This window comes from Amblyomma americanum, chromosome 7 (genome assembly GCF_052857255.1).
Source record: "Amblyomma americanum isolate KBUSLIRL-KWMA chromosome 7, ASM5285725v1, whole genome shotgun sequence".
Lineage (NCBI taxonomy): Eukaryota > Metazoa > Arthropoda > Arachnida > Ixodida > Ixodidae > Amblyomma > Amblyomma americanum.
This window is the reverse complement of record NC_135503.1, coordinates 86,092,326-86,164,414: the sequence shown is the minus strand read 5'-3', so window position 1 is coordinate 86,164,414 and position 72,089 is coordinate 86,092,326. Positions and strand designations below refer to the sequence as shown.

The 72,089-nt window shown below is 48.0% G+C and overlaps 1 protein-coding gene and 1 pseudogene across 1 annotated transcript; both read right to left on the bottom strand.

Moving 5' to 3' along the window:
- Positions 1–1,985, bottom strand: part of LOC144097309 (uncharacterized) — a 3,658-nt pseudogene extending 1,673 nt beyond the window's left edge.
- Positions 1,986–35,423: 33,438 nt separating this feature from the next.
- On the bottom strand, positions 35,424–56,053 carry LOC144097894 (neprilysin-1-like). Its single transcript, XM_077630499.1, has 2 exons — positions 55,748–56,053; positions 35,424–37,514 (listed from the first exon to the last, which is right to left on the bottom strand). The coding sequence occupies exons 1-2, from the start codon at positions 56,051–56,053 to the stop codon at positions 35,424–35,426; spliced, it is 2,397 nt and encodes a 798-aa protein (XP_077486625.1).
- Positions 56,054–72,089: the final 16,036 nt, after the last annotated feature.

Below are 72,089 nucleotides of genomic sequence, written 5' to 3'. Positions count from 1 at the left end.
ATTGATGGCCCAAATTCTTGAGGAGCCATCCAAGAATATTATTACCTTCAGGTTGAGCAGGCTCTTTGATCTTTGCATGAGAAACAAGAAGAAATTGATATAAAGGTCCAGGCTGAAAAATGTGCACTTGATGAAAACACACAATTTGGCATTTAGCCAGCCACGTCTCACCATTTGTATTTCATCTCTTTGAGAGTTATCATGAAGTGATACATAAGAAAGCTACGTTTCAGTAAATAAAAGAGTACAAACTTATTTTTAGAGTCAAACACCGTGTATCTGAAGCACTCTAATAAAACTGAGGTGTGACACCTGATATGCCTGAAAGTTATCACATGGTACTTGTGACGCTGGTTTTTACTGTTGGTAAAAAAGAAAATAACGTGTTCTTGTACCCGTTGTGGAGAATGAACGTAGCAATTAGAGTGCTGTCAGAGCTTTTAGTGCAGAAGCAGTAAGCAAATCGCTGAATTTATATACCAAAAATTTAACTACTCTAATATAATGCACCAGTCAGCAGTGGCCTTCTTTTCAGGGCCACAGTCTGGCCTTTCAATCTCATTGTTTTTTTTTACTGCAAGTAATGTTGTAAAAGCAGAATTATTCACACACCTTTTTTGTGCATGGAAGGTCAACTATAGCCCTTGGTTCATACTTCTGCTTTATTCTGTCCTTCTGCGCTTTGCCCCACTTCTGTGGCTGATCAGTCGGTGACAGTCTGTCAAAAGTTCTTGCTCCATTAATATGTAGCAGAGAAGCCACAATGTGCTTACATTTGTAGTTTCTGTAAAATAAAATCCAGAACAGCACTGGAAGACATTCGAGTTACCTCAGTCTTAACACCTATTGTATCAATTAAAAAAGGTCCTTAAATGCGAATTTATTACTATCATTATTACTTAGAGTGTCAGAAACTTGAAGGGAAGAAACTCTTAAAGAATGTTTTGAGCTTCTTCCACAGCCAAGTTCTATGCATAAAAAAAGTTACTCAGCGCAGGATGCTTTCATTTTTCACTATTGTCTCCCAGATATTAAATTTACTGTACTCCGTACATCTACAATTTGAGCCGACAGTTGAGCGGAAAGAGATCATACCCTGCCTTGCAGGAGCAGCTGGCTCGATCAACCTCCGAGTTGCACACGGTGATCTTAACTTCGTGTGGGGCATTGTTGAGTGCGGTCGTTTGTAAAACAAACGCCAGATAATTGAAACGACAATTTTCAGCTGCTTCAATGGAGCACTCAACTACATGGCCTGCATAGTAGGCGTCCTCTGCTTCGATGAGGCAGCGACTGGTCTCGCACGCCTTGTCCACATAGCAGTTGATGCTGCTCAGTGGCAGGGCGACTGCAAAGAGAAACGTTCGAAAGTTAGTATATAATCCCCGAGACAGCGTTGCGGTTACGTTGCAGCACGCAGAGGCGAAACGAATGCCGGAGAGGCTGATCATTCTACGGCAGCAACGATAAAAACACGATCATGCATGTAGGTACGTTGCCGTTAGTAAATTAGATGTAAATGTACTGCGCACATGCTTCTGACTACACTAAAAAATGCGCGTAAAGCAAGGCTAATCTTCCAGCTTTAATCGATAGCCTACTTTCAATCGAAATCCGCGATCCGCGCGCATCACGTGCCACCGCGCCAAACGCACCTCACAACAACATCGCTCACAACAACATTCACGACCCTACATCAACATCAAACAATCTTATATTGTGTCGTAAACCGACCAACCGCACATCGGCCGTATGTCCCTAACTCGAATAAACAAACCGCACATAGAAGACAACCGGCATTGCTGAAGGCAGAGAGTCATTTCCGAAGCAAGAAGGCATAGCAGGCGCCCGTCGCGGCGACCGCTCGAGCGCACGTGCGTTCGCCGCGATGTACTCCGTTTTTTAACCTTTGAACGCGGCAGTGATCGTGATTCAGCGTAGTTTTGCTTACCTGAGATTCTATCGCCACTGTCTGCGTTGTTCATTAGTCTTCAGTGGCGGACAACAAAACGTTGAAGCGAACCTGAACGTACTAGCAGCCGGGGCAGTCGACACAGGCGCACGGGAGTCCTTGCCGTGACGTCACGTCGGCTGGCCGTGAGGGGGCGCCACTCAAACTTCTCGGGGCTAATAACAAAAAACAACCCTACTCAGAAATGACAAAAAGTTAGCGCTCGCGCGTGAGTGTGCGACGCCATAATTTCTGGACCGCTGCGTTAGGAAGCTGCCCACACGAAAACAGACGCAACCCAGTTCCCACCATGCCAAGATTCTTGATGAGACAGCTACATGAAATGTTCACAGTAGCAACTTACGACGTCGGCCAAATCGAAGTTTTTCATGCCAAGCCAATTAGGGCTGATCACGGTGTTCCTCCTTGGTTTCACCTTGGTAATCTTGGCCCGGGATGACGGCTCCTCGGCAGGTGCCATATCCGCAACCAAGCTCGCAGCTGCCAGGTCACCTGGTGGGGCGTCTGCGTTTTGCAAGTAAGCCATGCTAGTCTCGGCCGCGCCTTCTTTGGTAGACGTCTTGGCAGGAGGGCCAGGAGGTTGGGTGCTGACCACCGATGCAAGCACGTCCTGCTGCTTTGCCGCTTCACCCACGGGAGCCCCATCCATGCCGGAGGCCCCTCGGATGGTTTTTTGACGCGAGTGCTTTGGAGATGAACATTTATCTCCAGCTTGCTGCGATGGTTGAGTGTTTGGGACTGGTTGAAGAGACAGGGCTTTAGGACCACCAGCGTCGCTTGGCTTTGCTGTCTTCGAAGCGGGATCGTCTGAGGATGGCCCCGTTGTTTCCACTTTGATGGTCGCGCCCTTCAGGCGGCTGCTGGTGGAACTGGCAGCTAATGAGCGTCGACGGCGGTTGTAGGCAGTACTCACTGACGACCTGCGAGGCCTCTTAATGGACGATACAGTTTTGACTGCCTCCTCGATACCTTGCGTCGTGGAAGACTCGTTCTTTTGCTCCACGGGAACTGACGCAATGGGCCTGCGCTTCTTCTGAGCGGATAGCTTAGATATCTCTCCTTCTTCTTTTGAAGGCCGTCGTTCACTGCCGGGAGCTCCTGATCCGGAAGACATAACGTGTAGACCGCGGAATATCGTCCGCCAGAGCCTACAAATAATACAAATGGACGAAACTGTATAAGCCAGGTAACTATTGTTTGTGCGTCCCTAATAAAGACGGAGAGATATCTACTACAGAGCCCTCGCAAAACGAAGGGACTTTAGCTTATCCTTTCCACAACCAGGTATCATCAACGCTTATCTGTTACCTCGATGGCAATGCATAATAGACCGCATAATAGCACACATTTCTGCACTGCTTACTACTTCTGGAGACCCATAGCTATCGCGAAACACGGAATGCCAGAAAAGGCTGTCACTTCAGCCGATGCCTATGTTTTCCATTTTCTGGTGTTCAGTGTTTGGTGCTGGTTTTTCTTTAGCTTGTGAACAATATCCTTCCGCACTCTGTCCTTCCAACCTTTCGCCAGGTTGGCACAGCGCTGAAAATAGAGCACTTGCGATGAAAGCTTTGCATACGCTGTAGTGGCCAGTCTTCCTGTGCTCGGCATCCGTGAATGTATAGATGGTTTGCCCTGCGGCACTGGTACTAGAGAATTGCTGCGTAGCTGGAAATTAATATTGTGTTGTTGTGGTCATGCGGCGTCAGGATACCCAGAGTGTACGTGAACCCGTTGTGGCAGTTCTTTTGTGCTACAAGAGAGATTTATTTGGCGAAGCATGGTTTACCTCAAAAATCATTGAGTAACTGCCAATAAGCTTACTCTACAAGCACGCGCCGTTCTCGGCAGATCAGCAGATTATCCAGAGAAGCGCTGCACGCATTTTAAATGCCTTACAAAAGACCGAGACACATATTCGACCATGTTTAGCCTCTGAATAAATAGAATGCTGCCTGGGCCTGCACGCCTTTCCACCTTATCCTGAAAGGCTGTCAACGGGTTTGGCCCAGCGGCATATGGCAGTGACAGCTAAGAAATCCTGCAAATTGAAAAGTGTACGGCCAAGCTCATACGCACCAGGCCTGCCGCGTGGATGGGGACTTGGCTTTATCACAAAGGGCCCATTACAAAGCGCCCAGGGTGGCAGGAAGGAGAACCAAATGATCACCATTGTCGGGGATGGCGCGTTGCCATATGCTTTCAACTTACTAGCTGGACAGGGTAGGTACGAGAAAAAATACGTATTTTTTATTCGTGAGGCTAGCCTGTATTTGGTCAGGATAGCTACTAAAAAGAGGCATGCGCATTGCATACACTGGCAGAGTTTCGTTAAGGGCCCAACGCATCAGAAATAATGAAATAGGCTTGTTTGCCAAGCGCGCCCACCAGTTAACAGCGAGGCCCACAGAGCGCGGAGTGACTGAGTGACTATGAAAACACTTTCGTGGAAGCCTTGTAAGAGAGGATGGAGCGTCATAGAACTTTGTTGTGTCTCAGTCTTGCCCAACTTGGGTAAAGGCATCTGCGGCCACCCATTGCTTGGCGCAGAGGTCGCCCAGTGGTTCGAGCAAGTGCCTGATTTGGGAGAAGTGCGTGGTTTAATCCCTAGTAGCGCTGGGTGCCTACCATTTTCCCGAGGTATCCAAGCTTCACCCTACCTTGGGAATTTACACTACCGTAGTGGCCAGTTGAACTGCTTAGAGAAAGTCGGATCTTTCAACTGGCTTCGCGTAGACAAAACAGGCCTGCCCTGACACCCTTTAACTAGGCTGCTCTTGCGCCAATCAAATCATCACCATTATCATCAAGTACCAAAGCACAGAAGGGAGAGAAATGGTGTAGTGAAGAGCTGTGATGGATGCTATCTAGCAAAGGCTGTTTGCTCAGTGCTAGGTTCCATCCTTGTGTATTGCTCCTCCATGATCGGTACTGTGAGGTACAGTAGTGAGGTACAATTCCTAAGGGCGCTCAAAATTTTGGACGTAGGCCTAGACAAGAAACTTTGTTAAGGTTGATTTGTGGGTAGGATAAGCATATCTCAAGTGGTAATCCAATGGATCGTATTCGAAAATTCTAGATAGTGATCACTTATGCACGCCATATAATAAGAAAGGAAGCAGTTCCAACCGGAGTTTGAGGGAAATTCTCAAGACCCTAACACCCTAATTGCAGACACCACTGCAGGGAACCTAAATGCTATCATATTTTCTCCTTTTCGAATACGGTTAAGTAGCGTTTTTGTTTTGCATGTACAAAGCTCATAGAAATTGTCGCAATGGCTGGTGCTCGCAGCATTGAAACACCATATAATCATACGTTTTGGGGAGAGATAAGGGGTTTACATATTTTTCGAAGAGCTCTATCATGGTAGAAATTGCGACTAAAAGTTATAATGTTACTGGTGACAGAACTCTCTGCCGTCGAGGGCTGGGCTACCAAGATCCCTGTTATCAGAAATATTCATTGCGGTCGTTATCTCGGCTGAGAAAATTCACTTGTTGCAAACGAAAGAGTGCAGAATTGGTTTGTAACAAAGGAATTGCTGTTAGCTGCAGCACAATCCGAGAAGAAGCGCATGCTCGAGACTATAGTGTGATAGTGTCTGAAAGGGATAATCTGTAGCGCGGGCTGAAGAATATGGTGATTCAAGATGCCGATTTACGCCGCCAACTGAAGACATTCAGGCGCTTAGAGCCAGCTTTTTACAACACACTTGTTACCTGGATTACTCACACTTTCGTGTGGCGGCCTCGTGTTATCTGTCGGAAACTTTAGAGCATGCTCTGTTCACAGCCGATTAAACTTCCTTTTGTCGGTCACCTTGCGCTTAGTAGCACTTGCTGGGAGGTTAGTTGGTGCATATTTTCGTAAAAAGACTTAGCACCGAAAAAAACAGCGCACATCATGAGAGACGGGACAAGCGCAACTTGCAACGGTCAGTTCACAGCGGATGCGAGTGAACATAACATGAAGTATGAAGGGGGTGAGGAGGGACCATGCACGCACACGAACAGCATGAAAATCAGAGCAGAAAATGTAGCCACACAAGTGTCTGATCGCATATATCTATGAATGCACTGTCATTATTATAAATGTTAACGATGCTGTGCTTATACAGTCATTGCTGTTCGCTTTGATATGGTAAGCTTCAACAAGTTCACGGGTGATCTAAAACTAGACACAAGTATGAAAAACCGGTGAGGAGTCGCAGTCGGCTGCGGCATCTCTGGAATGCTATTTATTTATAATTTCCGTGCAATACAGATGATGTGCTACAGGAAATTTGCCGTCTAAAGAGGTTAGAACAAATGTAGCAAAATAAAAACAAATCCGATTCAAAGCTTGGAAATTGCACACTTCACAAACGGAACGGCATGTTTTTTTCTTTTACATTCAGTTTTGTTTGTCTTGTTGGGGTGAGTTTTACAGCGCTAGAAACCAAGTTTGTGTGGGGCGGAAAAAACCACAGGTGCTTTTGTGATTCTCTGCAACATGCTTTCAATTGTGCTCTACCTTTTCGGTATAAGAGATCAATAGTGGTCTTCTTTTCTGTTTGGTAACAGCGTCTTGAGTGCTTTTTTTCCTTTCTTTCCTTCCTTTTTTTAACTTTTTCAGTGGCGCTTCTGCGACTGCGCTTATGGTCGAAGTCGAACAGCAAGCTTGTTCGAACTTCCGAACCTGTGCCTGAAAGCCTTCCTCCGTTTTATGCCTGCGTGATTTTTTTCAGTGACGCTTCCAGGCACCTTTGAGCAGTCGCACGCTTAACAGTCTTCGAACGGGTGGAATCAGAGGGCAATACTTCCTTTTGCGCGCTAGTGCATTACATCTAGCAAAAATTTTGGTCATTAAGTGTTATGTTAATGTCTAAAAACTGGAACCTACTGCCTTCGGCAGGTTCACGGTTGAAGTCCAAACAGTTACCAAGAAGTTTAAAACTCAACACTTCTTACACAGTCTGGTGATAAAGCGACGGCACTTGCTTTGTTTAAAATAATTTTAAGAAATCTTCAACATATCTTAGCGTCTTCAGCACGCTGGCTTCGTCAACAGCTTCCGTCACAGCCCTGTCTAGATCCACAAGAATAATATTACATCGCACAGGTACCACACAAAAAATCGGGTAATTTGTATCGCGTCTTGTATGGCTCCTGTGTGATTTAATATCTTTCCTGCGGAACTAGACAGGGCTGTGACGGAAGCTGTTGACGAAGCCAGAGCGCTGAAGACGTTTAGATACTTTGAAGATTTTCAATATTATTTTAAAGAAACAAGCACCCTCGTCTTTACTACAGACTGTGGAAGAAGTGAAATAGAGTTTGAAACTTCTTGTTAAGAGTGCCGAATTCAGTCGTGAGCTTGCCGAAGGCAGTCGGTTCCAGTTTTTAGATATTAACATAACCCTCAATGAACAAAGCTTTAGCTGGATGTAATGCACTCGCGCGCAAAAAGGAAGTATTGCCCTCTGATTCAACCCATCCGAAGACTGTTAAGCGTGCGATTGCTCAAACGGGCCTGGAAGCGTCACTGAAAAAAAATCATGCAGGCATAAAGCGGAGGAAGGCTTTCAGGCATAGGTTCGGAAGTTGATACCAGCTGGCTTTCCGAATTCGATCATGAGCGCAGTCGCAGAAGATTTACTGAAAAAAAATAAAAAAAACAGGAAGAAAAGGCACCCAATACGATGTTACGAAACAGAAAATTAGACCCGTATTTGATCCCTTATACTTATAAGGCAGCGCACAATTGAAAGTACGTTGCAGAGAATTACAAAAGTGCCCGTGGTTATTTCCGCCCCCTGGAACTTGATTCATTGTGCGGTAAAACTAACCCCAACAAGACCAATAAAACTGAATGTAAAATGAATGATGGAGTTCCGTTTGTGAAGTGTGCTGTGAGCGTTGTGTATCAGATACCTCTAACGTGGATGAAAGTGAGCTTTGTCTAAACTGGATGGTGTTTTAATGATCGCCTAGTAGACCATATTCGAGATTTAAATAATGACACGGGTTCTCATTTGCTGCATCATTGTAAAGCCTGCGGTGAAAAAGACAGGAACATGTTTGAAGCGAGGCTAAAGGAAACTAAGATTTTAGACAGGAGTAAAACAAGATAGCCCGTGAACTGGTCGAAGCATTCCATCTTTTCAGGTAGTATGCGGTCAGACAAGTGTGGGACTACCTTTCCTGCTCTGATTTGTATACTCCTCGTGCGCATGTATTGTTCCTCCTCTCCCTCTTGGCACTTCGTCTTATATTAACTCGCATCCTGTGTGAATGAACTATCAAGTTGCGCTTGTCCCGTCTCTCTTATTACGTGCTGGCTATTTTGGCACTAGGTGTCTTTACGCCTTGCGCTTATTGATCAGCTTTGATAGCTCTGCCAGCTTTATTGTCTGGGGCTAGAGGCTTTCATGGTTTAGGGTTTCTTCATCGGTTTCCCAAGAGAGTTTGTCGGAATCCTGTCGAACCATACCGCCACCTACTTCTACTGTGCATTGCGTAATGTTTGCTGCGAGATTATTGTTCATTGGATGAACATTAGGGTCGTTGCTCTCAGTTAAAGCGGAAAACATTTTGTGCAGTGCGAGTTCCTGAATTCCTCTCACCGCTAATTCATTAATGCTCTTCCGCTTCACTAGTACCTTTGGCTCCCTCTTCAAGTCTAGGCTGATTCTAGACCTTACCATCTTGTGGTAGCGGCAACACACCTTTCCGAGGATCTGCACATCCTGCACGCTACAAGGCCGAGCGCTTAGTAAGAAGTATGTTTCATTCTTTGTCTCACCACCGGGTCTCTTTCATGTTCACTTGCTATTATTTCGGCTGCCGTAGAAGGCACTAATGATGCATAAATTATTCTATCTGAATTCTGCTAATAACTCCACCCTTCATTTTTTAGAGCTAATGCCATAGTCGCCCACTGCCTGGTCTCCAGCCTGCTTCTAGTCCACCTTGTCGTTGATGTCGGCTACCAGTACAGTATACCCTGAGCTTTATTTGTACATTGCCGATTCCACTTCCGATTCTAGCCGCCGCGGTGGCTGAGTGGTTGTGGCGCTCGGCTGCCGACCCGAAAGACGTGGGTTCGATCCCGGCCGCGGCGGTCGAATTTCGATGGAGGCGAAATTCTAGAGGCCCGTGTGCTGTGCGACGTCAGTGCACGTAAAAGAAATCCAGGTGGTCGAAATTTCCGGAGCCCTTCACTACGGCGTCCCTCATAGCCTGAGTTGCTTTGGGACGTTAAACCCCCTTAAACCAAACCAAACTTCTTCACAGAAGCTTTCGATGATTCTGTCATCACGGCTGGATGTAGGATGTAGGACTGTACCACCTTCAGATGGTACCTCTTACTAAGATTAATTACGAAAAATGCTAGCCTCTCGTTGATACAATAGAATTCGTCAATACTGCCAGCTAATCCTGATTGGTGCGGAATCCCACACCTAGTTCTTTTTAGTCCAGCAATCCACGATAGCATAGTAAGTGCACGCCTTTTAACACTGTGCATGCGTCTCCTCCCGCCCCGCCGCATCGGTGGCTCAATGGCTATGTTGCTCGGCTGCTGACCCGAAAGACGCGGGTTGGGTCCCGGCTGTGGCGATCGCATTTCGAAGAAGGCAAAGTGGTAGGGTTAATCACAGAGACATTGGGGAGACATTTGCCCATCAGTGGCTGTGGTGACGCTGATGATGATGATGAAAGTGCTAGAGGCCTGTGCACTGTGCGATTTCGGGACACGATAAATAACCCCAGGCTGTCAAAATTATCCGCAGCCCTACAACTACGGCGTACTGGATAGCCTGAATCACTTTAGGACATTAAACCCCGTGAACCGAACAAATCGTCTGTTCTCTAAACGTCACTAGGGACTATTAAATCCCATAAAATACTTTGCGGGGCAAGTTGATGCATAGCTTCTAGAATTCAAGAGCAAGAAGGACAGCAAAAAGGATAGCACATTGAAAGGAGGACGACGGGAGGCGCATCTCCCATCGTTCGCATTTATGTGTGTTGTAGTTGTTGCGTTTGAACTCAGGGAGTTATTAAATCCCGTTTAATACCCGCTAGTTTCTAGAATAGCACTGCTAAAGTAGTGTCCATGGATAAGGTTCTAGAGTGGAAGGTTGCCAGGTTCAGTTTTCCTTTGCGTCCTGTCTTGAACTAGAGATTCTTAGCACCCTCCGTTGCGTCCGAGGTCTGACCGCTGCCTTGGTCAGTTGCTCCGCAGACGATGAGTACTGAGGTCCGAGGGTCAGCTTGCGTATTCATATACACTAGGGTGGTCAAATCCTGCGCTGGTGAGGGAGTACGTTGTCGGTTCTCTTCAGCGAGATAAGACCGCATCGTAGACCAGGTTATGCAATTTCATTGACACGTGGATTTTTTTATGGGGTGGAAAATTGCGTGGCATCAAGATTCGAACCCCGGTTCTCTTGAACTAGAGGCGGATTCTTCACCTCTACGGTATCGCTGCAGCTACCTGCGGTTATATCCTCCTAATCGCGTTTTACATTGGCTTATACGAAATGGTTTATAAGTAGAAATATCTTTTAAGATACGCAAAATAAAATGAAACTATCGCAGATATAGCGAGGAGTAAAATATACAGAACTATGCTACAGTTAGTCTTGGTTGTATGAGAAGCTGTTCCCCGAAGTAGGCAAGTAGAGCATACATCGAGCATAAATCCCCATTTCTGAATTAGGTGCCCTCCCTTGTGCTATCGGGAAAGTTACTCGCGCAAATGCAACTATCTCTTAAAAGCGATTACTATTGTTTCATTCGTATCAATCGCTTGCGCACTGTACCTCCTTTTTTCCAATCGTTCCACGCCTGTCGCTGTACACACTGTATGCTTGTGAGTTTCAATCCTTAAACATAATTCAAAGATTGTACCGTATTTTTTTAACCTAGGTCTCGTCGTAGGCATTCGCAATGCTTATTTAACACGAATAACCACGGGCCCGCAGTACTGCCACTGAAAAAAAATTATCTTCACTTTTGAAACAGCGTGAGCGACAGCATCAAAAGCCCCGTCTGCTACAGCTCTTCCATATATATTCTAAGCGTCATCACTGGTCATATCGCTAAGGAATAAGTCCGGAAATTTTCACTGACAGTTATGTGTCCGCCGCAATTTTTGATCAAGCTTGCATGGGCGGCCAATATGAAGAGCCCATGGGACGTTCCCGGATAGGCCATATGGGAGCCAACAGGACGCATTTGACAGCTTCCGCTCCGAGAAGGCCACGCAGAACGTTTTCCATGGCCGGTTTACGAAACCGAGAGTTATTGATTACAACGCGCCCTATTAGCCCGGGCGGAACTCGTCTGTTACAAAGTACTACCTTGTTGGAATTACTATCCCTGCTCAATATAACTGAACGCTATCTGTAGGGCTACGGAGCATATAGTTCGTCCCAGAGATGAGGCGTATGTGTTAGGGGGACTTTGCTGGCGATATAAACGCTTCGCTCACAATTCTGACCACAGAGTCTTACCTTTTAACACTTATGAATCCGATGCCCGTGGGCAGCTCAGCAGGCCACAGCGGTTCGAAGTTCCGGGAGGGCGGACACCGAGCTCATCCAATATGTCGCCCGGAAGCAGGAGTGGTGCCTGGCACTGATGATGATCTCTACGAGGAACAGTGCCCGCTGACGAAGCGGTACGCGTGGTGCCGAGTATAGATCAATTCATGAATTTTAAACTGCGTGATGAAGAACGTAAATTGAGAGCTCGTCGTATATCTAAGAAAGCGGAATGGTGTAAATATTTCCAAGACCCATTCGTTTACTGTGCACATGCGGCAATCAGGAGGTAGCGAGACTAGTGGATGCATGCGATCCACGCTGCATGTGTAGACGAAGATGTAGAGAAAGAGGACTGGATTTTCAGCATTTAGTATTTCCAGTTTCTGTTCCTGTAAACATCTGCCTGGTCTATAGAAATAACATAATACCTCAAGTTCAGACGGTGAAGTATCTCGGTGTAATATACGACTCTACTCTCTCCTGGCGGCCACACATTGAGCAAGTTTCTGCAAAAGGAGTTCGGGCCATTGGCATCCTGCGCAGACTTTGTAGTGCTAGGTCCGGCATGAGAAGGCATACGCTTCTGATGATTTATAAAATGTACGTCCGCCCAATTTTGGAGTTCGGGTGTGTTTTATTCTCAGGAGCTCCTGCCTATAAACTTCGCCCTCTTGTGCTTTTGGAGCGTGAGGCGTTGCGCCTTTGTCTGGGGCTTCCAAAATATGTCGCCAATGCTGTTCTGCACCTTGAGGCGCGAATGCCTTCGTTATCAGCTAGGTTTCGCCTTTTAACAGTTCAAACATTTTTAAAATTGTGCGACTCCCCTCTTCACGCTTCCAGTATAATATTTCTTAGTCAACCTTCCGCCTTTTTTATTGCTGCCTGGTCTCGATTTCATACCCCGCAGATATGTTACGTGCAGTCCCTCTTTGATCGCATAAATATCCATTTCACTGATGTCCGCCAAATATATAACAACTCCTCATCTGTCCAGATTGAATTCGATGACATTTTTCCATCGAATGCATAGCTGCAGCCCTTCCCGCTTCTTCAGGGTCTATTGCAGGACCACTTAAGGTCCTTTCCCTCTCATGTTCTTATTGCTACCGACGCCTCGCAGGATCGCGAAAAGGCAGGTGTGGGAATTTTTTCACCTTCACTGGATTGGTCTTTTTCTCTGCGTCTTCCTGACTTCACTCCAATTTTTCTGGCTGAATTATTAGCAGTAATCTTAGCCTTACGAAAATTAGAATCTACCGTTTCCCAGGTCGTGGTTATGACAGACTCTCTGTCCATTTGCTCTTCCTTATCCTCGCCCACTGACTCTCGGCCATTACGCCTCTTTAAGTTCCTGATTCCGCTGCATCTAAATTCGGTAAGGTTGCTTTGGGTACCAGGTCACATGGGCTTTCACTTAAATGAGGTTGCAGATTCCTTAGCAAGAGCCTCTCTCAGCGGCCCAATTGTTGCTGTCCTACCATCCTGTGCATATACAGCTGCGGTGAGGTTTCGCAGCTACACAATATTTCAGGAATTTGCTGCCTCGGCTCTTACATCGTCTCCCGAATATCAGCATCTTCTGCATCCTTGGAGTAGCAAAGACTGGCGCTCACGCAGACTAGAGGTCTCTTTCACGCGCTTGCGTTGCCGGGTTCCCCTTCTAAATTTCTACCTTCACAGATCTGGCCTGGCAGCTTCCCCACTGTGCCCTTTTTGTGCCGAACCTGAGACAATAGATCACTTCCTGCTGTTCTGCCGCCGCTTTTCTCATTTGAGGAAGCGTCTTTTGCAAATTCCATTTCATCAACTGGGCTTGCCTGTGTCTTCCGCGGTTGTTCTTTCCATTGGCGCTTCTTTGCTTGGACGAAGCGACAGGAGTGTGCGCTCTGCTGTGCAAAATTTTCTTCAAGAAACGCAGCGACTCCCATTCTAATTTCTTTTTCCTGATCTCTGTCAGTAAGACATTGCAACATTACAGGCATTGTGTACTATTATGCACATTAAGCAATTGTCCCGTCTTCGATCTCCAAGTTAACTGGACCCCTTTCCTTCCCTCTTCCAATCTATCAGACTACATACTATTTCCACTGCTTTTCCCGTCAAAAATTTCCTGTATCCAGTAATTAACCGCCTGTGTCTTGGCCACTCCCCCGTAGTGGGTATGTGCCAGCAACGTCTGAGGCCTTCCTTCCTTCCTTCCTTCCTTCCTTCCTTCCTTCCTTCCTTCCTTCCTTCCTTCCTTCCTTCCTTCATTCCCTTGGAGTGTCCGCTTATGCTGCTCACAATTCAAAGTGTCCAGCCGCCGCGGTGGCCGAGTGGTTCTGGCGCTCGGCTGCTGGCCCGAAAGACGCGAATTCGATCGCGGCCGCTGCGGTCGAATTTCGATTGAGGCGAAACTCTAGAGGCCCGTGTACTGTGCGATGTCAGTGCACCCCAGATGGTCGAAATTCCCGGAGCCCTTCACTACGGCGTCTCACATAGCCTGAGTCGCTTTGGGACGTTAAACCCGCATAAACCAAACCAATTCAAAGTGTCCATCACCCTTGCGCTGCAGAATGCCACGTTTAAATCTGACGTGTGGTGATCGGAGTGCTCTTTTGAACCTTTGTCAGTCGTGTGGTGAAACTGAATCACTTGATCGCTTTCTTGTCTCTCTCTCTCTCTCTCTCTCTCCCCCCCCCCCCCCCCCCCGTTCGATTACGGCTTCCTCGTTCAGTTCTGGCTCTGCTCTCTCTTGAGGCAGGCGCTTAGGAGATGGGTCTGAAAACCAGTGCGTGATGATCTTCACGGTTACGTTATTGCGTCAGGGAGGTTACTTTGTCATTAATGTTTTCTGATTATCAACCTTTCACTCAAAATTTCACAACTGACTGTCTAACTTAATCACGTCAATGTGTCTCCCCTGTTTGAATGCGCAATGCATCCTGACCACTCCCCCACTGTGGGCTTGTGTCACTCCACTAGAGGCCAACAACAAGAAGAACAGCTTGCTCGGTAGATGAGAGGGACATTCCTTTTGTCGCAACTGTCGTTCAGCTGACGTCACACGGACAGGTGTTCAGACAAACTTGGCGCCCTTAGCGGGGAACCGTACTGAACGGACATGTTTGAATAGTGAAATTAAAATTGAACATCATGTGATCGAGGAGGAATTGAATGAGCTCAGTGGGGTTCGATCAGTTTGAAATCGGTGAATAAAAAAAAGATTAGACACCAGTCTCGGAATTTGCAGCAAGTGATAATGAGCCACCGTGGCAGTTAAGTAGCCTACTGTTATCAAGGAGAAAGTACTGCGGCGGGGAGCGGATGCCCTTTTTCCGGATTGCGCTCAAACATTTGGCAATCACGTTTCTGCTGCGGTCGCGCGATTCTGCACTGCGGACAGAAGCGTCATCATGTATTTGCAACAGCCGCTACCTAGCGGCGCTAATTAAGCTTATAGACCTACGCCAGTACAACGTTTCGACGTGACAAGGGTTTTTTTCTGTATCTAGTCATACCGATAATAGACCAGGTTTTCCTGCAGCATTTAGGCTCTAGGTGATCTGCCCTATACGGCAAAGGCACTGGTGTTGCCAAGTCTCATCTAGCCTGTGTTTCAAAACAATACGCGTTTATTGAAAAAAATATATATATATAGCCCTTTTGAGCAAGCATAAAAACGATTTTTGAGGAATATACAGGCAGAGTCGGATGTTTATAGCCGCTCAAATGAAGCAGGGCCTGGATTTTCTATTATTCAATGCCGGGATTGTCGAAGCTCAAACTAAAATTGTCCAATATTGGCACTTCCACAACACGGTCACCCCATCTGGCTCTACGGGTTTGTAAGACGATGCGCCCTCACACCTGTGTATATCCCGCTGTAGACAGAGAAAGAGAGAGGGTCTTCAATGAGGAACAGATACTTTAGTAGGCCCTTGAAATGCATTATGAAACTCCTTGTTGGGGAGGAGTTTGGGGAGACGGAAGCGTTAAGTGAAGGTACGGAAATTAGTGAAATAAAGACTGCAGAAAGAATAAACATAGCTGGTCATTTAATTGGGATTGATATGCATCAGAGGTGAATGGAAGACGGTTTTCATGTTACAGGAGAAAACGAATTCTCTATAGATGGGCAGCTAAAAAGGCCCATGCACGGCGAACACATAGCTTGCGAGGAAAAACGATTTCACTGTTGATGAATTAGTCTAATGTCCCCCAGATATGTGATTAAAACGTTCCATCTAAATGCAGGATAAGGGGTCCAGAACCGAGTTCATCGGTAGAGGCATTTGTGTCAGGGTATCTATTTTCCGTTCGTAGTTAGCTTGCTTGTATGCGTATGCTGCGCATCTAAAAAAAGAGTGCTTTACTGCTTCATTTCGGTACAGCCACTTCAGCGGAGGCGGTCCGATTGACCTAGTCCCTATCGGAAGCTGTGTGTGAACGTGGGGTTCAGCCAGAGATGGTGGAATACAATTTTTTCAGATCACAGTGATGAGGCTCGAGTTTATAGATTTCATTCCTTTCTTTATAAGCGAAGATCTTCGCCATTAGAGACGAGTTAGATTTTGTAACGAATATCATTGCGAACTTTCGGAGGCGGAGAGCTATGCGGGCTGCTTGGTCGCCCTTTTTTTTCCCAAATGCAGCAGTGGGCTAGGTTCCATAGGGATCTTCTACAGCCTGCTACACTGGCCATGATGAAGGCATCCAATATCACGGGAGAATGGCCAGTGATTGCTTTTCCTTTTTAGCTGTTTTTGAGTCTGTGAATATCAGCCATCGTCCAGATGTTCAGACCATGGATATATAGGACAGCTTTCATCACCTAGAGGTCTGCCTATGTGTAGGATGCCGTCCGATCAAGGGGAGAGGAGAAAATTTGACCAGTGGGCGGCTCATAGATACCAAAGGAGGAGCTGTCGTTAGTAGATGAGCCTGCTGCCAAGATCTGAGACTCCTGTGACCACTTTTGCACAAAGAAACCCTGAGTGGCTGATAGTATCGCAGCCAGTGGTGGGTGGTTTTTTGCATTAATATAAAGTACAAATTCATTGATTTGGAGGTGGGACAATGCGCATATAGGAAAAGACGAAGGCAGTAGTTTTGGGGGCCTGGAAAGAGTATGAAGGTCTAGGCTTCGCACGGCTCAGCCAAAGCTAGAACTGCTGTGGGTTCTGCAAAGCTGAGGTAGGTAGTGCTTGTTGTTTTCGGGTAGCCTCCGGAGGCGAGTACACATTGTCTCCTACGAAACGATGACATCTAGCGGTAGAAACCTGACTTCTGCAATAGTTCGCAAGAAATATGGTCCCATTGAGAGGCGCAGAGAGACCCAGAAGCAGTTGTGCGCCGCTGCTTCCGGTGGATTACTAGTGGCGAGAGACACTCATTGCGCGAAAGACAGTTCGGTGGTATTTTAGAAGTTTTAAGCTCAGTATAGTATGTATTCCCTTGCATTACATCTTACCCCACATTTGACTGCCAGCTTATATAGACATGTTGAATAGCAGCTCCCAATAGAGCCATTGACTATGATGCCTACGTAATGCATGTGGGGTAGTATGGAAAATCATTGACGCACTTTTGAAATGAATCTATAGAAATACAGATGTCAGTTATTATTACAGAGGTTTGCGTGGCAAACGTGTTGCGATGCTACTGGATTGCGAAAAAAACTGAATTAGACAAAAATCGCTATTCAAAGTTTAGTCTAAAATGCACTGCATGTGGCATATATAAAAAGCGACAACCTATTGGTCGTGAAATATAATTAGTTCCTGTAAATTGACACTGCTGTGGGGTGCTAAAGTTAGACGAGCGGATATCTGCTCGGCAAGCCGGTCAGTATCCCCTTGTCTTGAAGTAGCGGTCGTTCGCGGTGACGCACAGGTACGTCACGTGCAATCAGCCTGTGAAAGCAGCCATCACCTGAAAAGAAAAGAACAGGTAACGGTTGGCAGTATTCGAACACTAAAAAGTTTGCTGCCTTGGATTTAGGGAAATTGCCTGCTCAAATTTACAAAGTTTAAGCGATAATAGCAACAACCTTCCTTCTCCGGCTGCGATGTTACAAAGTCCTTCAGTGCTTGAGAGGCATAGCTTACATGACAAGCCGATGATCCCAAATATCTCATAATATTCATATCGTTTGAGTGTGCTATTTTGGGATGTCTGTCATTTGCTTGTTGTAACGGGACGCTAAGGAACACATCGTCATGTTTTTGTCCGTGATTAAATCCGGCAGGAAGGAATTGACTGCTGTGTTGAATCTTGTCCTGATAACACGCTTTCATTCCTGAGAGATTTGAATTTCACGGAGGCAATTTTTCCAGCACTGAAGTTTAGGTGTGCATTGAGTACAACAGCATAAATGGTTAGTTTTTAGGAGGGAAGGTTGTTTTCCTGCTACAGGATTCAAACTCGAAAGTGTCACCAGCGACAGGAAGTGAAATGACATTGTCCTCTCACCTCAACGATCTGAAAACAATAAAAACAAAGAAAAGAATTTACTTGGTTAGATCGAGGTTGTGGCTTCGAAAAGCAGGAACTGTAATTGCGTGAGAAAGGCAGAAAAAATCAGTCGTACTACAGGGTTCGAAAAATATAGCAATTATTTTCTCGCTTTGGTGAGTTACCCTCCTCCTGCCTAATGAAGTTTGATCTACTGCATCAAAACAGAGGTCTTGTATTCTGCAGCACAAACATTAGCTACAATGAGGTTTCCGAAGGCTTTAAAATGCAGTTCCAAGAAAAACCGTGCTGCACTTATTTAAATTCACTTGGCTGGATAGGTTTCACTGCTTCTGAGTTTCCCTTGTTGCAGCGACAAAACATCATCAGGTTTTACAAATTAGGAGCGAAGCTGTAATAAAAGCATGCGGTATGAGCTAAATCTTATATAACTGAATCATAACTTCAGTTATTTTGAATTAAGCCTTTTAAATTCCAATATTCCGAGGAGCATGAAAAATTTAGAGGTATACCCACACGGACAACATGAGCGAGTAATCACTGGAAACAGCACTTGAATGTACAGATATTGTAATCACATGACTGCATAGTATCAAGGCACAATAATACTGTGCTTAATTTGGAAATAAAGCGGCTCACGCCAAATTTTATAGGCAAAACACGCATAGATCTCCTGTTTAAGCTAGCAGCTTTATCGCATGACGAAGTGCCAAAGTGCGCAAACAGCTACTGGTCAAGGACATTGGCCAATTCTAAGGCGAGCGAAAATCCAAACCCGTCATGAAACATGGCCAGAGTGCCCGCGCTGTAGAATAGTGGGCGGGCCTGCGCACTGATGGCGACACCTAGGGCGTTGTCTATGTAATCGTACAAGATATATGGCAGGCCATATTACTTTGGCATCTCGAAGGACAGCGTTGAACTCCGGAGTTCTGCTGATGGTTCGAATGCTCTGGAGCAATTTGATGAAGTATACGCCAAAAAACACGTTTTTTGGAAAAGTTCTAAAGAACTCCTCGAGGTTAAGGAATTCGGCGGCTGGCTATAGCCGCAAACTGGCAGCGCGAAGCTTATCAGTGGCCAATGCTCTGCTCTCCGAATCCAACCAGGTCGAGTCGTTGACCAAGCGAGCAGTCGTCGACACGAGGCGGTCGAAGCCGGCGTCGACCAGTTCCTTGTCTGTCTTCATTAACCGGGACGCAAAACGCAGTGCCAAGAGGACCACTCTGTATGGGACCTCAATGTGGAATCCGCAGAAGGCGGGTCGCAAGCTGTTGGCTGTCCTGAGATCGCCGTAACGTTGCACCAGAAGGCCGCTATCAGACACTGGCGCATAGTGTTGGGCGAATTGCCACCCTAAGAAATCCAAGATCACATCGTTGGTGTACCTCTTGAACAAGTTGCTGACTGTGTGGAGGAAACATACATTGGTCGTCACAACAACGTCCTGCTCAGTCAGTCCAGGGTTCAAGCCGGTACCGCCCTGCAACTGCTGCTACCACCGGCGGGAATTTATGTGGGTCGTGTACACTTCGAGCTCTTCTATTGTGTACATGGCCGAGTCTTTGGGCGATGATTGTAGCGCCTTGTTGATAGCCTCAAAAATGTTGCCCTCCATTTCGGCCGTCTGAAGCACTCGTTTCTTGTTGCGACTGATACGAAGAACTTTGTTTTAGTCGCCTTATAATTGCAGGGTTATGGCATGAAAGGATGTAAGTGTCTTTATGTGCCTCTCTCTGCATTCGAATATTCTGCTCGTGGTTAGGAGATCTACTTCAAAAAGCATTTACGTGCTTCAAAGAAGAGGATATGACAATTATTCTGCAGGACCGTAGAGAATATAAGTGATTTCGGCTTCAGAGATCAGTGCTATTCTTGTTTTCTCTTAGTTATAGCATAAGGTGTTATTTACGTAATTTATTTCCGCTACGCATAGACAAGAGAATCATTCTTTGTTGCCAAAAGGCATATAACAGATATAGCAGTGAAATACTGTATTGCTTATATTCACTTTTTTCATTTTCTCCTCTCTTCAGAGCCACAAAGTTACTTTACATAGAAAATTCTCCCCCGCTTAAGGTAACGTGCCATTTCCACAGTGTACAGCGTAAAACCCCCTGCTCAGAAATGAAATTAAGTGGACGTAGGCCCGAGAATGCGACACAATCTTTTGAGTCAGGACGTTGAATACATGAAAGGAGACGAAGCACGATACCTGTAATGCTCCAACTATATAAAACTTGTTCTTACGAAATAATCAACTCAGCAACTTACGATGGTGGACAACTGCAAGTTTTTAAGACGAAGCCGGTTGGGGCTCGGGCCGGCGTTGTTCCTCCTTCGCTGCAGCTCGGAACCCTTGGTATGAGATGCCGGCTGCTCGGCAGGCGCAGTATGCGGTTCTGTCTCGCTGTTTGCAGGGTCTCCTGGAAGGGGTGCTGTGTTCTGGGGATAAGACGTGCTTGTCTCGGCCACGAATTCTTTAGTGTACTTAGCAACAGGAGAGTCAGGAGGTAGGGTAGAGGTCACCGCGGCGACCACGTCTTCTTGCAGATCCATTTCACCCGAACGAACCCCATCCACACCGGTGGCCACTGCGACGGTCTTCTGATGCAACTGCATCGGAGTAGGTTCTTTGTCCGAAGCTAGCTGCGATTGTTTATTCTCTTGGACGCGTTTCAGAGATTTCGTTTTAAAGTACCTAGCTTCTTTTGCCGCTGCGGGCTTCGAAGCAGGACTGCGTGGGGATGGCTCCGTTTTTTCCACCTTGATGGGTTCGCCCTTTAGGCGGCTGAAGGAGTTGCCGGCATATGGGCGGCGGCTGTTGTGGGCAGCACCCACTGACAATCTGCGAGGTCTCTTAATGGACGATACATTTTTGTCTCCTTCCTGCGGACCTTGCAACTGGTGAGAATCGTTCTTTCGCTCAACGAAGACTGGCAGATTCGGCCTGCTTGTCTTCCGAGCGGAAATCTCTCCGTACTCCATTGAAGGGCTTTGGCCGCTGCTGGGAGCGCCTTCTGGCTCGGAAGACATAACGTCTTGAGTACGGAGTTCCTTCCAGCCCGAGGCTACAAGTAACAAAAGAGTACGGAACTGTGTAAGCCATTCGCCCATAGCTTGTGTCTCCTTAATGAAAGTAGAGATGAGTATTACAGAACAGTAACAAATTACGGAGGGTTGAGCTGCCGTCTACAATATTCAGCTTATCAGTTTCATGCAATAGTTGACCTCAATAGCCCTGCATACTTGCTAGCATAATAGGGCAGTATGTTGCCCCGTATAATTCTGCAAGGCTACAAAAATTCAGCAGAAGGCACGGAGCGCTGGAATCAGATGGCAGGTTAGCCGTCGTTTGTAGTCAGCCCTTTTCTGCTGTGCCATGTGCGGCGCTGCTTTCTTTCGCGATGTTTACTTCCTCCTGTTGCGCTGAGGGCAGCATGATTGGCTTAATGTTGAGAATAGAGCACCTTTCACGAGAATTTATCATATGCGGCCTTGGCCACTCCGCGCGTGCTCGATAATAATGCGTAAATGGTTTTTCCTGCACTGATGGCTGGCAAACCTTCCAAAATGAGGAGTAGACTGCCAGGTGTATACCATCAGGCCTGTCTTGTGGATCTGGGCAATACCTCAACACAAAGGGCACATAATAGCTGTAGAAGGATCATGCACAAAGAGAGGAGCCCCACCTGAAGGCAATTACCGGAGATGGTGCATTCTCACGTGCGTTCAATTTACAGGACATAGCACGTTCAAGGAAAATATTTAATCGTTGCGCGTGACGCCAATATACTTTCAGTGAGGAGCTGCTGAAAACAGAGAGGCGCATTGTTAACACTGGCACAATTTTGTTAAGGAGTGGCCTCTAAAAATTAAAGAGAGCAGGCTTGCTTAACAAGCGTGCACACCTTTCTACGGCACCTATAAGCGAACCTTGAAAGGGTCATGGAGCGGCTATGAGAATACTTTGAACGCTCTAATGTGGAGAAAGAGTTCTTTATTTTTGTTTTTTAAGCTCTTGCCGAGCACAAGAAAAAGCATCTGTGACAAACGTGCTGCGGGCGGTTGGGGAGGCCGCACAGGTATTTTGAGCATATCCTTTGCATCCGATAGACAGAAACTATATTCTCTGATGTCGCCGGGTGCGCACCAATTCTACGACGGAAAGGAGCTTTACCCTAGCCTCGGGCTTTGCTGTGGAGTGGCGATCAGATGAAGTGCTTAGAAAAACGGGTCTTCATAACCACCTCGCGTAGACTAAGAACTCAATTGAAAAGGCTCATTTTAACCAAGCGACACCTGATTCAGTGATTAAAAAAGAATGACGGGCTGGTTGGTGCTTTTGATTAAGCGGCTGAAACATGGATATGGTTACGAGCGCTAAAGAAAAGACAAGGACCGTGAAAAGGTACCGACGGGAAAAACGCTAGACATCAACTGAAGTTTATTAGACATGCAGGTGAGAGATGTACGATGCGCATTCAAGCATGCTCGAACTCGGAATCTTAACACGTTAGCACGAAATCGCCGATACAAAAACAATATTCACAACATGTTGAAGCGAATGCTCTTTGCCAGGTAAGCTATTTCTTTTTTTCGTGAGGGCTATTGATTGGGTGCTCACGCACTTATCTCCTGCTTTTTCAATACGAAAAGGACTAAATATCCACCTGCTTGCCGTACAGCTTCAGTACTCGAGTGTTTTAAAAATAGGTGCGCGAACTTGCACTTCATTTTTTCCTCCGTTCTGTATTCTGTACTAGCGGCAAAGGGACGCAGATGGCGATCTGCCATCAGAGCTGCTACAGTTGTCCGGTGCTTCCGCAATCTTTGGTACAGGCACTGACCCGTCTGGCCTATATAGCAATTGCCACAAGCCAGTGGGATAAGATACACCACTCCAATGTTTACCTCCTTGTTTCAGTGATAGGGACATATAGGATTGGCATAGCGAACAGCTCTGATCGAGGTTATCTTGCGAAGGCTGTTTGCCGGTGGTTGAGATCCAGCCTTGTCTATGGCTCGTCTATACGCAGCACCGTTAGGTAGACAGGTGGTGGCGATCATCATCATCATCGTCGTCATCATCATCATCATTTGCCTGACTACGCTTACTGCAGGACAAATGCCTCACCCATATCGCTCCAATTAACCCTGTCCTGTGCCAGCTGCGGCCACCTTATCCCACAAATTTCTTTATCTCATCCGCCCACCTAACCTTCTGCCGCCCGCTGCTATGATTACCTTCTCTTTTAATCTACTTCTTTACCTCAAGGATATTGGTGAACTGCCATTGAAGATATTAGAAGACCTGCCTAATGCGCTCCGCCTCTTTTTTATTCCTCTAGTGAATTCACCCTCGTGATGTGGATCTGCTGTAACTGCCCTAGATACAAGTCATCCACGAGCGCTTCGCCACCGATCGTACGCTTCTGTTCCCTTCCGACACTGTTGAACATTACTTTAGTTTTCGCATAATACTTTTCAGAAACACCGCGGACCTTTGCCTGTTTAAGTCACTGATCATGCTTCGCAATTCATCCGCTTAGTGAATTAGAAATGCAATGTCATCAACGAATCAAACATGTGTAAGATACTAAACAAAGGTAAATCAGCGTTAAACACGGGACGAAGGAAAAAAGTGACACGCAACGCGCGTTGTGTGTCGTTTTCTTCCTTCGTCGGGTGTCTTGAGCTGGTTTACATTTCTTTCGAATGCTGTACCAACTTGCCCGAGCTTCTGCCTTGATGCACAACATATTTTCTACTAACTCTTATACCCAACTGTTCCCAATACAGTTCTCTGAATACCTATGTGCTGGCGCCTTTACCGCGAACGTATGAGCGTGGGTCATTGAAAACTACTGCGACACTGTTTCGGGTGAATCGACACTTTCTTTGGTGTCGAAAAACCATACGTAGGCGAGTACGCGGCACAACAGCAGACGTGGCGTACGCGAAGGGCACGCGCTCTCGTGTTCACGGTAACGGTGACCAGTACTGAACCACGATTTGTGATGGCCCTCATGAATCGTAGATCAATGTAGTTGACTGTGGGAGGAGATCTGGATACGTCGCAGCTATGTGGCAGCTTATAACCAAGTCATGCAACCCTTTGAGGTTTAATGGTCTCGGAAAAGAAAAGCCTTTCTCCGATTAAAGAATCTATGCAGGCCTCAAATAAGCCAGCCAGTTGTTCAACTTAAAACACGAACTGTTTTCTTGATATGGATGTACAAAACATCATAAAAAGTGCCTCTATAGCTGGAAATAGAAACAAGGAAACACAAGAATTTGTTAGACGAGTACATGAGAGATCAGGGGTTTACATTTTATTCGAAGATCCACATAATGCTACAACTTGAAAAAGAAAATACGGTATTGCCGATGACGACATCTCTCTGCATACTAAGGCCGTGCCAAAAAAACCACTGTTCTGAGAAATATTCACTGCGGTCACCATCTAACGTCAAAAGGCACGCCGGTTGCCATAAGGAGACTGGAATCCACTTAAACAAATTGTTGTTTGCTGCAGCACACTCCCAGAAGAAGATGCCAAATGGCTACACAGTAGTCTGCACAGTGCCTGAAAGGATTACATCTAACGCAGCCCAGAGAACCTGGTGAGTGAAGACACGGATTTACGGCGCTAACTGGCGCCGTTTAGGCGTTTTGAACTGATTTTGCTATAGACAGTTGTTTATTTGCTTCCACACTCCTTCGTTTTGTGGCGTGTGCGATTCGTGGGAGGCTCCAGTGCACTTGAATGATGAGAGGTGTTTTATTTCAACCCTCTCGGACGCATGGGATGGGGCTGCAGAGAAAGGTGATGACTGTTCATTGTGGTGCACTGCTTTTGCCCGATTACGACGAACGTGCTAATACTTTGTATGTAGCCAAACTTGCATGCGAGGCCATTGCTAAGCGCCCAGAGGCCATGGCCACTACGGGCAACGTGAGAGAAAAGGGACACATCTGACAGTTCCCGCTTCGCGAAACCCGCGGAGAGCATTTTCCTTGGCTGGTTGGCGAAATTGAGTGCCCTTAGCCACAGCAGTCTCATCGGCGCCAACACAACTCGTCTCTGACAAACTGCCTAGTCGTAATTACGGCCCACGCTCTACACAACTGAACGCTAGCGGTTGGGTACACAACATATGTTTCGCTGTACCGATGAAACTCGCGGCCTGGCTGGACGGTGCCTACGATATAAACACCTTGTTCGGAGTTCCCACCGCGAAGGCCCACCTTGCAACAATGCTGCCTGTTCAGAGCTCAGCAGGACGCAGCGCTTCGATGTGCTGGGAGATAAAACACAGCGCTTATCCAATATGTCGCCCTAAAGTAGGAGTGGTTGTTGCTGTTGTTGCCTGATTTCTACCAAGAACAGTGCGTGCCCGTGAAGCGCTGCGAATAGTGCGCAATATCAATGGAGTATTTTATTAAAAAGTGCACGATGCAGAACACAAATTGAGAGTTTAACGCGTATCAAAACAAACGTAATGGTGAAGATATTCAGGTTGTAGCGCAATCAAGCAATCAAGTTGTAGCGAGGCAAGTAAATGCATGCGACCCACGCCGCTTGCCTAGAGGAAGACGAAGATTGAGGATTTTTAAAAGGTTTTTATTGATAATTCTGACCACTTGGGGTTCTTTAACCTGCACTGGCACCGCGCAGTACACGGGCTTGTAGCTTTTTGCCTCCATCGAAATGCGGCCGGCGCGGCTGGGATAGAACCCGCGTCTTTCGGGTGAACAGCCGAGCAGCGATGTTTCTCGGCTGGAGCCAATTTGTGTTTGCTGTTTGTTGCATTTGAAAGGGAATGGGCACTATTTTGGAGGGATCGTTCTACAAGATACAAAAGTCGATCTTCGTGTTGGTCAGATTCTTGGCCTTGACTGACCTTGATAAACCAGCATAGCAAGAAAATCACTCTATGTCAAACTACGCACGGCCAGCACGAAACACTATGGTGGCCATGTCCACAATGGTAGCATGACCTTTGACCTTGACCGTTAACATTGACCCTTGAGCTTTGACTTCGTATGTTTACACCCATTGATGACATCGTTACTAATCTTGTGCAGTAAAGAGTTCAACCCTGCAAAACTGTGTCTGGCCAGGCCTGAGCTATCCCTCGACGTTTGAGTGCAATCATGCATGGTCAAGCCGCTGGCGCTTTTTTGGCAACCCTGTACGGATTACATTGCACTGCGTCTGAACGCTGAAGCGGAGAGGAACAAATAATCCAGGGCACAGCACAGAATGAGGTGTATGTTGTTCAGGGCACAGCATTTGAGGGCAAATTTGTGAAATACGAATGAAGGAACACAGCGCAAAGGGTCGTCCCGCCGCTGCGGGCAGAGGTCGAGCGAGCTGCGGTCCGTGTAAGCGTCGACAAGTTCCGTTCGGTCTCACGGCTTAAGGGAGAATCTAAGCGAGAGGTCACACAGTTCAACATTTCGCACAGCTCAACACTCAAATTAAATGCTTATATTCCTAAAGCTGAAAAGTACAAAAGCGGCTGCTTTACCACGACACAAATTTCCCGCCTTTTTGAGAAAGCGTTGGAATACATTGCAACCTATGCGAAAATAATAATGTACGTGTACTTACCCTGCAGCATATAACAGCCACTTGTGCCTCAGAACACGAAGTAAACTCGCACGATGCCCTAATTCTACAGCTGCCGCAGGTTCTACTACCAATAAGCAAACGTAAAAAACGGTTATCCTCACCGCCAGCTCTAAATCAAACGATCGTCAGGCGCAGTGTTCTTACATCATGCTAGGTGCGTTACCCTTTCTGTTTCAAAGAGTAGCTAGCCCACCTCAGCACCGCCAGCACCCCAACTCCAGCGCCTACAAAAGGCTGTGCCACATAGAAGTGGCCAATTAAAGCTGCAGCCCAACTTTTTCGTTCTTCCGAAAAGCGGTTTTCTTTTTATTTTCCCTTTTAAATTCTCACTCTGGCTGTTGTATTTACTCAGGTTTGATAATGCACCCGTTTTACTTTGTCTGGTGCCAGTAAGTTGTGCGTTAATTGACTGCCTCGGAAGTTCGCAACTTGAACATCGCTTACGGTGCGGACCATGGCCGTCGTGACAGTCCGTAAACACCCGAATTGTGGCCGATTGAGAGCACCGTTTTTCGATACCCACTCCATAGAAGTAATGAGAAGTTCCGCAACTGGTTAGGGCATAAGTACATTTAGCACGGTCACAAGGTTGGTAAGGTTACGAGGATGTTGGCGGAGGTGGCGGAACCGAGGAGACTCTCGAGTGGCCATTACACGTCGGCGGGTTGTTAAAGAAAATAACAACAAAGTACACAGATGTATATTATCGAAAATTTGATCAAGAATGTAAATACATACATACATACATACATACATACATACATACATACATACATACATACATACATACATACATACATACATACATACATACATACATACATACATACATACATACATACATACATACATACATACATACATACATACATACAAGTTTTATTCTCCACAAAGAAGTGGAAGGAGGTGGAGGGAAAAGCCGTACATTTGCGGCTTGAAAAATCCTCCGCCCCCTTACAGTGTATACAGCAGCAGAGTGGGGCAGTAGACAGTCACATTTTTTTGTTGCAAAGAGAAAAGAAAAACAGCACTGTATCGCATCAGACAATAAAATGAGCCTAAATAAGAGTTTCAATAGAGCACTGGATTTAGAGCACTGTTCGTTAGTCAAATGCCCAAGCAGCAACAAGGAAAAAAAAACAATACTTACACCGATTATGATAAGTGGTTCCTTCATTGCCAGAATTCTTAAAAGAGTAATGTTCAGGCAGTATTGTAATAATGATGTACTTCTAAAGAATTTGCCTGTTATAATTTTCACTTGAGGCTTTTTCTTAATTTGAGAATTAAAATGTTTTGTTTCGAAAAATACTGTGCTACGCATTGGTAACCCGATGGCCAGTAGTAGTCGGGTCGGGAGCCTTAAGCAAAAAAAAAACAAACAATGCCACGCATGTCATATATGCATGGGAAAGAAGAAAAAAAAAACTCACAGGACGGTTACGACTGTGTAACTCGACATTCAACAATAGCTGTTTAGTTTTGGGGATATATTCCTGGCGCACTGATGTAGTGGTCAAGAGATGCACCCCTGCACTGGCAGGTGGCTGTTTCAAATAGAGCCACCCATAGGCTTATGGGACTCAGGTTGACCGCGACATTAACGCAGCCACCGGTTACGCCGACGGCGACGACTACGACGAGAAAGCCAGGGACGGGCGCCTAACAGCTGTCGCTGTAAAGAAGTTCTCCTTATTGAGGCACATGACTTTCTTCAGGCAACGTTTGGTTTGGAAACGGCTTTTGGTTGCCCTAAATGTCTTGCCGCAGAAAATACAATCCTGCGCACGTAACAATTTAATGCATGTGTCCACGTAAAATCCTAACAAAATAAAGAGACTCAACTGAAAAATATAGAACAGTCAGAGCATCGCCTTGGAAATCCCATGCAAAAGAGTAGCACTATTGGTCTTGTCTATCTAACTCGCGTTCAGCGGTTCACTACCACTACCACTACCACTACACACACACACACACACACACACACACACACACACACACACACACACACACACACACACACACACACACACACACACACACACACACACACACACACACACACACACACACACACACACACACACACACACACACACACACACACACACACACACACACACACACACACACACACACACACACACACACACACACGCACACGCACACGCACACGCACACGCACACACACGCACGCACGCACGCACACACACGCACACGCACGCGCGCGCGCACGCACGCACACGCACACGCACACACACACATATATATATCAAACGACGCTCCGCAGCCCTACGAAAGAAGCTTCTGCTAAAGTTGTTTTCGACGACATTTGGCGACCCGAGATGGGTTAGCTGCGCGCCCTTCGGTATTTCCTTCTAGCGCTGTGAAACTGCGTGACGTGAAAGTGCGAAACATAAAAACGCCCATGTGCTGTGCGATGTCAGTCCGCGTTAAAAATCTCCAGGCGGTCGAAACTATTCCGGAGCCTTCCACTACAGCATCTCTCTGCTTCTCTATCCTCTTTCATTCCTACCTTCCTCCCTTCTCTCATGGTGCTGTTGAGGTGCCCACCGAGCAGTGGGACATGTACTAAGCATCTAATGCCGTGTTAATCAATCATTATGTGCTTCGCTCTCACGTGCACTCAATTTTTCCGCCACATCTCCATGTATTGATGCCATCCTAGTTTCGCTTTGCTGCTGAAGGCGTTGCGGCAGCCATCTGTACCTTAATTTTAATTAAATTATGCGATTAACAGGGCACCGGTGACATGTTTAGTCACCCCATAGCAGGCAGTGAACAGCTCCAGAGCACCGCCTGCTGCGGCTTCGATACGAAGCGCCCACCGGCTGGCGGCATACGTCCACGCCAGAAGCGCGTCACTGTAGTGTAGGTAGAATGTATTTTTTGTATTAAGGTTAAACATTCCTACGCAATCCCAAAATTACGTATGTATTGAGTTATGAATATATCAAGCTATTTCGCTATATCCTCTTCGAGTTCGATCTATCCGGCCTCAGCTTAGGGTATGACAGCAAGCAAAGAGGCACAGCTTTTGCTCCCGCGATTTGCATCCACCTAGCTGGACTCTTTTTTTTTTTGCAGAGAAATGAAGAAAATATTGCGCATTATGTGGCAAGTTTTGCCGGCCATGGACAAACGGGTGTATGTTGCACGTTCCATGCGCCTGGCTCACGGATGTGCGGAAAAAGTACAACATCATGGCACATGTGACGTACCAAGGAGGTCTGTCGTGAAGTTGGACAAGCGTGTAACGTTCAGTGGACGTTATTTTTGCACATAGAAGTTTGAATATTCTATGTGTGCGGGTAGATGTTTGTGGAGTACAGGTAAGCTGTTGCAATGTGCCGCATTCCACGTCCCTGTAACTAGAAACAAATCGTATCGTGGACAAACACAGCCAACTTTTACCGTCGCTTCATCAAAGAATTTGCAAAAGTCGTAGCTCCTCTCGAAACCCTCAAAAAGAAATCTACATCTCCGGGGACTCCACTATGAAAGCAAGCGTTTCAGACCATCCGTACTGCCCTCACACAGCCGCCTCTTGTTGAGCACGATGACTGTGGTTCCCCGACAACAGTAACCACAGATGCATTGAGAGAAAATGTGCAGTTTTGTCAATTTTAGAATAACGAAGGGTGTGTGATTGCCTATGCCAGTCGTCGCCTCACACCAGAAGAGCGCAGGCATCAAAGTAATGAGTGGGAATGCACTGCTGTACGTTGGGGTATAACTGTGAAATTGCAGTAGTATTTCAACATAATCATCATCAGCTTGACTACGCCCACTGCAGGACAAAGTCCTCTTCCATGTCTCTCCAACTAGCCGTGTCCTTTGCCAGCTGCGGCCGCTGCATCCCCACAAACTTCTTAATCTAATCCGCCCTCATTCCTTCCTGCCGCCCCCTGCTACGTTTCACTTATTTTGGAATCCAATCCGTTACCTTTAATGACCAGCAGGTATCTTGCCTTCGCATAACATGCGCTCCACAAGGCCATTTCTTCCTCTTGATTTCGAGTAGGATACCATTAAACCACATTTGTTTTACCCTTCCCTTACGGCGCGGTTCAGGTGTCCAACGATATATGAGACAGATAATGCGCCATTTCCTTTCCCCCCAAAAACCAAATATTATTATTATTATTCCCTCACCCACTCTGCCCGCTTCCGGTCTCTTAACGTTACACCTACCAGTTTTCTTTCCATAGCTCGCTGCGTGGGCCTTAACTTAAGCTGGGCCCTTTTCGTTAGCCTCCACGTTTCTGCCCATTGGTGAGTAAGGCTAAGATACAGCGGTTGTATGCTTTTCCCTTGACGGATATTGGTAAACTTCCTTTCATGATCTGAGAGAACCTGCTATATGTGCTCCACCTCAGTCTTATTCTTCTAGTTATTTCTTTCTCATGATGTGGATCAGCGGGCACCACCTGTCCTAAGCAGACGTATTCCTCTACCACTTCCCGCACCTCGTTACCAATTGTGAACGGCTGTTGTCTTGCGAGATTGTTGAACATTACTTTGGTTTGCTGCATGTAAATTTTAACACCTACCCTTCTGCTCTGCCTGTCTAACTCACTGATCATGCTTTGCACCTCATCTCCTGAGTGACTTAGCAAGGCAATGTCATCAGCGAATCGCAAATTAGTTAGGTATTCTCTATTAACTCTTATCGCTAACTCTTCCCAATCCAGGCCTCGGAACACGTCCTGTAAACAGGCGATGAATAACACTGGCGAGGTCGTCTTTCTGCCTGACACCCTTCCTTAGGAATTTTATCGCTGAATTTATGAAGCAATATGATAGCTGTGCAGTCGTTATAGATATCTTCCAGAATTTTCACATCAGACTCTTCTACACCCTGATTCCGCAAAGCCTGCATGGCTGCTGAGGTTTCCACCGAGTCAAATGCTGTCTCGTAATCAATGAACGCTATATATAGGGGTTGGTTATATTCTACACATTTATCTATCACCTGATTGATAGTGTGAATATGGTTTATTGTGGAGTACCCTTTATTAAAGCCTGCCTAGTCATTCGGTTTATTAAAGTTTATGGTTGGGATGATTCTATTTGCGATTACGTTAGTACATACCTTGCAGGCAAATGAGAGTAAGCTTAACGGTCTGTAATTTTTGAAGTCCTTGACGTCTCCATTCTTTTGAATTAGAATACTGTTAGCGTTCTTGAAAGCTTCTGGTACGTTCGAGGTCATAAGGCATTGCGTATACAAGGTGGCTAGTTTTTCTAGCAGAATCTCCCCTCCTTCCTTCAACAGATCTGCTGTTACCTCATCCTCACCAGCTGCTTTCCCCTTTTCATTGCTCCTAAGGCTTTCTTTCCTCCCTCTTTGGTTACTGGCGGGATGTCCCATTGCTGTGCGCTACTGTCTCCATCATTAACGTTCTGATTGCATTGGCTATTGTATTGATTTGTGTAGAACTCTTCGGCTACTTTAACTATGTTATTCATATTACTAATGACATTGCCCTCCTGGTCTCTAAGCGCATAGATCTGGTTTTTACTTATACCTAGTTTCCTCTTCACCGCTTTTAGGCTACCTCCGTTCTTTAGAGCAGGCTCGATTCTCACTATAATAAACTTCCTTATGTCGCCGACGTTGCGCTTATTTATTAACTTTGATAGCTCTTCCAGTTTTAATCTGTCCGTAGGGTTAGATGCTCTCATGCTTTGGCACTTAATGAGATTTTTAGACTCTTGAGATAACTAGCTGGTATCCTGTCAAACCATCCTACCACCTACTTCTACTGCGCACTCAGCAATGATAGCTGTGAGATTATAGTTCGCTTTTTGAACATTTAGATTGTCTTCCTCAGTTAGAGCGGAATATCTGTCCTGCAGCAATAACCTGAATTCCTCTACTTTGCCTGTTACTGCCAACTCGTTAATGGGCTTCCGCTCCACTAACATCTTCCGTTCCCTCTTCAGGGTTCAGCTAATTCGAGACCTTACCATTCTGTGGTTGCTACAAGGCACCTTTCTGAGGACGTACACGTCCTGAACGATACCAGGTTGAGCGCATAGTATGAAGTCGATTTCATTTTAGTCTCATTATTGGGGCTCTTCCACGTCCACTTTGTTCTTTTGTTTGCGAAGAAGTTATTCCTGATCCGTAAATTGTTTCGCTCTGCTAACGTTACTAATAACTCCCCCCCCCCCCCCTCCTGGTATTCTTAAGAACCTATCCCATAACCGCCTACCGCCTGGTCTCCGGCCTGCTCTTGCCTACCTTCGCATTGAAGTTGCCTGTTAGTACAGTGTACAGTGATTTTACCCTGTTCATTGCCGATTTCACGTCTTCATAGAAGCTTTCAGCTTCATCTTCATAGAAGCTGAAAGCTTCTATGAAGATGATCTGGCCATCATACTGGATGTAGACGCGTAGGCCGTCACCACCTTCACTTTGTACCTCTTATTAAGCCTAAATACGATGGCTGCCACACTCTCGTTAATACTATGGAACTCTTGTACGTTGCCAGCTATATCCTGATTAATAAGGAATCCCACAGATAGTTCTCGTCGGTCGTCTAATCCACGATAGCACAGTACATGCCCATCCATTAGTTCGGTATACGGCTCATAAGTCCTCCTTACGTCACTAAGCCCTATGACATCTTATTTAATGCCCGCTAGTTATTCGAACTATTCTACTAGGCTAGCCTCACTGGATAAGGTTCTGGCATTAAACGTTGCCAAATTCAGTTTCCAATGGCGGACTGTCCGGATCCAGAAATTCTTAGCGCCCTCCGCTGCGTCACGGGTCTGACGGCCGACTTGGCCAGTTTCTCCGCAGCCGCTGGCGGCTGAGGGCCGAGGGCTAATAGGCTTGTTCATAGAAGGGTGGCCAAATCCTGCTCTGGCGAGGGAATGCGTTGTCAGTTCTGGTCACCGAAATCAGACAGCACCCTAGGCCTGGATATACAAGTCCGTCGACACGCGGAGTTATTTTTGTAAACCTGGTGGAGAATTGCGTGGCATCGGGCTTCGAACACCGGTGCTCTTTCACGCGAGGGGGATGCTGTTCCTTTACGCCATCCCTGCATCTCTCGTGAGCGCACACATTTAACTAAACTAAGTGAACCCACCCTGAAATGGTTTATTAATACTTTTGCTGTAGTACGCTCCGCTTTTGCTTTAGAAGCAGCGCATTGTCCTTTTGGTTCCAGTGCCGGTATCCGCTGGCCACACACGCGTCAATAGAGCGTGCAGTATTTACTTGCACGGAAGTTCATTCTTGTAACTAATAACTGGATGGTCGGCTGCCTGACTAGGACTTCAAAGCCGTCCCCCGTTTTTATTGGATGCTCATGGATTGTGTAGAGTTTTACTTTTCGGCGCAGAACTGCCAAAGTCGTCAGAAAACAGTAACGGATCACCTGAATTGTGCCGTTACATTGAGCCGTTACATAATCCACCGCATCACTGTCTACTATAGGCGATGAGTGAGCGTTTGGGTATATGCTTTGCCAACTGCCATGTAGTGGCATTCTTCACAGCTGTGCGATAGCATGCAAGCTCCCGCAACTTTCTTCTGCACCATGTTGTGAGAAGCAAATACGTTATTGCAGTAGGCAAATTCGCAGTGCGCATATGAGCGCTGGAAATGCATTTGAGCGTGATCGAAAAAATCCTGACCCTACGACTGTTAGCACGCGTTACAAGCGCATTTGCTCGGCCCATAGAATGAAGTTTAAACAGGCCACTGTAGCCTTCAGAATGCAGCTGACATTAGTCTAAATTTACACCGTGGTACAGATCAATTAGTTCATCGAACCGGACGCAATTCATTCCTTCTCAATTTCATTTTCAGCAGCGACGGAAACAAATAAGCGTCCACAAATTAAGAGATAAGTGCGATTTAAAGTTTCCGCTACAAGAAAAAGCTTATGCTTCATCCACAACATCACTTACTTCGAACAAAACATTTTAACGTCGCATTTTTAGAGGCGCACGGAAAATCGATAGGCCAAAGTAGTATCGCAAAAAATGAGAGCCTTCACTGAGCCCAATACATCGATACGCAGGAATTGCAATGAGTTGATTGCACACAGTCAGAGAACATGGAAGATATAGGTAATTAAATGATGGAATGCGTCACGTCAATACTAGTAGACGTGAAAAGGAACATAAGTAGACTTGTTTCACTATCAGTTTCGCCACGAACTGTCATATTCAGAAAAGAGCCACTGGTGAAAGTACGGACCACATCACGTTGCGCATCTACACTCGTTATAAATACACAGGTCGCTACCGTTCGCTGTCAATGCAGTAAAATATCAGCGATGGTAGTTTGCTATTGCCCAATTGCGACGAAGAATTTTTCACCAATATAGTTGGCATCTTGGACTTCGCCGCAATAAGTGCATTTGTAGATTAAAATTTTGATCGAGAAATGGCACAGTTGCATCCCCAAAATAACGACACGTACACAAGTTACGCAGCCGCCTCGCCTCCCTGCCTAAGCAGGAGATTTCAATTTTTCTAGTTCAGCTTTGATGCTGACTATTGCGAAACATTATGAGTCGCGGCTTGATACCTGATCGCAAAGCTATGGAAAAAAGTGCAAACATATAAGAGAAAACACCACCTGTGATGAGTGAAAGCCGAAACCAAAGGAGAGTTCTCACTGATGGCTTTTGGATTACACAGTAAGTCATGCGCTGGACCAAAACAGTGCGTGGATACATTATAGTCAGTGGTCGTCGGTGTGCGTAAAAATTCAAGCTCATAGTAACTTTGTCAAACTGCAACCATACTCACATCACAAAGGTCTCGTATCACTCGAAAAGAGCGCACTTATATGCTGGGTTCATTCTAGAGCCTTCTGGGCAGCGGAAGGCCTTCGCAAAAGCAGCAGAATTGCGCACAATTTTGTTGCAGTCAGCCGCGAAGGGGTTCTTGACGCCCTTTCGGGCACAGGTCATGTAGCAGATTGTCATAAAAAATACCTTTTCTTCGGTGAGCTCGGTGCTTATCTGCGCTTGGCTCCCAGGTTCACTTGCTGCGTCCAGGAAAGCGGAGTAGGCTATCTGCAGCGCCGGTATTTCAGGAAACACACTTTTGCCACTGTCGAACTCACTTGAATTGAGGCACGTATTTTTGGCCTCGAAAACCGCGTGTGAGGTCTCGCTGAAGAACGAGTGGACCAGCCGTCCGTCGGGGTGCCATTGCAGGCCCTCCTGGTCGAGCGCCTTGACCAATTCTAAGGCGACGGAGAAGCCAAACCCGCCGTAGAACATGGCCGGAGTGCCTTTGCCATAAAAAAGTGGGCGGGCCACAGCTGCGATAGCGACACCTATAGCGTTGTCTGCATAGTCGTACTCGAAATAAGGCAAGCCATAGTTTTCCGGCATCCCAAGCACTGTGTCGAACTCCAGGGTTCTACTGATCGTTCGAATGCTCTGGCGCGATTTGATGAAGTATTCGCCAAAAGACTCCTGTTTTTCTGGAAACGCGCGAAATAATTCCTCGAGGTTTGTCTCATTGAGGAATTCGGCGGGAGGCCACAGCCGCAAGCTGGCAGCGCGAAGCTTGTCAGTGGCCAAGGCTTTGCTCTCCGAGTCCAGCCAGCTGGAATCGTTGACCAAGTGCACAGCCATCGACACGAGGCGGTCAAAGCCGGCGTCGACCAGTTCCTTGTCGCTCTGCGTCAGCCGGGACGCAAAGCGCAGTGTTAGAAGTAGCACCCTGTAGGGTACCTCGATGTGGAATCCGCAGAAGGTAGGTCTGAAGCTTCTGGCTGTCCTGCGGTCGCCGTAACGCGCCACCAGGAGGCCGCTATCAGACACTGGCGCATAGTGTTGAACAAATTGCCACCCCAGAAAATCCAAGATCTGAGCGTTGGTGTACTTCTTGAACAGATTGCCCACTGTTTGCAGGAAATATACGTTGGTCGTCACAACAACGTCTTGCTCTGTCAGTTCGGGGCTCATGGCGGTAACGTTCTTCAGCAGCTGGAACCATCGGCTGGAGCTTATGTCGACCGTGAACACTTCGAGCTCGGCTATCGGGAACACGGCTGAGTCTTTTGGCGATGCCTGTAACGCTTCTTTGATAGCCACAAAAATGTCGCCCTCCATGTCGGCTGTCTCAAGCGCCCGTTCTTTGCTGGCTGTTTTGGTGTCGCCGAAGAGGGCTGTGTAGAAGTCCATCCAGTACTTGAAGTAGGCGTCCTTTCCGTCTCTTATCACAGCGCGGTGCTGTTGATGGTAGCGGGTGATCAAAGGAGCCGGCGTCAAAATAATGCTCCTCCTGCCTTTGTGTCCGCCTTTCCGCACCAAGGACGCTCGCACCTCGAACAAGAAGGCGGCCTGCCAATTGTAGGCCAGATTGACGAGCACGCCTAGTGCGTCAATATCTTGTTGCGGTGGATTTGGCCAAGGTAAGCTGAGATTGTTGACAAATCGCCGGAAATCCATCAAGTTTGTTCCGTACGTAGAGGAGTTGCTCATGCAGGACTCCAGCATGGCCAGTGCTTTGTTGGCCACGGGGAACGTTTTGGATCCTTCCTGCAGAGTTGTTTTCATGTCTAGGAGCCACGAGTAGACCATGTCTTCCATGGCGGAGGCGTCAAAATCTCTAACTTCTTTGCTTCGTTTGGGCGGTGACCAGTTGTAGCAAACATGGGCGCTGAAGTCATGGCAGGGGTCGAACTTTGTGTCTCGCGTCTCAGTAAGGAGGGTTGCGTGTGAAAGACAGTCGTCTGTCACGCAGTAGCTGTCCTTTACTTTCGTGGTCTTCACAGGCATTAGGAAGAACAGGGCGACGAGAACAAAAAGTATGGTCCCTATAACAGCGAGGCTGATGACAATCTCTTTCTTCAGGAGCAGGGCTGCGCCACTGCAGAAGGTCTCCCGTGGACTCTTCACCTGAAAGGGAAGAGGAGCTTTGTATGAATCGGCGCATAACTGCTGGGTTATGACATTAAGATGCAGGTGTCCTTTTCCGCCCTACCCCGCATTCGAATGTCCTGCTTGTGTTGAAGGAAACATTGTACTCGTTGAAACGCGATGACTTGACAATGCTTTTGCAGGAGCAATCCTAATCGAGGTGGCTTTGGCAAAAGATATGAGTGGCATTTTTACTTTTACTGGGTTATATGATAAGGAATTACTTCTACGTATGGAATTTCGGGTAGAAGGTAACCACATTTTTGTTGTCGAAAAGCATATAGGAGATATCGTATTGAAGCACTGCACTAGTTTTAATTAATTTAATTGCGAGAGAGTGCAGATTGTCGTCTCACACAAACTTTCCGGGTGTCTGGTCGAGAGAAGTCACGTGACCTTTAAACGTTATCACAACATACCCACTCTGGAAGCTGGCAACCTGCCCGCCAGTTTGAGTAAACTAGATACCGTTGCGGAATTCGACGCGATTGCAACCCGACCATCGTGGTTATGCTTATTAGCATTACAGGAGCTCGAGATGTTCAACGTGGGTCTCACAAGCCTCAACCGATGGCTGTGTTTGAAAGAGCCAAATGGCTTGAGAGCAGCGCATCGCTTAACCGAAACACCACAGCGCCTGCATTCGTACGAGGACTAACTCGGCCTATGAACGTGATTGCGAGGGTCGTGACTTCATCAAGACCGCATAATGGCTAGTAGACAAATGGTAGAGCACAGCCAAAGTTGGAAATTTGAAGACCCACAAAACTGGAACTTGGCCCAGCCCCAAAAGTGAAATATAGTGTATTAGTGGTGAATAGTGGGTAGGATAAGGTGGTGGAATTAGTCGGATTAGTGAAATTTCATGTAATAATACAATAGGAGGTACTTGAACATTCCAGAACATGATGACTCATGCAAATCATACAAAAGAAATGCACCCGGTTTCAATGTATTTTTGGCGGGTTAATCGAATAAGCATTCTATACTCATACCAGAAAGCATTCTATAAAGGGGTTGAGACACCAAATTTTGAAGCTATAATAAGCTTGTTATGGGCTTCCTCTCTATGTAAGGTTACGCACAGTGAAATACTGGATGCAACAAACGCTTAAAAATTTTTTATTTCAGCTCCAAAAAGTTCCTAAATGCTCTTCCTCACGATCTAGACCCATCGCTAGCGTTATAGTTGGTGACGTAGAACTGTTGAAACATATAAGTGAATAGTAGTTACATCACAGCACAGTAACATGACGTAGCCACCTTAGTGACGTACTATGAACTCTGACGCGCGACATCGGCGAGGCGCTGCGTTGGCGGCTCAGCGGTCGGTGTGCTGATCGGCATATATGGCGTTGCTGACGCACCAGCCGGGCACCGTATATCGGCGGTCGAGTGAAACCTTCATGTCGATGAGACGGTTACTTGTTTATACCTTCTCCGTAATACGAATAAGCGAAACGAGCGACTACATTTCATATTTTCACCCTTAGGCTCACCAGCAGTATGAATAGGCCTTGCGAGTCCGCCGGGTTCGTATGTGCGATGTCGGTGAATGTGCAGAGCGAGTTCACCACTTTTAGCGAATACAAATGGTCATCGAGCGTAGTTTTGACAACAGTGGCCTGAAATCGAGGGCTGCTTACCTCTTACGATGCAAATACCTCGAGCGGGAACCGCCGCTGCTAAGCGGTGTGATCCGGTCTGTCGACCAATGCTGCAGGCGCCCGCGGCGGCTGCTAGCAGTCGTCGGCGTCGCGTGAGGGCAACAGATTACGCCATTTTATTTACCGAAAATGGGCGCCGAATACTCTTCTGGATAAATCAATTTAAATTCAAGTACTGGACACATCAGAAAAAGCAACAAAGCAGTTACAACCAGTCAGAAACGCCGGTCCTACGCGGTGTAAACAACCTAGCTATGAAGCGCTGCCTAGGCTGGCGCTCGCATTCTTCGGCGATTCTTGCAAAGTTATCGCAGTGCGCAAACAAGTAAATGCACAAGCGGCGCAAAAGAGAAGAGCTTGTTTAACCTGAGTACAACGGATCTTGAAGTTCATGCCGAACGAACGTGCAGTTGCTGCCTGTATACAGATGCAGATATGTAAACAAAAGTAGCGTCCAGAAGCATACAGTCGTCGTCATGGGCGCATTCTTGGGGTAGTTACATACCCGAGCGGTAAATGCGCAATCCTGTACAATTTTCTGGAAGCATCCATTTAGCGAATACATGGGCTGTTTGCTAAAGAAGCAGCATATTGTCACCGAGAAATGGTTGACGTAAGCAGGGCTGGTTTACTTGCATTACTTATATGCGCAAGACGTTGGGACGCTCAAGGCAGCAGGCAGCACGAGAGATGAAGACGACAAAGCATCTGGCCTCGAGATGGCTCAAGGCTTGCCAACTGCCAGGAAATGCAGTTTAGCCGCGGTATGGCGCCACTAGAGGAGTTAGTCATGACATTTAATGAAGAGGGCGGCGAGCATAGAATACAGGAGTTCGTGCTAAAGGTAGTGAATGAGTACAAGTATCTTGGGGTGTGGATAAATAACAGTGTTGAGTATCTGACAGAGCATGAAAAATATGTAATGAATAAAGCTAGTAGGAATGCAGCTGTCATGAAAAATAGGGCACTGTGGAATTACAATAGGTATGAGGTGGTAAGAGGGATCTGGAAAGGGGTGATGGTCCCTAGCCTGACCTTCGGGAATGCGGTCCTGTGTATGAGGCCAGATGTTCAAGCAAGGCTGGAAATTAGGCAACGGGGAGTAGGGAGGTTAGCTTTGGGAGCACATGGCAATACACCAAATCAGGGGGTACAGGGTGATATGGGATGGGCGTCTTTCGAGAGCAGAGAGGCTAGCAGTAAGATAACATTTGAGGAACGATTGAGAAGGATGGAGGAAAAGCGGTGGGCTAGGAAAGTTTTCAGATACCTGTATATAAAGAATGTTGACACGAAATGGAGAAAGCGAACTAGAAAATTGACAAGCAAATATCTGGACAGCAGTAAGGGGGCAAATCAGCAATTATCGGTTAAGAAAAAGGTTAAAGGAACAGAGAGAGCGTTGTGGAAAACAGGGATGCTGACGAAATCGGCACTAGAAACATACCGGACCTTTAAACAGGAAATTGTCAAAGAAAATATCTATGATAATTGTAGGGGAAGTTCTTTGTTGTTTGAGGCCAGGACTGGAGTTTTGCGGACTAAGAAGTATAGAGTCAGGTACCAGGAGATAGACACTTTGTGCATTGCGTGCGGAGAGGAGGAGGAAACGGCTGAACACTTGATACTTTTCTGTAAAGGGCTTCACCCTACAGTGGAAGGCAGCGGGGCTGACTTACCCAAGGCATTGGGGTTTAGGGATAGTGAAGGGAAAGTGGATTTTAAGAGGTTAGAAGTAACCAAGCGAAGGTTATCTGATTGGTGGCTAAAAGCAAGACAGGAGTAAAATTTCACAAGACATGGCTAGGTGGCTTGAGCCACCGCCCGATGTAAAGGGTTCAGCCGTATCCATCCATCCATCCATCCATCCATCCATCCATCCATCCATCCATCCATCCATCCATCCATCCATCCATCCATCCATCCATCCATCCATCCATCCATCCATCCATCCATCCATCCATCCATCCATCCATCCATCCATCCATCCATCCATCCATCCATCCATCCATCCATCCATCCATCCATCCATCCATCCATCCATCCATCCATCCATCCATCCATCCATCCATCCATCCATCCATCCATCCATCCATCCATCCATCCATCCATCCATCCATCCATCCATCCACCCATCCACCCATCCATCCATCCATCCATCCATCCATCCATCCATCCATCCATCCATCCATCCATCCATCCATCCATCCATCCATCCATCCATCCATCCATCCATCCATCCATCGTAGTGTGGCATTGCTCCCCTTCTCTGAAAGACACCGACTCGGTGTGGTAGCAATGAGAGGTAGGACCACAAGGGTAGTCGCACATGTCTGGCGTGTGGTGTAGACACGCGCGAGGGGCTAGCGGGCGTGGTACGGCTTCATCCGAGCGACGTGGACAACTTCGGAGGTCGGCCGTCTAGAAGAGCGAACTGTTCCTTGGGGGAGAACTTCGTAGGTAACTTGACTGAGCTGGCGGAGCACCTCGTAGGGGCCAAAGTATCTGCGTAGAAGCTTCTGAGAGCGTCCCCGCATGCGGATTGGGCTCCACACCCAGACTTGTTCGCCGGGCAGGTAACGCACATTTCGGTGGCGGAGGTTGTAGCGCCGAGCGTCATGAACTTGCTGGTGCCGGATGCGCTGTCGAACGAGTTGGCGGGCGGCCTCAGTGTAACGAACAAGTTGGGCAGCACTCATAACAAAGAGGGTAGCGCTAGCAGGAAGCAGCACTGCAACCAGCATGGTTGTGGCTTCGCGACCGTGTACTAAACAAAATGGAGTGAAGCGTGTCGTTTCCTGGACCGCAGTATTATAGGTAAAGGTGACGTAAGGGAGTATGGCGTCCCAGTTCCGGTGGTCCGCGTCGACATAAATGGAAATCATGTAGGCGATCGTCTTGTTGAGCCGTTCGGTGAGGCCGTTCGTTTGAGGGTGGTAAGCGGTTGTTTTGCGGTGACTGGTGCCGCCCAGGCGCATAACCTCCTGCGTAAGGGCCGAGGTGAACGCTGTTCACCTGTTAGTTAAAACGATGGTGGGTACACCGTGACGAAGCACAATGTTTTGAATGAAAAAGTTATCAATTTCGTCAGCAGTGCCACGGGGAAGAGGTTTAGTCTCACAGTATCGGCTGAGGTAGTCGGTGGCGACCACAATGTAGCGGTTACCCAGCGAGGACTCCGGAAATGGGCCGAGTATGTCCATGCCGACTTGATGGAAGGGGACCTGAGGTGGATCAATAGGCTGCCGTAGGCCGGCTGCCTTAGTCAGCGGCGTTTTGCGACGCTGGCACTCGCGGCAAGTTTTTACGTAACGCTTCACAACTGCAGCAACCCTGCACCAGTAGTACTTTTGCCATATTCGTGCCAAAGCTCGACAAAAACCCAGGTGACCAGATGATGGGTCATCCAGGCTCGCCTGCAGGACTTCGTCGCGAAGGGCCGCAGGCACGACGAGTAGATAGGCAGCTTCTGTGGGACTGTAGTTTTTCTTATAGAGGACGTAAACAGAACGACGACAGCCCGCGCGATAAGATTCGCGGGGGAGACTGAGCGCTTCGTTCTAGATACTCAATGAGGCGCCGTAGCTCGTTGTCGTCTGTTTGGTGTTGAATGAGAATGGATGTGGAGATGGCGCCAAGAAAAACAGAATCGTCGTCGGGGCCAGCTCGGTTGTCCGCGATAGGAGCACGAGACAAACAGTCGGCATCACTGTGCTTCCTACTAGGCTTATAGACGATGGCGACATCGAATTCCTGAAGTCGAAGGCTCCAGCGTGCAAGCCGTCCCGAGGGATCTTTGAGGTTCACCAGTCAACAGAGCGAGTGGTGGTCACTGACGACCCTGAAAGGGCGGCCATATAGGTACGAGTGAAATTTGGCTACTGCCCACACAATGGCCAGGCATTTTTTTTCGGTGGTGCAATAGTTCGCCTCAGATCGTGACAAGGTGCGGGTTCCGTATGCGATTACGCGTTCGAGACCATCCTGCCTCTGCACAAGGACCTCGCCGAGGCCGATGTTGCTGGCGTGTATGTGTACTTCAGTGTCGGCTGACTCATCGAAGTGTCCAAGGATGGGCGTACTTTGGAGACGAGTGGGAAGGTGTTCAAAAGCTTGCTGTTGCTCCAGGCCCCAGAAGAACGGTTCGGAATCTTTCGTGAGTCGTGTGAGGGCTCAGCGATCTGGGAGAAGTTCTGCACAAAACGCCGATAATAGGCGCAGATACCAAGAAAGCGGCGCACACTGCGCTTATCGGTGGGCACAGGAAAAGCAGCCACGGCAGCAGTCTTATCGGGGTCTGGGCTAACCTCTTTAGCGCTCACGATGTGGCCCAGAAACTTCAACTCTTCGAAAGCGAAGTGACACTTTTCAGGCTTCCGGGAAAGGCCGGCCTACCGAATTGCTTCGAACGCAGCGCGCAGGCGTCTCAGGTGCTCTTCGAACGTATCAGAGAAGATGACAACATCATCCAAGTACACGAGACAGGACTGCCATTCCAGATCGGCAAGAACGGTATCCATCATCCGCTGGAAGGTTGCAGGAGCCGAGCACAGGCCGAAAGGGAGCACCAAGAATTCGTATAGGCCGTCCGGTGTAATAAAGGCGGTCTTTTCCCGGTCGCGTTCGTCCACCTCGATTTGTCAATAGCCGCTTCATAAATCTAGCGATGAGAACTACTTGGCGTGGCGCTGCCGGTCCAGGGAGTCATCAATACGCGGGAGAGGATAAACATCCTTTTTTTGTGACTTTGTTTAAATGTCTGTAATCAACGCAGAACCGTAGGGTTCCATCTTTCTTTGACACTAGAACAACAGGCGACGCCCACCGGCTCGTCGACGGCTGTATCACGTCGTCCTGGAGCATTTCTTGAACTAAGCGGCGAATGGCATCACGCTCCTTCGAATAGATCCGGTAAGGCGGCTGACATAACGACCACTGGTAGGAGTCAACTCTAAATCGGTGCTTTGTGAGCGGTGTCTGCCTAACCTTGGAGGTCGAGGCAAAGCAGTCGCAGAAAGACTGGATAACACTTTCGAGGCAGCGTTTCTGATTAGATGGGAGTGTGACATTCCTTGTGTGCTGCGAGGTTCCGCGTTCCACGGCGCGGCGTAGACGGAGACCCAGATGACAGCGGCATCATCAATTACCCAGCCATGCACTTTGAGTGACGACCAGAACGAAGGGACCCGCCGCCGTGACAGCGGCATCATCAATTACCCAGCCATGCTCTTTGAGTGACGACCAGAACAACCGGACCTGCCGCCGCCGCCGCGGGGAAACAGGCTTTATCCTCCCCAATTTGCGTGGCCGTTCCAGGTGCGGCCCTCCCGGGCACATTCCAGGACAAGGGAGCTGTCAGCGGGCCAGAGCGCGCCGTACCACAGCCGACGCTATGCGCTACCGCGAAGACAACATTCTTTCCCTCCTTCCCCTTTCGACGTGGGCTATCGCCGGGAAGGCACCCACAGCTTCCCGCCGTGCCTCGTGAACAAAAGCGCATTCCCAGAAGGGCCGTGACGGACACCTGTCATGGCGGACAGGCAGTACTCGCCAAGAATGTGGAAAGACAGGCGCTAGTGAATTAGCTCCGAAGAGAGAGCCTGTGTATACTCTCACTTGAGAGAGAGTGGTGGCGTTTTTGTTGTTTATTTAGTTTGTATTGTTAACAGACTCTGGGTTCGAGGCTAAGCCCAACCCAAGGGGTTGTCCCCATCTCGCATGTTATTTTGGATTGGAGAATTGATGCTTTGGGCGGGCCACTGGAAATGACCGCCCTTAGTCCTTTGTTAATCAAGTGCTTAAAAGCACATGTAAACGGATGCAGTCCAGTCTGAGCTGGGGCTCCATGCTTAGCATGTAATGTGATGCTACTTAGGCACTAACCTGCCCGGTCGATGAGTAAAGTAGTGCAAAGTTTGTTCTTTTGTAAATTCAGTTCTGCTTTTTCCAGTTTAACTCTCTGTATATGTATGTTGTAAAATTATGCTCTGCTGTCATCATCTACAAGCTCGCCTCCTGTTCATCTTCCAAGCCGAACGACACTAGAGGAAGGGTTTGTGAACCATCCTCGAAGAAACGGACGACTATTGCAATTCTACTGCATACACGCTCAGGACGACATCGTTCGCGAAGAGGGCCTTCAGCGCCGAAGCCCAACGGCGTGCAGCTTCTGCCAGCAACCGCTCGAGCCCAACTCCGGAGCCACTCCATCGGCCCCATGAAGTCGTCGGCACGTAAGCTCGGACGCCCCAGCCTCTGATGTATAATCTTAATCATGTGTAATTATTGAATATACCTGTTTGTTTAAACTGAGCCATACGGTGTCTCTTTGCCTCTCCGTCCCGTGTGGACCTGCGCATTATGGGGGTCATCACACTGGTGTCAGAAGTGGGGTCTCAAAAGCAAATGTCCTCTGAATGCTGCGACATTCATGACTTCAAAATTGTAATCAAAAGGGAATCACGGGACTGATTGTGGGACTTTTACCTTCATTTGAGAGGCTTGAGGCACCGGAGGGCTTGAAAAAAAAATGTCTTTATCTGAGAGAGCTCCCACTCCACAGCCGTCGCTCGGAGCAAGCATGCTGGCATTAGGAAGCGTCATTCCGACGTTTACGGGAGATAAGACAGGGGTTCCAATCTGCGATTTCTTTTCCATGCTAGAAGAGATTGGGAAAATGGGGGGATGGTCCGATGCTCAAATGCTGGGAATGGCGAGGTGTAAGATGGCAGGAGCTGCTCATGATTTTGCATGGCGAGACGAAAAAGTAAAATCCACAAAATCATTTGCGGAATTTAAGAAGCTCGCGTTTGAGCATTTCGACACTGAACCACGTCACGTGCGGGTACAGAGGTTCCGTGACGCCGGACAGATGGTAGGGGAGGACGTGCGAACATTTGCGTCGCGGCTTCAGCGCCTAGCGCACGATACGTTAAGCAGGGAGGAGGAAGGAGACCAGCTTAAGAAGAAATACGCGGAGGATATACTTAAAGAGGAAATTACCGCTTTGTTCGTGGCTGGTCTGCAAGACCCCGTGCGCCGGTTCGTGCTCTCGCGCAAGCCGAGCAATTTCGACCAAGCCGTGGAGGCCGCATTGGATGAGGAACAAAATGAGGCGTTAACGACAGCCGCAGCGAGAGTACGCGTCATAGAGAGAGCGGTGCTCAACCCTGAGGTTGCTCTCTTGACAGAGCGGTTAGATCGCTTAGAACAGCTGCTATCTCAGCAGGTAGAACGCCAGGGTGAAGCGCGCGCTCAACAGCGCCCATTCGCGGGAAACCGGAGACCGCCACAAAGCTACAGGCGCGGTATGCGAGATTTTAAAGAAATCGTATGCTTCGCTTGCCAGGGTCGCGGACACATCGCCAGGTTCTGCCAAAACGTGCGCCGTGGGGAGCCACAAAGAGAAGCAGGCGAGACACGCCCTAAGCAAGCCTACAGCGGGGCTCCAGATACCGAGTCAAAAAACTAGTTAGTCCTCCCCAGCCTGAGGAGCGTGGGGAGGGAGCAGTAGATGATGAGGTGGTGGTAGTTTGTGTGGCCGACGAGGCATGCTTTGTTGTGCGTTGCAAGTTAAATGGTTGTTGTATGGAATTGTTGATAGATACGGGGTCAAAGGTGACATTGCTTAAGGAGAGCAGTTTTAACACGCTTCGAAGGAAGGGGGACCGCGAGGTGTTGGAAGCGTCTGGTGGTATGGCAACCAAATTTGTAGGCATAACGGGGGATCCTCTTGGCATAAGTGGACTCTACCGGTTACACTTCTCTCTCGGCGGAATTGCATTGGAGCACCCCTGCTACGTATGCCCGGACACGGTGTCTCTGCCAAACGGAGTGTCAGGTATATTAGGGCAGGATTTTTTGAGAAAAGGGAAGGTAGTAGTCTCATTCTCTGAGCAAGAGGTTAATGCGGGCGGCTCAAAAGTTCCGTTTTTGAACAGGAGAGGGGCTGAGATTCGCATTACCGATATTGACACCCGTCAAACAGTGGGATCATTGGAGAAGGTATATTCGCGGGTTGCCGTCCGGCTGGTCGAGGAGGCGGTCGTCCTTCCTTGGTCGGAGCACATTTTGTACGCGTTTGTGCCTTCAGATGTAGAGAGCGGTGCCGTGGGAGTGCTTGAGCCGGTCGACTCTCTCAGCAATGGCCTGAAGGCAGCCGCGTGCCTCGTGACAGTTAATGACGCCCACAGAGTGCCCCTACGGGTGGTTAACTGTAGCCAGCAGCCACTGAGCCTTCCCAAGAACAAAACATTGGCTTTCTTCACCTCTGCGATAGAGAAACGTGAGCCCACCGATACGGTACTCGCAACTGTAGAGCATGCTAGTCCTTCGGCTGCTCCAAAGGTGTCGTTCGATCTTTCTCACGTAAAATCCAGGGAGAGGGAGGCTCTGGCTGGTTTGCTGAACGACTACTCGGAGGTATTCGCCGCGTCCAACCTGGATTTGGGCTGCTGTGGCGTTATAAAGCACAGGATAGAAACCGGCACTTCATCGCCCGTTTACCAGCGTGCGTACAGGATTCCTTACTCCCAACGTGAGGAGATGGAGCGGCAGGTGCAGGACCTGATTGATCGCGGCATTGTAGAACACTCAAAGTCACCCTGGGGAGCACCAGCACTATTGGTGGAAAAGCCAGATGGCTCGTATCGATTGGTAGTGGACTACCGCAAACTAAATGCCGTAACTCGCATCGATCCATACCCCATCCCCAATATACAGGAGACGCTTTCTCAGCTGGGCTCTGCCAGGTACTTCACGGTAGTGGACATGGCGGCGGGATTCTGGCAGATAGCAATGGATCCGGCAGATGCCGAGAAAACGGCATTCAACACGCCCTCAGGGCACTATGAATGGAAAAGAATGCCGATGGGTCTGGCCAACAGCCCTGCTGTCTGGCAGAGAACCGCTGATGTTATCCTGGCAGGTCTTCTGGGGAGGCTGTGCTTCGTGTATATGGATGACATTATCATATACAGTGACAGTTTTGAGAACCATTTGCGCGATATTGAGCAGGTTTTGGTGCGACTAAGAGGAGCGGGTCTCAAGCTGAAGCCCTCTAAGTGCCAATTCCTCAAAAACGAGGTGAAATACCTCGGGCACGTTGTTTCAGCTGGCGGCGTGCGACCGGACCCTGAGAAACTAAGGTGTGTCTCGGATTTTCCATCCCCGACTAGCGTCCGCCAGGTCCGGCAGTTTCTCGGCCTGATCGGTTACTACCGAAGGCACATAGAGGAGTTCGCCAAGCTCGCTAAGCCGCTCACCGCCTTAACAGCCAAAAATGTCGCCTTTCGCTGGGACGAAAACGCGGAGGATGCTTTTGGGGCCCTGAAAAGGAAGCTAATGAGTGCACCGCTGTTGCGCCACCCGGATTTTAATTTGCCCTTTGTTATGGCCACAGATGCGTCAAAGTTCGCAGTTGGTGCCGTGCTATCTCAGGTTATCGAGGGCAAAGAACATCCCATTGCTTTTGCTAGCCGACAGCTGAGCCCCACAGGGCAAAAGTACGGAGCTACGGAAAGGGAGTGCCTCGCCGTTGTCTGGGCAGTAAAGCACTTCAGATGCTACCTTTACGGCCGCAAATTCAAGCTAGTCACAGACTGCCATCCTCTGAAATGGGTGATGAGTGTCAGGGACCCTAGCTCGCGACTCGCTAGATGGAATCTACACCTGCAGGAATACTGCTTTGAAGTTGAGCACAAGTCAGGAAAGACGCATCTGAATGCTGATGCACTCAGCCGCACAGCTGCCGTGGCAGCTATAGATGAGTTTGTCCCCGTAGTCGACCCCGCCGAATTACGCACAGAGCAGTGCAAAGATCCGGACCTGAAGCGAATAATCGAAAGCTTAGAGGACGCACCGTCTCACCCCGAACAGCTAGGTTATTTCATTGGCAAAGACGGCACCCTGTGTCGGCGCACGAGGCCAACCAGGAAAGGGAGACCAGAGAAAACCGCTTGGGAGAGAGTCGTCATACCTCGGTCGTGGACAGAAAGGGTTCTTCGCGCGTTTCACGATGCGCCATGCGCCGGTCATTTTGGCGTAGCGAAGACACGCAGGCGTGTGGAGCGTTTGTACTTTTGGAGTGGCATGCGACAGGATGTTAGAGACTACTGTGCGAAGTGTCATTCCTGTCTCGAAAGAAAAACACCCAAGGGACGAAGACCAGCTCCAATTCAGCCGTTCCCTGAGGTTTCGGCTCCCTTCGAGCGGACAGGTATGGACATAATGGGCCCATTGCCCACGACCACTTCCGGAAACAAGTACATTTTAGTATTTGTCGATCACCTTTCAAAATACGCGGATGCGGTAGCACTCCCAGATCAGAAGGCAGACACGGTTGCAAGAGCATTTGTCGAACAGATCGTGCTCCGACATGGACCCCCGAGGCAACTCTTGACAGATCGGGGAACGAACTTCGTGTCGCAGCTAATGAGGAGAGTTTGCGAGCTGCTTAAGATCGCTAAGAAGCAGGCAACACCGTACCATCCGGCTTGCAACGGCGCGGTGGAGCGACTGAACCAAACCGTGGCCGGGTTCCTGTCGCATTTTGTTTCGCGCGACCAGCGGGACTGGGACTTGTGGCTCCCGTATGCAATGTTTGCCTACAATTCCGCAGCACACGAGAGCACGGGCGAATCGCCATTCTTTCTTCTCTACGGCCGAGACCCGGACCAGCCTAGTGAAGTGCCAGAGGGCCCCCGTCGTGTCCCATACGCTTCACTGGACGACTATAAGGTTGAGCTAGAATCGCGCTTGCAAGTGGCGAGGGACATCGCAAAGGAGTCCTTAAAGAAAGCGGCGAAGCGCAGGAAGGAGGTGCACGATCGCAGTGCTAGAGACGCGCCGTTTGATGTGGGGGACAGCGTGTACATTGAAAACTGCCAAAGGCAGATTGGGCTAGCTCGTAAGTTCCAGACGAAGTGGAGAGGACCGTGCGAGGTTGTCGAGAAGCTTTCTCCGGTAAACTTCAGAGTCCGAGACGTGAACCGGCGTTTGATAAGGATACACGCAAATCGCCTCAAGTCGGCACCGGTTCAGTATTCACGAAATGAGGAAGGGAAAGCGCGGATTTTGATGGGGACAGAAGTGAAGCGGAGCGCGCAGATAGTTCGCAAGAAACGCCCTCTCCTGCATTTGTTCGGCAGGCGCCCGAGGTGACGGCCGGAATGCCACCGGATTTACTTCATGCATTGCTAGAAGAAGAAGCGCGCGAGGTTGCCGCGCAGATAACGCCAGGAGAGGCTCCTGCCACGAGCCCTCGCGAATCCCAAAGCAGACAAAGGGGCACAGACTTACTTAGTATGACTCATGAAGGCCGATATCCGCTGCGAAATCGGAAAGCTAAGTCGGACTAATGGCGTAAACAGAGCGGAGTTGTGAACTGGTTAGAATTGTGTAATGCCGCAGCTCATAACATTGCTATATGCGTATGTGTTAAGTTATCGGAGTTAATAGTTAAACCTTTCTGTCATTAAGTAACACCTTCACAGGAGAGCATGCGGAGCGCATGCAGAACCTGCCCTACTTCCTTTCGTTATCTATATTTTTGTCTGTGCCGTGATCGTGCTAGAAGTGGGAGCTCCTTTGTAACTGTGGTAAATTTATTTCGTCCAGTTTGGACTAGAAAGGAGAGGCTTGGGTGCTGAGTTTCATGTTTATCTGTAAAAGAAGATCAGTGCTGCCCCTGCAGACGCCAGTTATGACAGCGGAGGCATTGGTGTTGTGCAGTGGTGTTGAGTGCAGCGAAAAGTGTTTTGTCGGACGCACTGTGCGAGGCGATTCAGAAAGACAAGGGGAGCTGCAGGGACTCAAATGTTCGGAGAACATTCTTCTGGAGGGTGAGCGAGTGTGACATTCCTTGTGTGCTGCGAGGTTCCGCGTTCCACGGCGCGGCGTAGACGGAGACCCAGATGACAGCGGCATCATCAATTACCCAGCCATGCACTTTGAGTGACGACCAGAACGAAGGGACCCGCCGCCGTGACAGCGGCATCATCAATTACCCAGCCATGCTCTTTGAGTGACGACCAGAACAACCGGACCCGCCGCCGCCGCCGCGGGGAAACAGGCTTTATCCTCCCCAATTTGCGTGGCCGTTCCAGGTGCGGCCCTCCCGGGCACATTCCAGGACAAGGGAGCTGTCAGCGGGCCAGAGCGCGCCGTACCACAGCCGACGCTATGCGCTACCGCGAAGACAACATTCTTTCCCTCCTTCCCCTTTCGACGTGGGCTATCGCCGGGAAGGCACCCACAGCTTCCCGCCGTGCCTCGTGAACAAAAGCGCATTCCCAGAAGGGCCGTGACGGACACCTGTCATGGCGGACAGGCAGTACTCGCCAAGAATGTGGAAAGACAGGCGCTAGTGAATTAGCTCCGAAGAGAGAGCCTGTGTATACTCTCACTTGAGAGAGAGTGGTGGCGTTTTTGTTGTTTATTTAGTTTGTATTGTTAACAGACTCTGGGTTCGAGGCTAAGCCCAACCCAAGGAGTTGTCCCCATCTCGCATGTTATTTTGGATTGGAGAATTGATGCTTTGGGCGGGCCACTGGAAATGACCGCCCTTAGTCCTTTGTTAATCAAGTGCTTAAAAGCACATGTAAACGGATGCAGTCCAGTCTGAGCTGGGGCTCCATGCTTAGCATGTAATGTGATGCTACTTAGGCACTAACCTGCACGGTCGATGAGTAAAGTAGTGCAAAGTTTGTTCTTTTGTAAATTCAGTTCTGCTTTTTCCAGTTTAACTCTCTGTATATGTATGTTGTAAAATTATGCTCTGCTGTCATCATCTACAAGCTCGCCTCCTGTTCATCTTCCAAGCCGAACGACACTAGAGGAAGGGTTTGTGAACCATCCTCGAAGAAACGGACGACTATTGAAATTCTACTGCATACACGCTCAGGACGACATCGTTCGCGAAGAGGGCCTTCAGCGCCGAAGCCCGACGGCGTGCAGCTTCTGCCAGCAACCGCTCGAGCCCAACTCCGGAGCCACTCCATCGCCCCCATGAAGTCGTCGGCACGTAAGCTCGGACGCCCCAGCCTCTGATGTATAATCTTAATCATGTGTAATTATTGAATATACTTGTTTGTTTAAACTGAGCCATACGGTGTCTCTTTGCCTCTCCGTCCCGTGTGGACCTGCGCATTATGGGGGTCATCACAGGAGGTTTGGGTTCACGTCAGTTTTTATGGGAGTGGTTGGTTCCTCCACTCCGGACAAAGCGTGCTGTCCCGCGAATTCGCTGAGATCCTCGAAATACGCAATAGCTGTTCTGCCAGGCAAACACTGAGGTTCACAGTCAAAACTGGTCACCAAGAGTTCGGTTCGGATATTGTTCAGTTCAACAATTCCTCGAGTAACACAGACTTGCCGACCAAGGAGCAGCGACATGTTGGTTTCCGCGATGCCACGAATGTGGTGCTGTTATCGCAATCTACAGTAAAAAAACATGCTGGATCTTGACGGGATCAAAACGTGGTCGTCAAAGACGCGTAACTTAGTCCTGCGTGGCTCGGGATCAGCGTCAACAGGTGGTTTATTGAAAAATGGCACGACCAGCTGCTGAAGGTATGACGGCACCGTACTCCCGAAGGAAATCCAAGCCGAGTATAAGGTCATTGGAGCACTCGGGCAGCACAGCAAAGCAACCAGGGAAAGTAGCACCGCGGATCTGTATTCGTGACGTGCAGACGCCAATCGGCATGACCACATGGCCGCCATCGGTGCGGATCTGCGGTCCAGACCAAGGGGACAGAACCTTTCTGAGCGCCGTGGCTAACCAACTGCTCATTACAGAAAAATCAGCGCCGGTATCCACAAGTGCGGTCACATCACGGTTATCAGCGGCTACTGGGATTTCGGCAGACGCCAGTCGGTCACAGCATGTCGTCGTTTAGGTCGTGAGGTCAAGTAGTCGTCGGTCGGATCGTAGCCGTGGATCGTCGGATGGAGGCTCTTCACTTGGTACAATAGCGGCGGCCCTACCCCCGGAGGACGCCATCTTCAGTTTCCCCGATGTGGGGACGTGTCTCTGAACTGGCCAGAAGACGACGGGCGGCTTGGCGAGGAAAACCGCCTTGGGGATGGCGATCGGGACTGGCGTCGTTGCGAGGTCGATGACTGCACATTGTCGGCCAGATATTGCTCGATGTCCCGCGGCCGTTCTCCGTAGCGCGTTCGAGGTGCGTCAGGAGGAAACCCCCGCAAGCCCATTCTGCGGTAGGGGCAGTGACGGAGGATGTGGCCGGGTCCCCCCAGTGGTAGCAGAGTGGCCTATTGATTGGCGTACGCCAAACATGCGCTTTTCTCATGGTGGACCCGGACTCCTGCGGTACGGCGGGTACAGCTGCAATTGCATACCGCAGTGGAGGCACAGGAGTGACGGGGGAAAAGGCTTGCACCACTGGCCCAGGACGGCTTTGTAGCGCTTCACTGTATGTCATCACGTAGGGCGCCGGGTGCGGAGCTGGTGGCGGCTGAACAACTCACCGGACTTCATCCCGGACCACGTCCAGTATGGCCGCGACGCTGGCCTGTGCAGCTTCGAAGCGAAGTTTCTCGAGTTCTTCGCGTACCAGGCTCCTCATAAGCTCTCAAAGCTCCTCAGTAGGTAGCGACGTAGGCGTACAGTGGTGAGCGGCTGCTACACTCGCCTGACGACCGTAGTGCGCGCCACGTTCCTGCAGAGAGCGCTGCATGCTTGTTGCGTCCTTGGCAAAGTCGGCCACTGTTCTTGGTGGGTCACGTACTAGTCCGGCAAACAATTGCTCTTTTACGCCGCGCATTAAGTGGCGTACCTTCTAGGCCTCGGGCATACCAGGGTCGGCGCGACTGAAAAGTCGCGTCGTGTCCTGAATGAACATGGCGACGCTCTCGTTCGACTGCTGCGACCTCGATTGCAAGGCGATTTCAGCCTTCTCCTTTCTTTCGCTGGTGTTGAACGTGGCTAAGAGCTCTCGGCGAAAAACCTCCCAGTTTGTGAAGGAAGCTTCGTGGTTCTCATACCACGTCTTGGCCGAGTCCTGTAGTGCGAAGTAGACTTTCCGTAATTTGCGCTCGCCGTCCCAGTCGTTGAAACCCGCCACATGGTCAAAGCTGGTCAACCAGTCTTCGACGTCCTCGAACCTCTCCCCGTTGAACGATGGGGGCGACCGAGGTGTGTGGAGGACGAACGGCGGGGCATTCCCGGAATGCTGACTTTTGTGGCTAGCCGTAGTCGACGTCATGGCCCTTGCGAATGTTGTGAATTGGCCGAACTCGGGTTGTAGGCCTCGCAGGCGGCGGCTCGCCTTGTGGACTGGTGTTTTAGCCATGTCTTGAGGGCTGATGTCAAAGGCGTCCTCGAGGTCAGCGTACATGGACCGTTACCCAGCTGCTCCACCAAAAATGTCACCGAGAAACGGTTGACGTAAGCAGGTCTGGTTTACTTGTGTTACTTATACGCGCAAGACGTTGGGACGCGCAAGGCTGCAGGCGGCACGAGGGATGAAGAGGACAAAGCATCTAGCCCCGAGATGGCTCAAGGCTTGCCAACTGCCAGGAAATGCAGTTTAGCCGCGGTATGGAGCCACTAGAGGAGTTAGTAGTGTGGCAATATATCGTTAAATCAGCAGCCACGGGACCCTGAGCAGCCATGCGCAGTACGGCTGCTCGGGCAGAGCGAACTGAAGAAAGGGTAGGAAAAGTGAGGCATCGTGTCGCTGTAATGCGACCAGGGTCAGCTACAGGCCACCGACACAGACGTCCGCCGAGTATCGGCGTCGGCGTGGCAAAGCGAAATACAACGAAGAAACCGCGCTGGCATACGTGGTACACCGACTGAGATCGGCTGAGGCGAGCCGCTTGGTTTCAGGACTCGGTGTAGTCACTCGCTCGCTTGTCTTTTCTCAGCATATCGCAGTACCGGCCAAGTTTGCCGGCACACGACTTCGAGAGGCCCTGCTATGCACAGCATGTGTACGAGAGCAGATGACGCAGCAATACGTGCGTCACAACTTTTGGGGCCCATGTGACCAGGGTTGCTGCTCTTTCATGATAGTGACATCGCAGAACACCCCGGCGCTCAGAAACCGAAACCGAAATCGTTCACTATAAAGAATGCAATAATAAATTATTTACCGCACATATATGAATTGCACAGCGTGTATCACGCTTCCCGGGGCAATACGCAACGCTTGAAACAAAGAACACGCCAATTAAAAATTTGATGTCTCCACCTCTTTAAGAATGTGGTTAAGAAGCATCCAATATTTTCTCTTTACATTTCATTTTCTGTTGAATTTTATATTTTCAACTAATTTTTTTCCCGATCCAAAACAAAGCATAAAATTGCGAATCATCCTCTGCTGTAAACAACGCTCCTATTCCGCATTGTATGACTCAAAGCGCCCAACTCAGAAACGACACGAAGCTAGGGCTGGCGTGAGTGCGCGACGACATAATATATTTCTCGACCGCTCCGTCAGGAAGCTGCCCATACAAAAGCAGACGCAACCCAAGATGCTTGAAGAGCCGCTGCATGAAATGCTCAAATTGGCAACTTACGATGTCGGCCAAATCGAAGTTTTTCAGGCCAAGCCAATTGGGGCTCAACATGGTGGTTCTCCTTGGTATCACCTTGGTAACCTTGGCCTGAGATTCTCGTGGCGCGGCAGGTGCAATATCCGGAACTAAACCAGCGGCTGCCAGGTCACGTGGTGGGGCGTCGGCGTTCTCCGGGTAAGCCATGCTAGTCTCGGCCGCGCCTTCTTTGGTAGACGCCGTGGCAGGAGGGCCAGGAGGTTGGGTGCTGGCCACCGAGGCAAGCACGTCCTGCTGCTTTGCCGCTTCACGCACGGGAGCCCCATCCATGCCGGAGGCCCCTCGGATGGTTTTTTGACGCGAGTGCTTTAGAGATGAACATTTATCTCCAGCTTGCTGCGATGGTTGAGTGTTTGGGACTGGTTGAAGAGACAGGGCTTTAGGACCACCAGCGTCGCTTGGCTTTGCTGTCTTCGAAGCGGGATCGTCTGAGGATGGCCCCGTTGTTTCCACTTTGATGGTCGCGCCCTTCAGGCGGCTGCTGGTGGAACTGCCGGCTAATGAGCGTCGACGGCGGTTGTCGGCAGTACTCACTGACGACCTGCGAGGTCTCTTAATGGACGATACTGTTTTGACTGCCTCCTCGATACCTTGCGTCGTATAAGATTCGTTCTTTTGCTCCACGGGAACTGGCGCACTGGGCTTGCGTCTCTTCTGAGCGGATAGCTTAGATATCTCTCCATCTACTTGTGAAGGCCGTCGTTCACTGCCGGGAGCGCCTTCTGGTTCAAAAGACATACCTCTCGATGGTGGAGTATCTTCCAAAGCAATCCTACAAAAAAACACAAGGGTACAAAAGACTATAAGCGAGCCACTTATCGTTTATGTACAGAAAGAGCGCTGTCAACACAGAGCCCTCAGCTATGAGCTCCGTTCAATACTCAACTGGAGAGCTATGCGTAATGATTTGGTTTATGGGGTTTAACGTTCCAAAGCGGCTCAGGCTAAGGGGACGCTCCGGAAGGGCTCCAGAAATTTCGACCACCTGGGGTTCTTATACCCCTGTCACACGGGACTTCTTCTCGGCCTTTGCCGTAAAGTTGTCTTATTGCACTAAAGGAGGAAAACCGAAAAGGAGCAGCGACGCTGCTACACGGCAAATCCAAAGGAGCTAGAACGCGGCCTCCGTGAATGCCAAAAGTCACCGCTGTGTGTGAAGCGGCGCTAGTAACATTATGAAATTAAAGCAGACGGTAGCACTTCAGCTAAGAGTGCTTTCGTTTATGTTGGAAAAAGTAGCTATCACGATAATAAACGAGCGTTCTGACGGTGAGAAACGGATATTTTGTAACAAAGTTTCTTTTTTTTTTTTTCATCGTTCTCGGTCCGACCACGGTAGGTGCACTTTTCCGTTCGGCTCCTCGTTGTGTTCGAGAAGCGTGCTTTGTTGCTTGTGTCTTTGTGCACACAAGCAAACTCAAAAGACGCACACAAGAAAGAGCAAACGAAGAAAAAACAGCAAAGCGAGATGCGCAAGCACGGATGTGTTGATGCGGCTGCTGAAAAGCGTTCAAGTCCTTTCTTAGCAGTGTGGATGTTTTTAGTCATAGCCTCCTCTACGGTTAAGTGCACTGTAACGCAAAATTAACCATTAAATAAGATAAATTAGATATTTTTTACGGTTTCAAAATTAAAATTGCGTCAATTTTTATTCTTTGAGCTCGCTAGCTGGCGCTGCCATCTGGGTTGCTCCTTTAAGCAACTTTAAGGCCGCTGACGGCCGCCTTTATTGCTACGGACCTTTATCGCGAAGGTCTCGACGCTTTGCCGTGTAGATGCGCGTCACGCGCCTTTGGGGCAAAGGACCTTAATTTCTAAGGCCTTACAAGTGCCCGTGTGACAGGGGTATTAAACGTGTCACTGAGTTGTGTACAATAGCCTTCATACTACTGCATAATACTGCACTGCATACCACTTCATAGCAGCGCATAACTATCGCGGAACAATGACCGCCATAATAAGCTGGCACTACATCCGATGCCCCTGTTTTCCTTTTGTTGGTGTGCCATGTTTGGTGCTTATTTTTCTTCAGCATGTTTACCATGTAGTGTTGCACTCAGTTGGGCTAGGTTCGCACAGCGTTGGGAATCGAGCACCTGCGATGTAAGTATTAGGCCTACAGACGCAGTCGGAGCCACCTCGCGTGTGCTTTACATTCGTGAATGTATAGATGGTTCGCCCTTCGGCTAAGCGCGAGGGGATTGTTGCGTAGCGAGAAATTAATATTTTGTTGTTGTGGGCATGCGGCATCAGGGTACCCTGTGTGTAGATCAAGTTACTCTGGCAGTTATTTGTCCTACAAGAGAGACTTCCTTGGCGAAGCATGGTTTACCTGAAAAATCCTTGAGTACCTGTCGATATGTTTACTCCGCAAGCACGCGCCGCTCTCAGCAGATCGGCGGATTATCCGAAGGTGTGCTGTGCGCATTCTAAAATCCTTCCCGAAACTGAGTCATATATCTGACCATACTTAGCGTCTGAATAAATTAAATTCTACGTATGCTTGCCAGCCTTTCCAGCGCATACTGAAAGGCTGTCAACGGGTTTGGCCCTGCGGCATATCGCAGTGATGGCTAACATAACCTAGCAAAATGAAAAGCGTACTCTAAGGTTCATACCCACTAGCCCTGTTGCGTGGCCTAGGCGTTGGCCTCATCACAAATGGTCCATTATAGATGACACAGGGTGAGAGGGAGGGCGACAGGCGTACCCACACAGACGCACATTTAATACACCCTACGCGACACAAACGCTAGCACATAAAACTAACACAAAACACAGACTGTCAATACACACGACCCGGGAACACTGCTACTAGCGTCTACTACTTGTGTTCTACTGTTAGCGGTCGGCGTTCGTGCTCACGATTGGTTCGGTGCGGATGAGATGTTGCATGGGTCCAGTAGCCGACGTCGAGATGGCGTTCGACGAGCTCAGGCTGGCGTAGCTGACGGCGTCGTTGGCTGCGTCGTACAAGCTCCCGGTCCAAGCGCCCGTGGAGGTGATGCCGGTGTTGTTGGCGTCGGGGGCACCACCCGGATGGGCGGCAACAGCGCTGGAGACACCCCTGGCCGTAGCAGGTGGTAGTGTCCTCCGCTGACTCCCCGGAACGATCTCAGGCACGGCAGGAAGTCGACGGGGTGCGAAGCCGTAGAACAAGAGCTCACCGGAGCAGTAGCCGGCGTCGCTCTCTTCCAGCCGAGGTGTTCCTGACCCGCCGGAGCCTCCGCTTCTCTGTTCTCCCCCGTCCCTCGCTCTCCCTCGCCCTTTTATAGCCTTGGCGTTAGTCCGCGTAATCTTCGTCGTCGTCTTCACACCTCTTTGCTTCATACTGTTATCTCAGACTCCCTACTATATCTGACAGTCTGCCGCAAATCTGGAATCAACCTTGTATAAGCGGCCAATGTGGAGCGCCCAGGGGACGTGCTCAGTGGTCATGGCGCTCGGCTGCTGACCCGAAAGGCGGGTTCGATCCCGGCCGCGGCGGTCGAATTTCGATGAAGGCGAAATTCTAGAGGCCCGTGTACTGTGCGATGTCAATGCACGTTAAAGAACCCCAGGTGGTCGAAATTTCCGAAGCTCTTCACTACGGCATCCCTCATAGCCCGAGTCGCTTTGGGACGTTCAAGCCCCATAAAACCAAACCAAAATCCTGTTATAAGCTACATGAGGGCAAAGGGGATGCTTTTGACAGCTCAAGCTCCGAGAAGCCCGCCAAGAACGTTTCCCCTGGCCGGTTGACGAAACCCAGAGTTATTGGTTGCAACGTGCCTTACTGGCGCAGACGCAGCGCTGCTGTGACAAACTCCCTTGTTGTAATTACTATGCTATAGTTCATTATACCTGAACGCTACCGGCAGGATTACGGAGCATACAGCTTGCCCTCTCGATGAAACGTAAGCGTTAATGCGACGTTGCTCGTGATATGAACGCTTCGCTTACAGTTTTGACCGCGAAGTCTTACCTTTTAACACATACGAATCCGATGCCTGTGGGCAGCTCAGCAGGCCTCAGCGCTTCGCAGCTATAGGAGATCGGGCGCCGCACCTATTCAATATGTCGCCCGGAAGTAGCAGTGGTGTATTGCACTGATGATGATTCATGTGAGGAAGAGTGCGCGCCTACGAAGTGGTACACATACTGTCGAATTTAGATAGATTCTTGAATTTTAATGTGAGTGATGAAGAGCACAAATCTAGAGCTTAACTCATATCTGAACAATCGCAACGGTATAAATAGTTTCGAGGTCCATTTATTTACTATGAAAATAAGGAAGTTAGGCGGTAGTGAGGCGTGTCGACGCATGGACTCACGCTCATATGCAGACGAAGACGAAAAGAAAACTATTTTCAGCATTTGGCATTCCCCTGAGTGTTATCGCGAATTCCATCGTTATCAGCTAGGTTTCGCCTTTTAACAGTTCAAACATTTTTAAAATTGCGCGACTCACCTCTTCACGCTTCCAGTATAATATTTCTTAGTCAACCTTCCCCCTTTTTTAGTGCCGCCTGGTCTCGTTTTCATACTCCGCAGATATGTTACGTGCAGTCCCTCCTTTATCCCATAAATATTAATTTCACAGATATCCGCCAAATGTATAACTCATCATCTGTCCAGGTTGAATTCGAATAACATTTTCGCATCGAATGCAAACCTGCAGCCCTTCCCGCTTCTTCAGGGTCTGTTGCACGACCACCTAAGGTCCTTTCCCTCCCATGTTCTTATTGCTACCGATGCCTCGTAGGATCGCGAAAAGGCACGTGTGGGAATTTTTTCGCCTTCACTGGAGTGGTCGTTTTCTCTCCGTCTTCCTGACTTCACTCCAATTTTTCTGGCTGAATTATTAGCAGTAATCTTAGCCTTACGAAAATGAGAAACTACTGTTTCCGAGGTCCTGGTTATGACAGACTCTCTGTCCATTTGCTCCTCATTATCCTCACCCACTGAGTCTCGGGCATTACGCCTCTGAAGTTCCTGATTCCGCTCCATCTAAATTCGGTAAGGTTGCTTTGGGTACCAGATCACATGGGCTTTCACTTAAATGAGGTTGCAGATTCCTTAGCAAGGGCCTCTCTCTGCGGCCCAATTGTTGCTGTCCTGCCAACGTGTGCATATACTGCTGCGGTGAGGTTTCGCAGCTACACAGTATGTCAGAAATTTGCTGCCTCGGCTCTTACATCATCTCCTGAATATCAGCATCTTCTCCAACCTTGGAGTAGCAAAGACTGGCGCTCGCGCAGACTAGAGGTCTCTTTCACGCGCTTGCGTTGCCGGTTTCCCCTCCTAAATTTCTACCTTCACAAATCAGGCCTGGCGACTTCACCATTGTGCCCTTTTTGTGCCGAACCTGAGACAATAGATCACTTCCTGCTGTTCTGCCGCCGCTTCTCTCATTTGAGGAAGCGTCTTTTGCAAATTGCATTTCATCAACTGGGCTTGCCTGTGTCCTCCGCGGTTGTTCTTTCCATTGGCGATTCTTTGCTTGGACGACGCGACAGGAGTGTGCGCTCTGCTGTGAAAAATTTTCTTCAAGAAACGCACCGACTCCCATTCTAATTTCTTCTTCCCGCTCTCAGTCAATACGACATTGAAACATTACAGGCATTGTATACTATTATGCACATTAAGCCATTGTCCCGTCCTCAATCTCCAAGTTAACAGGACCCCTGTCCTTCCGTCTTCCAATCTATCAGACTACATACTATTACCACTCTTTTTCCCATCAAAACTTTTCTGTATCCAGCGATTAACCGCCTGTGTCTTGGCCACTCCACCGTAGTGCGTATGGGCCAGCAATGTCTGGGGCCTTCCTTCCTTTCTTCCTTCCTTCCTTCCTTCCTTCCTTCCTTCCTTCCTTCCTTCCTTCCTTCCTTCCTTCCTTCCTTCCTTCCTTCCTTCCTTCCTTCCTTCCTTCCTTCCTTCCTTCCTTCCTTCCTTCCTTCCTTCCTTCCTTCCTTCCTTCCTTCCTTCCTTCCTGTACCAATATTGCCAGTGACGAGTCACGTACGTCCGCCGCGATGTTGTGCTGCTCCCACCGATGAAGACAAGTTACGGCCGGCCAGTATTCGGGGCTACAGGACGGTAGTTGTCCATAAAAAATAGTTTCTTGCTTTTAGCGCGATTAAAGCTTGAGAACAACCATTTCTTAATGGGGCCAAACCTTACGATTGGCGGTTGCGGCGATGTCCCGAGGAAAGAGTTGCTTCTTGGAACAGTCCTGACAGCACCGTTGCTGACGTTCTAGAATTTGTTTCCGGCAGTGACTGACTTAGTTTGCAGGCTTAAGAGGTCTTCAGATGTGGACGAGAGCGACGGCAACGACTACGACGGTGAGACGCTGTGTAGTGTGCGTTAAGTACTAATGATGAAACCTTGTTTGTGGTAGGGCAAAGAAAAGTCTGTGCAGTTTGCAGTGTGTTGCAGCGTGACGGACATTATAACCCGTCACAATGGAATGCACTGCCGCCTTCAAGTGCAGCTTTTTGTTTTTAAAATTTTGCGTTAATTTAAGAAGAAACCAATGAAAAAATATATATTTTTTTGAAAATCAGAATTACATAAAAAATTAAGACTGTTAAAAAAAATGCGATTTGAATAAGTTTTTCGGGAATAAATGGGGTGGTTAAAGAGTTAAATGCCGCGTTTCTCAAAACCCAACTAAAACTGTCCGAAACTTACATTCGCACAGCATGGTTGCAACATCGCAATGTTTGGGGTTGTAAGACAATGCGCTCTCACGCTTGTGAATATCGAAAGAGACACAGCGAAATAGAGAGGGCCTTTAATGTAGAATATATTTTAACAGTCGTCTGAAATGCGTATAGTCACTTCCTGTTGTGAAGGAGTTTGGGGAGAGAAACGCCGAAAGAAAAAGATACAGACAATAGGGAAATAAAATAGTGAGTAAGAAATAAAAATAGGATGTAATTTTATTGGAATGGATACGCATCGAAGGCTAATGCAAGAAGATTTTTAAGTTACTGGAGAAGTATACGGCCCTGATAATCGTCAGACAAAGTAGAACCAAATATTGTCACGTAGTGGTGAAGGCAGTCCGGTATGCAAAGAACACAGCGAAAAGAGCTTCCAAATGAAAATGTTTATTAGGCTGTCTTGCGCCCTCAAACAGCTGAATGCCTTGGCGGTGGCGCAGCAACAAATGTGTTCGGCGGTCGTCGAACAGAATGCCTGCCGCTCTCGGTTGTGCTCAATCTAAAGCTGACAGTGAACTTTCGTGGTACGGCGTGAGGTACGGCTAACGTCCTTAGTTAAGGACAGTTGGAAAACTTGCCCCCGGGATGCGGCCCCACTTCCGTTGCCGCTTTCATCTCAAAGAGACGCGAGCGCCATCTCTAGGGTTTTGACAGTACCGTTAGTTTTCTTGGTTTTCTCTTCGCCGCCGCTACGGCCATTGGCTGCGCTTGGTCACGTGGACAGTTTGCTGCGGCTCGCGCCTCGCATCGTCTGCGCCGGGAGCGGCTGCTTCAAGCCGCGCTCGTCTATGTATTGCAAAGTTGGCGTGCGCTCTTCGCCTGCGGTACGAGAGGCCAGGATGCTCGGGGTTGAGCTCTTGTCTGCAGATCTCGGCCGAAACTTAAAGCCCTTCTTTCCGCGGTCCCACGCGGCAAAGTCAGAGAAACATGACGTGCCGCTTACCCCCTCGTAGTTTGGGTTCCTCGCGTGTGTAATATGCGGTTGTGCAAAGTAGACTGTAAACTTTCCTCTATTCACTAAAAGTTTAGTGTCTGCAAATAAAACCTGGAAAAAGCTTACAAAGACAATAAACACTTTTTTGTTTGCAGCATGCGCACTTCTAATTTTTTCTTCAGCCGCTTTCTCTTTTAGTGCGTCGAGATGAAAATATAATCGTCATAATGGTTCAGACATTTTCTATAAGTGATCGATACTGGGAGCACGGTAGCTTTACTTCTTGAATGGGTATCTAATGTGCATGTGATAAGCTATTTGCCAACGCGTCTTCAACGTGCCCGGCTAAGGTTATGGTTAAAAATGCTACTAAGCCGTCTTGTTTCATTAGTACAAAAGAGACGAAGGCGCAACTTACGTTTGTATTAATTATCAATACGTTTCTGTACGCACACGAGTCATCGTCTGCTGACGCTCCTCAAACTGGAAGTAGCAGACGACGCGCCCACACCAAGGCGACCGCAGCGCCACTGCCTTGGCGGCACCCGTTCCGGGTCCGCTTTGCGCCCGGCTGCCCTTGTCTAAAATCGTTGAACGTTTTTAGATAACGTTGGATAAAACAAAGAAAACATAACGTGGCACTGTCAAAACCTTAGAGATGGTGCTCGCGTCTCTTTGAGATGAAAGCGTCAACGAGAGTGGGGCCGATTCTCGGGGGCAAGTTATAGGCAAGTTTTCCGACCGTCCTTATCTGAAAACGTTGGGCATGGTGTGGAACAACGTATACTTGGTTCCGCCTGGATGGGATCAATCGAGATGAATCTGGTCGCGTCTTGCATCGAAAACAAAGGGATAAAGCTGCGTGCCGGCAGCTTTGAAGAATGAACAAGCAAACAAACCGTACTAAAATTCGCAGTATTACTCCCTCCTCGAAGAAGCAGAGTCATTCCACGCCAAACGTCCCAGACGTTGCGCTCGACCATCAACAATTTGTTCAGAAAAATTCATGGAAACTTGTCCTAATCGGCGCAATCAATACCTACAACATTTAGGCCGAAATAATTTAATCGTGAGGTTAGCGCAGTTTGAATATTTAGAAAAAGCAAGACACCAGGGGCACCGCTCAATATTTAATAAAAAATTCAAATTTTTAGAAAAGAGTTTACATTATTTTTCATAGGCATTTACACAGATTCTGGCTTTCGATATAATTCAGAGCATGCAGCTTTATACGGCACGAATATTAAAAAACAAACCAAAAATATATGAAAGTGTACTATTTTTGTATCAACTTGCTCTACGAAATTCGGAAATAGCCATTTTGTTTCTCTAGATGTCTGGTACTTATAACATATGTTACAGGTGATGAAACTGCGTACATGTAAGTGAAAAAAATACTAATGTTGCAAAACGTGCGTTTTGAGCGAAAAGCGCTCGTTAATGTCACCCTGAGGTGCTCCAAGTAAAAATACAAACAATAATGGTTTACGTAGAACAGTTTATTTCCTCTCATTTATGAGCACTTTAATGAGGTAATTTTTGTTTCAAGCGAGAAAAGAATTTTTGAATTTGAGCTCTCGCGCCCCAAGTTGCGTTTTCTTTCAACGCCTCTTCACTGCAGAGCACGGTAACTGCCATGGAACTTGTGGCCTGATAACAACTTCAGTTTGCCGTCGTTCGCTGTCGTGCATTTTTAGGGCTGGAGCTAAGAAGATATCGCGTGGCATTAGGCGCATTGTACGCAATAAACGAGATCGTTTTCGCTTTCGAAGTTCGAACATAGCCGCTTTGGTGGAGGGCTGCCGAGAGAAGAAAAACTAGGGTATTCAACGTGCTGTCTTGCGTGGAATACGAGGAGCGATGACCGGCTGGCATGGCAGGCGTTTCCAAGTGCTTATAATTTATACCCGGATAACATTGCGGAGAGCGCGCGCCTCGTTGCTCACGTGAAGTGTCTACTTATGCGCTGAGTAACCAATGAAAACGTGCAAAAAAGAAGAAAAATTCGAAAACCTTGGATCGATAACGATTGTTTGAAACTAATAAGAATAAAAGAAAGGCTATTTACTAGATTATTAAACACTCGCAATCTGAAAGACTGGGAAAATTTTAAAAGGCATAGAAACAAAACTAATGCTAAGCTGCGAAAGGCAAAACAGGTTTATTTATGTAACTACTTTGAAGTTGGTAATGCCCCAAAAGCTGAACATATATGGAAAAAAATTAATGTGCTGCTAAATAGAGTTCCCGTAAAGGAAAATATTAATGAAATCATATTAAACAATAATGTCATTAAGGGAGCGATGCTAGCAGAGGAATTTAATACCTTTTTTGTAAACTTGGTCACCAGCACACATTCCTCGGAGGCAATAAATGGAATGATTAGAAATCCACAAAGTCTTTACATTGACCCTACAAGCGAGACTGAGGTCTGTGCTGTGTACCATTCACTGAAAAACAGCCTTGCTTGTGATATTGATAATATCCAGATGAAACCAGTAAAATATGCACTAGACCTCATTTTGTCGCCGCTCACATACTTGTACAATATTTGCCTCTCAACAGGCACTTTCCCCAGGAAGATGCAAATCGCTAAGGTAGTCGCTATATTTAAAAAAGGGGACAAAAATAATCTGACAAACTATCGGCCAATTTCCATCCTGCCAGTCTTCTCGAAAGGTCTAGAAAAACTCATCCACATACGAATTACCAAGTTTGCAACTAAACATAATTTAATTAATCCCACTCAGTTTGGCTTTAGAAAAGGAATGTCCACAGAATATGCTCTTTTGGCTCAAGAAGAAATAATTTTGAAAGCAATCGAAGAAAAGTATGTAATTGCAGGTGTCTATATAGACTTCTCGAAGGCATTCGATAGCATAAACCATGTTACTTTGTTAAAAAAACTGGAAGTATATGGAATACGTGGAATACCTCTCGACCTCTTAAAGTCTTACCTCGAAAACAGAATGCAGTGCGTTTCCGTACAGGAAATTCTATCCACTTGCCAGCCAATAAAAGCAGGTGTCCCCCAAGGTAGCATACTTGGTCCCCTATTATTTAACTTGTACATAAATGATATTACGTGCATTAGTAGCAACGCAGAATACGTAACATATGCAGACGACACGACAATATTTTTTCGCAGTCATTCCTATCATTCTCTTCAATCCGAAATAAACAACACTCTGGAAAAACTGACCACCTGGAGCGAAATAAACTCTTTACAGATTAATGCTAATAAAACAAAGGCAATTATTTTCACTACCAGACAAGCAGCCAGCGCTCCAGAGATGACGTTCACTTTAGGCGACGCAGATGTAGAAATCGTAGATTCTGTCAAATGTCTTGGTGTCCACTTTCACAAAAATATGTCCTGGGACACGCACGTTGACCACGTTACCACACAGATAGCAAAAGCTGCTGGGGTCATAACTAAATATAAATCGTACTTACCGACGGCCGTTAAATTACACATTTACAATTCACTTTTCCTTTCACATGTTAACTACTGTCTCTTAGTGTGGGGTAAAACAACACTTGGTAATTTAAATCGCATACATGTCCTACAGAAAAGAGCGATCCGCAGCATAGCAAATATTCATTATCGTGAACATACATCCGAACTTTTCACTAAATTTGACATTCTTTCCATCCATCATATGTACTCATTCTACCTTGCAAAGCGATATAAGCATGACTCGCTTGAAATTCTCCGTACACTTGCTAACTTGACCCCTCAAACACGACACTACAATACACGCACGAATTTAATTTGGAAAATTCCTTACTCACGCTTAAGACTATCTGAACAAATGCTCCGTCATGCCCTACCGACCCTACTAAACCACCTTCATTGTCAAGGAATTAACATAAGCACCATTACCAACAATATGCTTAAGTCCTTTGTAACGCGACAGTGAGTGTGTATGAAATTGTTTTATGTATTTTAGAAATTCTCTTGTAGAATTGGTGTGCTACCGCGGCTGCCTTCCTTGTACATACTGACCTTTATTAGGGGCTCAAAAATGAGTATATTATTTTTGTATTGCATATTATACGTACTGACTTTTAAATTTTCTAATGTATAAAGATGTATGTTTCTTAATCTTCCACTGTATATGCCTTGTAAATAGGGGGCTCGAAGCTCGTCAAGTGGAAACTTCCACTTTTTCTTCGAGCCCTCCTCGTCCTCCGCTAATCTTTTTGTGAGGAAGAAAATAAAATTATTGATTGATTGATTGATTGATTGATTGATTGAGACGCTTTGGCGGTGAACGCGGCCCTCTCGTGAGTAGATGCTTCGCTCGCACGAAGGTGCTTCGCCAGCGCATTGGCTCGTCTACCGTTGTCGCTGGAGTATTAATGCAGAAGATACACTGATTAAATCAAATACAATCAAGAATCACATCGGGAACAACCGGACATGAGCCTCTGACGGCCAGAAGGGCTGGTACCATGTGGTGCTGCTGCGTCGCGGATTGTTTGAAACCGGATCGTTCCGGTCATTTCCAGATCGACGTCTCACAGGCTTTTATGCTGCTGCTTACGTCTCTCACGGCACTGACAAGAATGACTCACTGCGACTGTACCACACCGAACAAATAGCTCACTGGGGCATGTGCCGCCCTGGCAGCGTTAAGAAAATCTTTTCCACCGAATACCTGTTCGACTATTCAACGTTCCCATGCGTGCCTGTAGTGCAAATCTCACTTAAAAACTAGAACTCTATATTTCGTCTGGTCACAGTGTTGGCAGTGTCGCGTTCTGTGGTGAAGAGGCGTTAAGAGACGACGCGACTTGTCGACCTCAGGTAAGTTCGCACCGTGAGTATTTGAAAGCGGGAATTTGGATCAGGGCTATGGCCTTGAAAATAAAGCTTGGCGTTTGAAACTGATTTTGAGAGACCAAGGCAGAGACGTAGAGCGCGCCTTTCCAGTAAGATTAAGGGTTGAATCTTGTAGTTTGTGCTACCAGAGAACAGAATGCAACCAAATTCAAGTATAGGTCTTACATAGGCTTTGTATAGTAAAAATAATGTGTCGCGACACATCCCAAACTTTCATTTGCGATTCGTGTCAGCTGGCCTGCAGCGCATTCTCCTTTAAACACATTATTCTTTATATGAAGGCTCTAATATAATGCTGGGTGATAAGTAACACCTAGATATTTAACGAATTCCACTTGTGGGATCTGGTTGGAGCAATGGACTAGTGAAATGTGCAAAGGCGTGTCTGGAAGAAATACCAGTACACCGAATTTGTTAACATTCAGTGATAAATTAATACGGTGCTACCATACTCCAAGAGCATCCTGATATCCCTGCAGAACCTGGTAAATGGAATGGATATCATTGTTCAAGGCGTACACAAAAACTGTTAAATCAGGACGAATGGAGATTTCAGTTTTAAAAATATTAAAAAAGCAGCGGTGATAGCACCGACCCGTCCAGCACACCTCTTGATTGACAATATGTATTAGAACACACGGTTCCCTCTAGGCACTAAATGTATCCGTCCTTCAGAAATTCAGAAATGCACGCATAAATGTAGCTTGGAGGATGTAACTGAGCAAATCTCTTTAGTAAAATAGTATGTTATACACTGTCATAGGCCTTTGGTACATCAAGAGTCACCAAAGCTCAAACTTTCCTTCTGCGTAGCGAGAGCCGGATTCTACTCTCTAGATATAGAGCATCCACGACGAAAGCCAATCTGGGATGAGCTGAGACCTTTAACGTCAACAACATGTTTTGTTAGTTTAATATGCACTATTCTTTCTATTAATTTCACTAAATTTAAAGTCAGCGCAATCGGCCAAATATTATCTAAGACGTATCTTTTCCCTGCATCTTTCACCAATAGAATTGTTTTCGCTATCTTCCAAATAGTTTTCGCTATCTTCCAAATTCACCGTCTGCTGCCTGCACAGCAGACGGTGAATAACGCAGTACTGCTTAAGATACGGTTTTTGAGGGAGCACCAAGTGGCAGTTGCTGCCACCCCGTGTTCCCGCGATGCACCCAAGCATGTCGGATATTGCAGCAATTTTCTGATGCAGCTTCTTAACTTGACGTCACCAAAAATATTGGCGGTGGTTTAGCTCTGGTTAAACCTGGTGAGGTGATAGCTACAGCTGGCCGAGGGGAACTTGGTCACGTGACCAATCACGTGACGTACAACGTGATTAGCCATGGCGCCGCGCAGCCGGCAGCTTCTCTGCACCACGTGACCAACAACGTGACAGCGTGGCGGCGCAGCCACGGGTTGGCGGCGCCGGCATGCTGAAGGCTCGAAATGCTACCGCAATGTAGCTATAGCTACAAAAGGGTCTTATCGATCACAATACCAATGTAACTCTTAGTTCACAAGTTTGAGAACGCGTGCTTCCAGGCGGTTAAGAAGTGCTTGTGACTGGCCTAGCTGGAACAAGATGATAATCAAGGCGTGCGCTGCTTAGGCTGAAAAAGACAGAGGTAAAGACGAAAGCACGAGCTGTTGAGCGGAATCAATGAACTCAGACTTTATTTCATTCCAGTGAAACAAGGGCACGTAACACAAGCTTCATAAAATATGGAACTGAGAAGACAACATGGAAATGAACCGCGAAAAACTAAAAAGAAATAAATACTAAAAGAGACGAAAAATGAAAGAAGTGCAAAGGTAGGAAACACGTCTTTGTGAAGGTCGGCTGGGAATGTTGCGACCGAACCGTGTGCACCCTGCCTTTCTGATAAAGACGGGTGGCTGACACTCATATAAATCGGTTAACTGTTATCTGTTAAATCTGTTATACGTCTGCGGCGTATGTCATCATTTGAGGGTGTTGTGTTCGGTTGAAGAGGGTCTGGCGGCTTGAGCGCCTGTTGGACATCTTCACGAATATTGTCCGAAATGGAAGAAACCTGCGGAGTCTGTGGTGCTGGAAAGAGCTTTTGAAGCCCTTCGCGTACGACGGTCCGGATGGTCTCCCAAGGACGTCGTGGCTAGAAGCATCGACGCCACTGGTAGCCATCAGTGACGGCGGACGATCGTACTGTCTGGATCGCATGTCGAGCAACTTCTCCATCATAGTGTCTTCGGAAAAAAATTCTGCGACTGTCCTGGACGGGCTTCGAACTAACACAGCGAAGATCTGCCCCTTGATGCCTCTCATAAGAAAACGCAGCTTCTTCTCTTCGGACATGTTGGGATCAGCCCGGCGGAAGAGCTTCGCCTTGTCCTCGGCGCAAACGAGGACGGTCTCGTTTGGTAGTTGGACGCGTGTCTGGAGGAGCAGCTCTGAACGTTCTTTCCGGAGGACGGTGGTAAAAGCCTGCAAAAACTGAGTCTTGAAGGAACCCCACGTTGTTAATGTGGCCTCTCGGTTCTCAGACCAAGTACGAGTTGCACCCTCCAGGGAAAAAAACACGTGCTTCAGCTTCGAGTCGTCAGCCTACCTTTTGTATTGGGCTACGCGCTCGAACTTCTCGAGCCAGTCCTCCGGGTCCTGGCCTGGAAAACCTTGAAAGGTGTGTGGCTCGCGTGGCTGCTGCAGCACGACGGACGGCGAAGGGATGGCCTCCGGCATGCTCACAGGGGTTTCTGTGGACACTGGTGGTCGTGCTGAATCGGAGATCAGTGTTCTCACGGTCGGACGAGACTGCAGAGGCCCGAACTCTGGTTGCAGTCCTTGCAGCCGCCGGCAACCTTGGTAGGTGGGCGTAACTTCGACTTTCAAGGATTCAGGCGGGCTGGTGTCCGGACTTCCTGGGGAGGTCCTGGGCATGGGGTGCGCTACCCAGCAAACCTCCACCAAGGTGTCACGCGTGAATGCGGGAGATCGCTGATCACAAGAGACAGCGGCGGGCTTCGACGAACGTCTTGACCACAGCTCCAGACCGCTGTCACTTCCACTTCCTCTTTTTGAGGCAGCGCGTGCTTCAGGTCAGCGCTAAGCAAGCATGCGGAATGCACTGTGTCAATATTAGATTCAGTTCTGTAAATATAGGGTCTGTGTGGCTGTTATATGGAACATTTATAATTAAACGAACTGCCTTTTCTGTAATTAGTAAAGTTCGGAAACGTTCTTGTTATTGGTAGTACCCCATACCACATGACAGTAGTGGGTTAGCACGGGTTGACTTCTCTTTTCTATTTGTTAACAAGATTATGTTTCGAGCTCTTGTCGCCTTTTCCCGCTGGAATGGAATGAAGTCTCAGTTGGTAGATGCGCTTAACCGTTCGTTTTGTCATCTTTATCTCTGGGTTTTTCAATTTAGGTAGCGCACTTCCTGCATGCTGTCAGGGAAGCTGATATCGGGATACCGTTTTTGAAGTAAATGCCATTGAAACAAACGTTTTCGGCGAGAGGCGAAGTGGTCGATGTGCCAGCTGCGTCTAGTTGTATGAAAGTCTCTGAATACATCGCTTTGTAGTGTACCGTGAACATTACGAGCTGCAGTTTCGCTGTATCTGAGTGGTGCAATGCTACACCACACAGGTAAAGAGGTATTTTCGTTCAGAGAAAAAAATTACAGCCTTTAGTTTCCTGTCGTGCCCAATGTGCTGGTAAAACAACTTAACTAGACCGGTTCCAACATTTCCTGGCGTGGAGCGGACTCACTGCGTAGTAGCACGCATGAAATTAAACCAAAGAACAATTTTGCATTAAAAGATAC

What these genes read in the sequence shown, in the direction of transcription:
- LOC144097894 (XM_077630499.1), bottom strand. Translation starts at nt 56,053, where the DNA reads ATGGATGGGGCTCCCGTGCGTGAAGCGGCAAAGCAGCAGGACGTGCTT. An exon ending in ACTTCGATTTGGCCGACATC is followed by an intron (nt 37,515 to 55,747) that starts GTAAGTTGCCAA and finishes CTTCCCTTTCAG; the next exon opens with GTGAAGAGTCCACGGGAGAC.